Source organism: Sciurus vulgaris (assembly GCF_902686455.1).
Source record: "Sciurus vulgaris genome assembly, chromosome: 8".
Classification (NCBI taxonomy): domain Eukaryota; kingdom Metazoa; phylum Chordata; class Mammalia; order Rodentia; family Sciuridae; genus Sciurus; species Sciurus vulgaris.
Genome location: NC_136468.1, coordinates 85,036,040 through 85,090,964, shown reverse-complemented (window position 1 = coordinate 85,090,964; position 54,925 = coordinate 85,036,040). Strand labels below are relative to the sequence as shown.

Below are 54,925 nucleotides of genomic sequence, written 5' to 3'. Positions count from 1 at the left end.
TTGAATAAAGGCTCAGGGCCTCTTAGCACCACTGGTTACCGAGTTCGCGGAGGACCAGGCTCGAGCTTGCTAATAAATGACTCTTTGTTGCTTGCATTGATCGTGGTCTCTGGTGGTCTTTGTGGGGTCTTGAGCCGCTGGGAACAACAATGGCAGAAGAGTATGGTGGAGGGAAGCAGTTCACATTGTGATCAGAAAGCAAAGAGAGAGGATCCACTCACCAGATACAAATATATACCCCACAGCCAATTCCTGTCTCCTCCAGCCACACCCTACCTCTTCAGTTACCACTCGGTTAATCCCTGTCAGGGGATTAAATACTGATTGGGTTAAGATTTTTTTTTTTTTTGCGGTACTGGGGATTAAACCCAGGGCCTTGTGCTTGTGAGGCAAGCACTCTACCAGCTGAGCTATCTCCCCAGCCCTGGTTAAGATTTTTATAACCCAGTCATTTCTCCTCTGAACCTTCTTGCAATGTCTCACATGTGAGCTTTTGGGGGACACCTCACACCCAAACCATAACACCTGCTAACATGATATTCATTTTGCAGCCCACGAAGTAAGAAGTGATTCCAATTTTCAAGTCTTACTATTTTAGAAATACTTTAGAAAAGCTGTAGCTACTATAGATAGTGATTTCTCTGATGGAGCTGGGCAAGGTAATTGAAGCCTTCTGGAACGGTCTCACCATTCTAGTTGCCATTAAGTTTAGCTAAATCTGTCTCCGTACATTTTGTTTTTAACTGCAATGGACTTTTTTTTAATATATACTTTATTTTCAGTTGTTGGTGGACCTTTATTTTATTCATTTCTTTGTATGCAGTGCTTAGGATTGAACCCAGTGCCTCACACATGCAAGGCAAGTGCTCTACCACTGAGCCACAATCTCAGCCTTCTCCATACATTTTTAACCAAAAGACTTGAAGGTTTCTCTGTATAAGGTGAAATATTACCTAATTTGATACATATATAGACTATGACCTTTTTTTTTTTTTTTTTTTTTTTTTTTGGTAACCTACTCTTATAAGAAGTAGCTGATCTCAGCCAATCATAAGTGCCAAGTGTTCGACCGTTTTGAAATAAGACAGATGTGAGCTATAATCAGTTGAGCTATTTCTGTGCCTCACTTTCATTTTCCGTACATCATTTCCATTCTCTGGATATAAATATAACCCTGTCCATTTGGTAGAAGAGGGCATTCTGAGTTATTTCTGGTCCAGATCGATGCCTGATTCTAGAAATACAAATGAAGCCAATTAAGATCTGCAAAACTAGATTTGTTGAAATTTTGTCTTTTAACATTATTAAGAACATTAATGCTTCATAGGAGATCAAAATAATAATATTAACGGGATTTTGGAAGAAGTTGGTTCCAACCCTCATGGATGACATTGAGTGGCTCTAGACTTCAATGGAGGAGGTAATGTGAAATGGTTAAAAAACAGCAAAAGAACTAGAATTAGAAGTAGAACCTGGAGATGTCACAGAATTCCTGCTATCTCATGATAAAATTGTAATGGATGAGGAGTTACTTCTCATGAATGTGCAAAGAAAGTGGTTTCCTGACATGGAATCTACTCCTGGTGAAGATGCTGTGACCTCTATAGAAATGACCAGAAAGGATGTAAAATATTACATAAATATAACTGATACAATAGTGGCAGGTTTTAAGATAACTGATTCCAAATGCAAAAGAAGCTCTACTGCGGATAAAATGCTATGAAATAGTATTGTATGCTACAGAGAAATCTTCCATGAAAGGAAGAGTTGACCAATGCAGCAAACTTCAAAAAAAAAAGAAACTGTTAGTCACCCCAATTTTTAGGAACTATCATCTTGATCAGTCAACAACCATCAACATCAAGACAAGACACTCAATCAGCAAAAAGATTACCATTCTCTGAAGGTTCAGATGATTGATAGCATTATTTTAGCAATTAAGTGTTTTGAATTAAAATATACACTTTTTAAAACATGATTCTCTTGTACACTTAATAGATAAAAGTATAATAGAAACAATTTTTTGTGTACTGGAAACCACCCCCCCCAAAAAATTCACGTGACTCCCTTTATTGCAAAGCTTACTTTATTGCAATGGTCTTGAACCAAATCCACCATATCTCCAAGGTATGCCTGTTCAAGTTATCTGACAGAAGAGGTAAATAATAAAAAAAAATCGAACTACAATGCTTGATTTTAAAAATACTTTCTTACATTTTTCACATCCAACAAGTAAAATATTATGTAGACAACTTGTTTGGGTGGCCCCCTCCCTTATCAGCACCCTTTGTCCCTTTATGAGTCATCCTTCTGTTCAGGCAGGTCCCATTCCCTCTCCTGACTTCCTACTTTTTATTAACCAAAGTGTAATAACTCAGCCATAAACTAATAAGTTATGAAGTCTCCTGGACATTTATACATTTAATAGAGACTTTTTAAGGCCAAAAATTGTTCAATAGTCAGACAAATGAATGACGAAGTTCTAGCCAATATGCTGATCCTACAATCTCTACAGCACTCCAATTCCCCTCCCCTCCATGGCAACTCAAACAGTTGTTCCCTCCTGGCCCAAGTCAGACCTTTATTTAAACAAAGAAATATACAATGTGTGGTATGTGATGAATAAGTCAAATGCTTATAGAAAAGTTCTCACTAATGCTCAAATCATGTCATATTTCAGTGTCTTTGGATATGCTATATTTTCCACTCTACTCTGCAAATTCCTCTCTGCCTTTCAAATTCAGGCCAGCATCTTGTCCTCTGGAAGAATTTCCCTCATTGCCACTGGCTAAAGACAATTCTTCTTAGGCATTCTCTGCTGGAGCACTTAGTACTTTATGTTTGCTGTTATTCTCATCCCTCCAGGGGAATTTTTTGAAAGCAGAACCCTGGAAAGCTTCTGCCCCCATTTGTATGTTGAAAATAATAAAAGCATCTCTCCCATGAGAATTAACTGAGATAATTCCTGTAAAGCACTTGCTCCATATTTAGTTAGCTCTCAGTAAAGGACAGCTACAATAAAAGTATAATTGTATAACCTTGGGTATTGCCACAGTGTTGAGATACAATAGACATTTAATAAAAGTTTGTTAAATGAGTACAAAATAATATCCAAAAAAACCCTACTGGGGCGCTGGGTTTGTTGTTCAGTGGTAGAGCACTTGTCTAGCATATGTGAGGCACTGGGTTCAATTCTCAGCAACACATTAAATAAATAAATAAATAAATGTATTGGGAAAAAAATCCTACTGGGGATAGACTTTAAAAGTATTAGTTAAAGGTCTTTAATACAGTGTTAACCCTGATTTGTCAATGTTGTCTATTGAAATTTCATGGTTCAAATTGTCATATACCGGGTTGGTGTCATTTTAAATTTGAAGGGAAACCCTGCATTTGAGATTTTAAAATTAAAATAGAAAAGTAAATACATTCAGATACAGAAAAGATCTCCTTGGTTTTATTTCATTAGTATGTTTTCATCATGTTACATTTTAAAATTAAGACAATAAATTAAAAATAATCCTTTTTCCCTTTCGTTTTTGGGTTCCTTTCCTTGCTTAATAGTTTTAGTTATCTAAAAAAAGAATAATGACTGCTTTCAAACTTATTTCATAAACAGATCCAGTGGGTTTTGTTGTAATTACCCACATGACAAAAATTTTAGTGTATCCAAAAAATTTCTGAGCTCCTTACCATGGCCCAAATAATTGGATTACTATCAATACAATACAAATGATAGAACAACAAAAGAATGTGCAAAATTCCTTTGAGAAATGGAATTTTATTTATTAGATAAAAGACATTTCTGACTCTTAAAGTGAGTCTTGATCTGTATTTTAATTTACTTTCTTGAATTCCTCATAAGTCTCTCTCAAACTCCCTATCTTAGTAATCAAACAAATACGTAAAAGTTGATTAGCATGGGGTTGTTTTGGTCAACTTTTTCATCTCTGTGACCAAAGTACCTAACAAGAACAACATGGAGGAGGAAAAGTTCATTTGGGCTCATGGTTTCAGAGGTCTCAGTCCTGAGATAGCCAACTCCATTGTACTGGGCCCAAGGTGAGGCAGAACACCAAGGCAGATAGGTGTGGTGGAGGAAAGCAGCTCAGGACATGACAACAGGAAAACAGAAAGTTCCACTCATCAGCGACAAAATACAAACCCTAAAGTTGTGCCCCCATGACCTACTTCCTCCAGTCACTACCTGCCTATACTTACCACCCAGTTAAACCATATCAGATTAACCCACTGATTAGGTCAAGGCTCTCATAACCTAATCATTTCATCTCTAAACATTCTTGTATTATTATCTCACACATGAGCTTTTGGGGGGTGCCTCATATATAAACCACAGCAGGGGTTATGTTATTTTACTCTAGCAATTTTTACTCTTTATGTAATTCAAAGCTACTTCCCCGCCTTTCTGCTGCATCACAACCTAGCTTGTCAGTCTGAAAGCTGCTCTCCCCGCCCTTTCTGCTGCACCCATATCCCCACCTCCCAACTACTTGTCAGTCTGTGAACATCCTAGCTAGCTATTGGTTCATCAGTCAGCTTGCAAGTATCCTTCTCCATTATTGGTTCCCTGTTAACCCAGCAGAATTCAACTGCTTAAGGGTAGCCACCCCGTCATCTTTTTTGCTTGCTTGTCTCTCCTACTCACTTGCTTTCTCTCTCCTCCTTGCTTTTCCACTCTCTCTAGCACCTGCCCTTTCTCTTTCCCTTTCTTTTCTTCTCATTTTCTCTCATACCCTGTAGGGAGACACTCTGTTTGCTTAATAAACTCCCTTATGTGATTTCCCGAGTCCGGCATGGTTTTCTTACACTTTATACATTTAGGGAACCAGAACCTTATTGCAGATGTAGTCAACAATGAACTTGAGATCATTATTTCTACAACATAATGCCATTCATCCTACAAATAGTACCATCTACCTATTCCACATCAAGTATTACACTAGGTTCTCAGGATATAGAAAGATAAACAAAACAGAAATGTCAGTGGTTGCTTTGGTTTGAGTATGCCCTCTGAGGGGTTCATGTGCCCTCCGTGTGACAGCACAGAGGTGGTAGAATCCTTAAGAGGAGAACCTAGTGGTAGGTAATTAGACCATTGGGAGTGTTGCCCTCAGAAGAGATTAAAGTAGTTCTCATGGGACCCTGAGAGAGTGAGTTGTTATAAAATAGCAAGCCTGACTCCTGCTCCCTCACTAGCTTCCTGTCTTGCCATGTGATCTCTCCCTCTTGCACACACTCTTGCATGATGTTACCTGTCATGACGTGATATAGACCTAGGGGACACTCATCAAACAGATGTCAGCACCATGCTCTTGAACTTCCAAAACTTTGAACTAAATAAACTTCTTTTTGTGTGTGTGTATGTGGGGAGGGGGTTGGGTATCAGGGATTGAATTCAGGGGCACTCAACCACTGAGACACATCCCCAGTCCTATATTGTATTTTATTTAGAGACAGGGTCTCACTGAATTGCTTAGCACCTCACTTTTGCTGAGGCTGGCTTTGAACTTTCGATCCTCCTGCCTCAGCCTCCAAGTTGTTGGGATTACAAGTGTGTGCCACCATACCCAGCTTCTTTTCTTTATAAAGAGCCCAGACTCCAGTATTTTGTTATAGCAATGGAAAATGGATTAATACAGTAACAAGTGTTATAAAGAAGAAAAAGAACAAATTAAGGGAATAAGAGTGAAAATGCTGAATTTATATAAATCAGATATATCTGACAAGGTAGTGGTTTGAGTGCAATCCTGAAGGAAACAAGAGAATGAGCTATAGACACTAAGAAAGAGAGCTTTAGGCAGATAGATTAGCAAGTGTGTGGTCCTGAAGCAGAAGTGTATTTTGCCAGTTCTCAGCAAAGAGATTAGAGTGGTTGGAATGTTATGAACAAAGAGGAGAACAATAGGAGATGAGGTCAGAGGGCAAGAAGGAGCCATTTCACATAGGGCCTGATAAATCCAATAGAAAGATGACATAAGTCATACGTATAATTTTCTCTTGGTAAAAAGTGAAATTTTAATGATATATTTTATTTGACTCTATATAACCAAAATAGAATTATTTCAACATGTAACCAATATAACAAAATGCAAGATATTTTTTCTTTTTTAAAGTCCAGCATATATTTTATACTCATAACACATCTAAATTCAGACTAGCCACATTTCAAGTACGCAACAGCCACATATAGATAGTAGCCACCATATTCAACTAGGAGTAACAAAAAACTATAAAGTTTTTGAAAGGTTTTGGTTTTGGTTCATTTTTCAAAAATATGAAACCAAAAAGAACAGAATAATAAACTCAGTGTTGTCATTGCCCAGTTTCAACAATTAGCAATACAAAGCGAATCTCTTTAAAGATTTTTATTTTTAGTTATAGATGGACACGATACCTTTATTTTTTTAAATGTGATGCTGAGGATCCAACCCAGCGCCTCACACATGCTACTACTGAGCTACAGCCCCAGCCCTACATGGCAAATCTTGATTCATCTATACCTCCACCCACTCTCCCAAAACCAAGATTATTTTGAAGAAACATATTGGCAAATTTTAAACAAAGGTTTTTTTTTTTTTTTTTTTTTTCCAAAGGAGTGCTTTTAAGAGCTCACTCTGCCAAGTGGAGAATAACTTGTGAAGAAGCATGGATGGAAACAGAAAGACCTATTTCAACGATCCAGTCAAACTGACAGCACCTTCGTCTGGAGTGATGGCAGTGGAGTTGGAGACAAGTGGACCAGAGTCGTCGGTTCCCTGGCATAGTTCAAAGGTAAAAGCTGACAAGACACTGAGGGATTGGTTCAGCAAATAGCAACTTTATTGTTTTACTCAGACCTTGATTCTTCTCTTGATAAGTTTAAACTACCAATAAAATACCCAAATGGAGATAGTGAATAAAAAGTTGGATACCTAGATCTGCAATTCAGGGATGAAGTACAGGTAGGAGAAATATGTTTGAGAGTAGTCAGAAAACAGGTGGTATTAATACTACCGGACAAGATGAGTTTATAAGGAAGGGAATGAATGCACATAAGGGAAGATAGACATCCCTGGATGTTCCTAAAATTAGAGCAAGAAGAACCAGGAAAGGAGGCTGGATGGCACACATAACCCTATAATCCCATACACTGTGGAGGTAGAGGCAGGAGGATCAAGGCCAGCCTGGGAGACTGAGTCAGATTCTGTCTTAAATTTTTTAAAAAGGGTTGGAGATGTAGCCAAGTGGTGAAGTGCCCTGGATTCAATCCCTGGTATGACCGGGCTGCAGGGGGAGTCGGGGGTGGTGGTGGTGGTAAGAGCACAACTGAGAAGGAGCTCCCAGTCAAAAAAATTAAAATACAACACAAGAAAAAGTAATGTCACAGAAGACAAGAAAAAAGTATTTCAAGGAGGAGATAGCAAGCAAAGCAAAAAACTAAGTTAAGAAAGGAAAAGCCAGGACTGGGGCTGGGTCTCAATGGTAGAGCGCTTGCCTTGCATGTGTGGGGTACTTGGTTCAATCCTCTGCACACATAAAAATAAATAAAGATATGTACCCATCTCCAACTAAAAAAAAATTTACAAAAAGAAAGGAAAAACCAATGCCTAGAATGGAAACAAATTAATATGATGGAGTATCAGTTTGTTGATAAAAATCCCAGAGAGAAAAGAATTATTCCAACTCACCTTGTAACAAAATATTTTAACTGTACATTTCTTAGTGGAATACTCGGAACAAAAAATAAAGGGCAGATATCTCAAATTACCTAGTTTCATTTAATGGTCTTATTGTTAATAACAATATTGTTATTATTTTGAAACATGCATATTATAATACAACTAAGACACTGTTAAAGTCATGATGTTCAGTATAAAAAAGATCAGTTAAAAACAAAAACAAAAAACCTTAGAATGGAGCTGAAGATGTAGCTCAGTGGTAAAATGCTTGCCTAGTATGCATAAGGCCCTGGGTTCAATCCACAGCACTGAAGAAAAAAATATTTATAAATTGTAGTTATAAATCCCAGTATAAAATCATAATTTTCTAGTTTTATTTGTTTGTTTGGCAGAGATTGAACCCAGGAGCGTTTAATCACTGAGCCACAACCCTAGCCTTTTTTGTGTTTCATTTTTAGACATAAAAATGTGTCTTGCTAAGTTGCCTAAGACCCACTAAATTGCTGAGGCTTGCTTTGACCTTTCCACTCTCCTGCCTCAGCCTCCCGAACTGCTGGGATTACAGGTGTGCACCACCACACACAGCTAATTTCTAATAGCTGTGTATTACCTCTATCCATGGAGGTCAAGAAGCAATGATAGTCCAATAGCAACCAGAATTCTGTACTGCGATCGTTAAACACCATTTCAGACTAAAAGGACTAGACTTTTTGGATAAACAACCAATTCCAACAAATTTACCAGTTGTATTTGGGACATCTTATTGTGCCAAAAAAAGCAAAGCAGCAATCAAAAACCAATATTGCCCAATTAAAACCGCAATATCACCTCAGACCTGTTAGATTGGCTAGTACTAGAAAGACAAAGAGCTGGGCTTGATGGTGCATGCTAGTAATGCTAGTGGCTCAGGATAGCAAGTTCAAAGCCAGCCTCAGCAACTTAGTGAGGCCCTGCCTCAAATATATCTGTAAACCATGTATCTGATAAACATCTACTATCGAGAACATATACATGTGTTCTGCAACTTAAGATCAAAAAGATAGAGGACTGGGGATGTCGCTCAGTGGTTATGCACCTCTGAGTTCAATCCCTGGTACCAGGAAAAAACAAAAACAAAAAACTAATATTGCCATATCACCAAATTGTCCTTGGGAAAGAGATCCAAGGAGGTCCCCAGAGGGAGGGGATCTCAACTCAGAACAACCAGGTTCTTGATGTTCACCAAGAAAAGAATTTCAGGATGTAAGAGGCACAAGTGTATTTATTTATTTGTTTGTTTATTTAGGAGGTTCTGAGGATTGAACCCAGGATGCTCTACCACTGAGCTTTATCCCCTTCCCCAGCCATTTTAAAAATTTTGAGCTAGGGTCTTGCTTAATTGCAGACTGGCTTCAAATTTATGGTTCTCCTGCTTTAGCCTTCCCAGTAGAAGGGATTACAGGTGTGCATCACTGCACCTGGCTCGATTTTTTCAGCAATCAAAGCAGCCCACACCTAGAACCGAATATAGTAAAGTATTGACAACTGTTGAAAGTAGGTGATGATGGACACACGGGAGTTTGTTAAAGTATGCTTCCTACTTTTATGTTTGGAAATTTTCATGAATTAAAAAAATAGCAACTGTGCTATATAATACAAATAGTTCAAGAGAGTTGACTGAGTATTGGCCATTGGATTTAGCAATATAAAGTCACTGGGATATAGCTCAGTTGGTACAGTGCTTGCCTCATATGTATAGGGCCTGGGTTCAATCCCTAGCGCCACAAAAAAAAAAAAAAAAAAGTTTGAAAAATACTGAGAATGACCGAAAAAATAAAAACTGCAAACACACAAATCTTTTTATTTATTCATTTCATCTTGAGACAGGGTCTTACTAAAGTGCAAAGATTGTCCTCGAACTTAAAATCCTCCTACCTCAGCGTCCTAAAATGCTGGGATTATAGGTAAGTGCCACATGCCAGGCCTGCCCTTCTTTTCTATACAAGTGGTGACATTTTGTCACTTGTCTCCTCCAAATGGATAATTAATCACATTTTATTATGTTACCCTCCAGCATCTAAAATGATAACAGCATGGAAGTGATCAGGTTTTAGGTGTGTCCCACATATAGAGCTAAATATTTCATCTACAACCAAAATGCTTAAAAACTGAGTAAAATATATATAATGTAATATTAGCCAGATAACTGATTAAACATTATACTTACTGACTCGGAAAGGAATTTATGTTGTACATAAAAGATCAGCTTTGTTAAGAACTTTAGTTAAGAGAATGACAGGACTCATTGTTTGAGATGAGAATAGATTTTTTAAAAAACCAGAGAAGCAAAATGGGAAGAAAATCTGAAATATCTCTGCCCAGGGAAACATACTATTGACATTTTAGTATACAAATGGGAATCTCTGGGCCGGAGATGTAGATCAGTGGGAGAACAACTGCGGAGTATATGCAAGGCCCTGGGTGCCAACACCGAGAAGCGAACAAACACAAGTTAATCTGATGTCTCATGGCTCCATTCTCTACTGACTTCTCATTTCCACTTAAAATCTGAAGTTCTTAAGTGAACTTTAAACTCAATTCTGAATTGCCCCATGCTGCATTTCTTACCTGAATCTTTCTGGCCATATCAATCTTGGTTTTGCCTCAGCAAATTTGAATCTGATAATCCTCTGGGATTCTCACACCTCCAGATAGTTTCATAGTTGCGTACCAAACATAATTCAGTGAGTTAACTCAAATGTTACTGTGTAAGGGAAGTCACCTCTGACAACTTTCCGAAAATAGCATTCCTCTAGCTCTCTTATCCTTTTTATTCTCTTCATAGTTTTGATATATCCAACATTAAATAGTATATCTGGTTTTCTCTGATGGAGTCATGGGCATCTCAACAGTGCCTGGCCTGGCACAATTAACCGAAAGTATAAATATGAAGGTTTGACTCTTAAAAAAAATCAACAGTAAATTTCAACTTAAGGGTACAAACTCAGAATCTACCCCCAATCTCAATCCAGACTTGTTCCCAGATGTTCCATCTAGGCATCAAATGAGAGGTACTACTGGATAACCTTCAATTTTTCTCTTTTGAAAAATTATGCAGAGTTGATGAAACAAACCCAAAGTTATGTTAAAATTTCTTTTAATTATTTTTTACTACTTATTAAGTGCATAACCACTACTTTAAAAATGTATAACACTTTGTAAGTACAAACAATATATTTTATTTCATCCCTGAAAAAAAAAAAACAAGAAACAAAAATGTCCACATCTCATCAGAGAGACCAATTATTCCAAACTTCACCTGGCGATGGTATACAATTAATCTCTTCATATAAAGGTACAGAAAAGACAGTCTGGAAATCATCTTTGAAACAATACTTTCTCACATTTATTTTAACAAAATATTATAATTATTGTTACTATTTGTGGTAGCATATTATAATAATGAATACAATATCTAAAACTAAATTCCATATAGCCTAAATCTAGAAGCTAGCTGCACTTTAGCAGGTTTTACAGAGAATAAATACTATGACATATAGGGTACCATATAGCAATTAGATTTGCTACAAGGGAAATTTAAATAAAGGTGTACTTCATTCTATACTAGAATTACCCAAGATTGAGATTTCTTGTGCTGTACACAGTAGCTGTTTCACTGAAAGGATAGCCAATCTTTATAATTTAAATTAAATGTTCTTAATTATTTTAAGTGGTCATTATATAAAATGAAAACCTAATTAAAAAGTTTCATAAAGTACAATACTCTTATATAACATCAAGTAATATTAACATTTTCTAAGCAATTTTATGCAGCACAAACACCTTTATTATACATATCTGGTTAAAAATCCTCAAGAGTCCCCTTCTCCTCACCAACATAACAAAAGCAAAAATCACCCAAATGTGGAAATAATGTGCATTCTGGATCACATAAATACTCAAGGGGTTAAATGCTTTTTGTTTGGTTTGTTTTGTGTAGACAGGGTCTCACTATGTTGCCCAGGATGGCCTTATACTCTTGATCCTCCAGTCTCAGCCTCCTAAGCAGCTGGGACTACAGTTAAGGGACACTGCACCCAGCTAAGGGGTTGAACTTTTAAAGCAACACTCAGATATGTGAAATATCATGAATAGTTATTTTTAATTTCATCATAAAAATATCTCTTATTCTTTAAACTATATGTAAGAAAATTTTAAGTATGAGATTAAAGAATACTATTTTAATGTTATTATTAAATTGCCCCCAATGTTAAGAATAGCTTATGGACAGTGACTGCTACCCATTTCAAGATTATATTCTTACAAATGTAATTTTTAAAAATATACAATAATTAACCTTCAGTTATTTTGAAGGATAGTGCAAATGAAGACATTCTTTGGGTCATGATTTCAAAACATTATTTTCAACATTTTACTTCCTTTCTCTGCTCATAAGCTTAGTTACAAAATATAGTACTGGAAGTAAAGCACATTTTCTAATAGCCTTAGTCCAACAGTTACATCTACTGAGAACAAGTGACAGAATGATTCAATAACAATATTCTCCATTTGTCTGAATAAACAAGTTATATACTTAAATAAATATTTTATAGAAATGAATATGTCTTTAGTGTTTTTGTTTCAGCTTGATCTCAAACACAAAAGATTTATACAAGATCACCTACCTGCTTATTACTACATTAACCATGTTATCGAATTCCCTTTAAGGATATAATACAGCATTGAAGAGACTTGCTTGACAGCAAACTAATAACATTTTAAAATTTTATATACAGAATTAAGAGTTTCATGAATCTAGCACACTCCTTGAAAATACACATGGAGTTTTTATAAAGTATTATTTTGTCCTAGCCAGAATTAAAAAGCTTTTCTGCAACAGGATATAATCCACAGTGGATGAAGCAGCACAGGGTGATCTTCAACTGCTATCTAATGCTGCCTGATGCATTTATCCTTTTATTTGTGGTTACTGGCACCAAATTCCCACTAGTACCATTGGTTGCGTTGGTGGCAGAGCCATTCACAACAATATAGTCGACTTTGTTCTCCAGCTTCACCAAGCGTTGCAAAATATCATCCAAAAGGACAGCAATTGTTCTTTTCAGATCCGCTAGGAGGAAAAATCAGAATAAACCATATTAAACATTGATAGAGCACTTGATATTTGTGTTTTCATAGTTTAAGAGAAAAAGGTGAACAATGATTAGGGTATCTAAGAGAAAATATACCAGAAAGAATGCAGCCATACCACAAATAGAGAAAGCCTAATTATTTCAATCAATAGCATCACATAGAGTTTCCAAAAGCAGTGTCAGAGTTATAAACATGAGAGAAACTCTCACTTTTCTAGGGCAATAGAGCAGATATTTGCAGATGGTTCTGTTACAAAGATAGAAAGATCATGAGCCAAAGGCTGAGCTCAGGCCCTGGGTTCAATCCCCAGTACTGAAAAAAAAAAAAAAAAAAAAAGAAAACGAAAAAGAAAAAGAAAAAAAAAAAAAGAAGAAGCCAAAAAGAAGAGATAAATCAGGTTTCATCAAAATTTAAAACTTTATGGCATCAAAGGGCATTATCAAGAAAGCAAAAAGACAAGCTACAGAATGCAAGGAAATATCTGTAAACCATATAGCTGATAAACATCTACTATGCAGAACATATACATGTGTTCTGCAACTTAAGAAAAAAAAGATATGACTGGGGTTGTGGCTCAGCAGTACAGCAATTGCTTAGCATATGTGAGGCACTGGGTTCGAGTCTCAGCACCACATATAAATAAATGAATAAAATAAAGGTCTATCAACAACTAATATATAGCTATATATTTTTTTAAAAGATAACCTAATTTAAAATATGAGCAAAGGGCTCAGGTCCTCACTTTCAATAAACAAATAAACAGAAGGAACAGGTTGTACCAAAGAACCACAGCCAAGTGCAGACTATTCAGAGAACTGCACTAGATCTTATGCCCAAGAACCATTCCTTTAAGTTTTTTTTTTTTTTTCTTTTGTTTTTTTTTTTTGTGGTCCTGGGGATTGAACCCAGGGCCTTGTGCACACAAGGCAAGCACTCTACCAACGGAGCTATCTCCCCAGCCTGAACAAAGCCTTTAAGAAGTCTGAAACACAGCAGATGCAGCAGCCATCAGGGACATGTCTTAAGTGTCCTCAATGCCTATGTGCTTCCCAAACTGCATGTGAAGCTCTATTACTGCATGAGCTATGCCATTTGCAGCAAGATGGTCACTTAATCTTGATCACATGAAGACCAGGACAGAATACCCCACCCTAATTTAGACTTGCTGGCATGGCCCCCCAAGCTCCACCAAAGCCCATATAAGAAGTTGAGTCCTTCCTTAAGGACTTTAGAAAAACTATCCTCTGCGAGAGAAATGAAGTGGAAATTATACCTTTTTTTTTTTTTTTTTTTTTTTTTTTGCAGTGCTGGAGATTGAACCCAGGGTCTTGTGCTTGAGAGGGGAAATTATACTTTCTTTAAAAAAAAAAATGAGTAAGGACTTGAAGAGGCATTTCTTCAAAGAAGACACGGATGTCCAACACCTATTAGGGAAATGCAAATCAAAACCACATCACTGGGGCTTGTGGCTCAGTGGCGGAGCACCCCCTAGCATGCATGAGGCCCTGGGTTCGATCCTCTGTACCACATAAAAATAAAAGGTATTGTGTCCACCAACAACTAATAAATATATTTAAAAAAACAAACAAACAAACACAATGAGATACCACTTCTACTAGGATGGCTCTCCTCAAAGAAAAAGGGAAGAAGAGCTGGTCAGATGTAAGGGAATTGAAAATTTCACATTAGTGGGAATATGAAATGTGGTGTGACTGCATGAAAAACACTTTATCAGTTACTTGAAAAGTTGAACATAAAATTGGCACATGACCCAGGAATTCCACTCCTAGGTATAAATCCCCATAAATTAACAGCAAGGACTCAAAGAAATGCTGTATACCAATGTTCACTGCAGCTTTATTCACAACAGCCAAAAGGTGGAAACAACCCAAGTATCTCTCAACGGATGAATGGATATACAAAATGTGGTGAAATACACACAAAGGAATATTTATTCAGTCATAAAAGAATGATGTTCTGATCCATGTTACAACATGAATAAACCTTGCAGGTATTATGCAAAGTGAAATTAGCCAGAGACAAAAGGTCAAACATTTTATGATTCCACTTATATGGAATATCCCAAACAGGCAAATCCAGACAGTCAGAAAATACAGATTACCCAGGGCCAAAGGAAGGGAAGGACTAAAAAGTTATTACTGTTTCGGTCCAACCAGGGATGCCAAAAAAATTTACTGCTTACTAATTACAGAGTTTCTTGTTTGCAGTAGTGCAAGTTTTAAAAGTTTTTAAAAAGCATGGTGATAGTTGTACAACACTGTGAATATAATTAATACCAATGAATTGTACACTTAAAAATGGTTAAGTGGCACCAGGCACAGTGATGCACACCTGTATTACCAAGTACTTAGGAGGCTGATGCAGGAGGATCACTAGGTTCAAGATCAGCCTCAGCAACTTAGAGACCCTGTCTCAAAATTTAAAATAAAAAGGGCTGGGGATACAGTTAAGTGGTAGAGTATCTGGGTTCAATCCCCAGGACAACCCACATACACAAATACACAACAGTTAAATGACAAATGTTTTAAGTATTTTGCCAGAAATTTTTAAAAATGAATAAATAAGAGATATCAGAAAGGAGGAGGGAGAGTAATGTTGGTGCTGATAGTAGAGGATGATCAGAAAATTTTTAGCAAACAATAAAAAAAAATCAATGTAATATGAATTGAGTGAGAAATTTGTGTGGAGGAAGCCTAGTTATAGAATGAGACTTTCCAAACAGTGCATCTTTGTCATCATTCATCAGGAGCACCTAAATATTCTAGTTCAGTGGGGAATGTACAAGAAAAAATTGTATAGAGAAAATCCTCTGGCAAAAAGTATTTAGGGATGAAATATCATAATATACACAACTTCTTTCAAATGGAACAAAACAACAGCATATATACTCACCTATAGAAAGGAAAAGCAAGGCTGGGGCTATAGCTCAATTGGTAGAGTGCTTTCCTCGAATGCACCAGGCCCTGGGCTTAATCCCCAGCACCACAAAAAGGAAATTCAAAAAATCCAAAAGTTTCTGGATGCCACAAATGGAAAACGTCACACCTGACTTCATGTAACAGGTTACTGTTAAAATTTAAGTAAACTAAAAATACTATATAAAATTACCTTCAGGCTATGTATATAAGGTGTATATGAAACACTAATGAATTTCCTGTTTAGACTTGGGTTCCATCCCTAAGTAATCTCATTATATACATAAGAATATTCCAAAATCTAAAAAAATCTGAAATTTAAAAATTTCTGATTCCAAAAATTTCAGTTAAGAGATATTCAACCTATATAGAAAAAACTGTGAGGTAATGGTGAGACCAGATAAAGTATATATACAGTTTGGGGGTGGGAGTGGAGATTGAACCTGGGTCTTATACATGCTAAGCTCACTACCAATGAGCTATATTCCTAGTCTTTACTATACAATTTTTTTTAAACTTTATTTATTTTTTTATGTGGGGTCGAAGATAAAACCTAGTGCATCACACGTGCTAGACAAGTGCTCTGCCACTGAGCCACAACCACCCCAGCCCTTACCATACAATTTTAATTTTTTTCTGAAGATTTAAAATTTTTCAAAATAGAAAAACACAGCTTTTTTTTTTTTTTTTTTTTTTTTTTCCTTTTTAAAAGACCTTTCAATCAGGAGTTGCAGCAGTGAGAAGGGAAAGAGGTGGTACTGGGAAATGAAACTGATAAGGTTATATTATGTGCATATATGAGCATGTCACAATGGATCCCACTATTATATATAATTATGCACCAATAAAAATTATTTTAAAAATATAATAGTATCTGGCAAATAAGAGATAATTACATGTATTTTTAAACCCTTCAGCAATAAGACTAAAAAGATAAATACTGGATCTCTGGTTTCTCAGGCAGTCACCTTTTTAATACCATTTGAAATAGCAACCTAGGACAAAGTGGTGTAAATAGAATCGTGGGGTGGGGATAGAGGACTCCTAGAAAATTAACATAAAATGAAGCTAAATACCTAAGAGTTTTGGCACCAAGCTGAGTTTTAACATGAATTATGAAGGTATGGTCCAATCATTGATTAAGAATAAAGGTTACAGATAGCAATTAAAGGAAAAGGTAGGATGAAAGAGATACAACATTGAACTGTTAATATTTTCTTAATGAGTTTCTCATCTATATTCAGGAAAGACATTGATCTGTAGTTTTTATTATATTGAATTTGGTTTTGGTTTAAGAGTAATACCAGTTTCATAAAACAAACTGGGAAGCTTCCTTCTATTTTCTGGAAGGACTATATACAATTATGTCAATTATTCTTTAAAGTACAGACAGAAATCTCCAGCAAAACCGTCTAGGCCTAGAGATTCTTTGGGGGGTGGGGGGTGTTAATTATATATTCAATTTCCCTAATAGCTATAGAACTGATAAAAACATTCAAAAAAAGGGGGGGCTATAACCAAATTACTCATCATTAGAGACTAAATGAAAGGTACATTTATAAAATGAAACAATACTGTCATTAAAAAACATGACCTATATATAATAACATGGAAACGTAGCCATAGTAATTAAATCAAAACAAGGAAGTTACAAACCAGTATGCTCAGTACAATCCATTGGTTCGAAATAAAGCAATGGATTAGAGAATTATGCATATATACCATATTTTAGCAAACTATGGCTGGCTGGCTGCCTATCTTTGTAAATAAAATTTTAGAACACAGCCATGCTCATTTATTGCAACAGACACTATATGACCAACAAAGCTGAAGTTACTATTTACCCTTAATAAAAAGTATGCTAATTAACCTAGATTAACTTATGCCAAATTAACTTAGATTCTTTCTGCTCTCCTATTATAAATATATATTTATATAATATTTGAATACTTACAATAATATTTTTATAAACAAATATGATTAAAATTGTGGAATTGCTTAAATACTATGTGATTAGTAAAATGCAGGAATATATTAACTGACACAGAAATATCTCTACCATATACTGTTTTTAAATACCCATACATACAAAACTCAACTCAAAATGGATCAAGGACCTAGGAATTAGACCAAGACCCTGCACCAAACAGAAGAAAAAGTAGGCCCAAATTTTCATCATGTTGTCTTAGGACAAGACTTCCTTAACATGACTCCCAAAACACAAGAAATAAAAGCAACAATCAATAAATGGAATAGATGTAAACTAAAAAACTTCTCAGCAAAGGAAACAATCAATAATGTGAAGAGAGAGCCTACAGAGTGGGGGAAAATATTTACCACATGCACTAATCTCCAGAATTTATAAAGAACTCAAAAAACTTACCAAAAATACAAATAATCCAATCAATAAATGGGTTAAGGAACTGGGCACTTCACAGAACATAGACAAGTGATCAACAGATATATGAAAAAATGTTCAACATCTCTAGTAATTAGAGAAATACAAATCAAAACTACCCTAAGATTTCATCTCACTCCAATTAGAATGGCTATTATCAAGAATACAAGCAAAAATAGATGTTGGCAAGAATATGGGGAAAAAGGTACACTCATACATTGGTAGTGGGATTGCAAATTGGTGCAGCCACTCTGGAAAGTAGTATGGAGATTCCTCAGAAAACCTGGAATGGACCCACCATTTGACCCAACTATCCCACTCCTCAGTCTATATCCAAAGGACTTAAAATCAGCATATTACAGTGATACAGCCACATCAGTGTTTTATAGCAGCTCATTTCACAATAGCTAGATTGTGGAACTGACCTAGAAGTCCTTCAACAGATGAATGGCTAAAGAAACAGTGGTATACATACACAATGGAATATTACTCAGCCGTAAAGAAGAATAAAATTATGGCATTTGTTGGTAAATGGATGGAGCTGGAGAATATCATGCTAAGTGAAATAAACCAATCCAAAAAAACCAAAGGCTAAATATTTTCTCTGATAAGTGGATGCTGATACATAATGGGGCAGGGGATGGGGATAAGGGAAGAATGAAGGAACGTTGGATTGTGTAGAGGGAAATGGGGAGGGGGAAGATGGTGGAAAGAGACAAACATTACCCTATGTTCATGTACAATTACACGAATGGTGTGACTGTCACATACAACCAGAGAAATGAAAAGCTGTACTCCATTTGTGTATGATGAATCAAAATGCATTCTGCTATCATGTATAACTAAATAGAACAAACAATAAATAAATAACTACCATGCATAGATGGTCTTATCTTTGCTTTTAAAACCAAGTTTGTGTGCACAATTACACACAAAGTATATTAACAGTGATGATACTTATATAGGACTACAAATGATATTCAGCTTATTTTTGACCTGTCAATTTTTTTGAACATAAAACGTATTAGTTCATTAATTATAAAATACAAATGAATGTTAGAATTTTTTTTTGTAAATAGCCAGGCATAGTATACACACTTATAACCCAGTGATAGAGACTGAGGCAGAGAGAATTTCAAGTTCTGGGTCAACCTTGGTAACTTAGCAAGACCCTGTTTAAAATAAAAAAAAAAAAAAAAGAGAGAGAGACTGTGGATGTGGAGATGTAGCTCGGTGGCACAGCACCACTGGGTTCAATCTCCAGTACTACAAAACAAACTTTTTGTGACTATATACTTCTCTATGTCCTTAAACCAAGGTACAGTCAGCATCTTTTCTTGAGGAGCTAGCATTACTACAAGCAAAATTTAATGAATTCTAGATGGATCTGAATGTTTAGGTAGTCCAATAAAGAGAAACAAAATGGGATAGATTTGAGCAGTCGTTCTGGAAGCTTTTTTAAAGGTTTTATCTCTTTGCTTTTTGGTACTTTTTTTTTTTCTCCATAGAGGTATCCATAAGATATTTGGCCATTATACATGGCTGGATAGCACAGCACAAATAGCTGGTTTGTGGGAGGGAGATTTGTTTTTGTTTTTGTGATCCTGAAGGAATGAACCCAGGATTGTTTTATTTTTGAGACAAAGTCTCAATACGTGCTAAGAATCTCACTAAGTTGCTGAGGTTGGCCTTGAACTTGCTATCCTCCTGTCTCAGCCTCCTGAGTCACTGGGATTACAGGCATTTTCTACCTCGCCTAGCTATAGATGGCCAATTTTTAAAATACAACTATTATTGTGCTCAACTAGAAGGAATTTTCTTTCAAATATTTCTCCTGTTCTGTGAGAATCTGCTTATTCATTATTTCTATCTGTGTCCTTGAACTAAACACAATGCAAAACAATGTCTGTATCTGTATATGTGACAAGGACTTCCATCTCAGTTTACACCCACCTTCATCTCTAGTCATCTAGGTTTCATTCTTATTTTTTAAATATATTTTTAATTATAGATGGACAAAATATCTTTATTTATTTTTATGTGGTGCTGAGGATCAAACCCAGTTCCTCACAAGTGCTATGCAAGTGCTCTACCACAACTCCAGCCCTATATTTGATTCTTAAAAGCATATACAAACCAATACTCATCACTTCAAGAAAATCATCATAAAGGAAAGAAGAAAATATAGAGAATGTCCAGTACATTTCCAGGTAAAGATGATAAACTAAACACATGCATTTAACCTATGCTAATTCCTGATGCCTCACCAAATACTAAAGTGCTTACCTGAAATGGATGAATTAAATAAAAAGCAGAAAAAGCCAAGAAGCAATCCAATTTTCCCCACAGAACCACATCCCCAAAATGCTCAGGAATTTTACACCATGTATTACTGAAAAGAGGGGTAAAGAAGAGACTTAAAAAAAGACTGTGTGAAATCGGTTTATAAAGCAATTTGATTTTCCTCAATTCTCTACATCACTCCCAAACCTCCCCAGCTGAAGATGATCTGATGTACATTTTCTCATGTGGGCAGAGCAGCTGAGGGTCTGGGTGCCACAGTGAAAACTGGGGGAGAACTGGAAGTCTACATAGTAACTGCTGAACCAATCTTCTTTATCCTGCCTTTTTTCTCTACTCAGATCCCAGAGCACTCATAGGCCTATAATTCCCCAGGCAAGAAATCTCTGGGATTTCTGATTAGCTCAATAGGAAAGACTTAAATATACTGATATTAGATATAATCCCAAATTTTTTTAAAATTTACTGATATAATAGCTCCCCTTATTCTGAGGGAATATATTCCCCAAAACCCCCAGTGGATGCCTAAAACTACAGAAACTACTGAACAGTACATATACGATGTATTTTCCTATACATACAACGAAGTTTAATTTAAAAATTAGGTAAGGTGGGAAGGTGGGCTGGGGACATAGCTCAATTGCAAGACCTTATGCCTGGGTTTGATCCCCAACACTGCAAAAAAAAAAAAAAAAAAAATTTAGGTAAGGTAAGAGTTTAATGACAATAAAGTACCACAGATCTTAGCAATCTCAGCATGTGATTTTTTTTTTTTTTTTTTCTGAAGTCTAGATCTTTCACACTTTCACTAAAAGGAAGCACTTTATGACTTCTCTTTGGCGAATCTGGATTGCCAGCATCACTACTCTTGCACTTTGGAGTTATTATTAAAAAGAATAGAAGCCAATAGGGTCTGGGAATGTAGTTCAGTGGCGGAGCACTTGCCTAGTGAACACAAGGCCCAGGGTTTCATCTCCAGCACAGCACATTCACACACCAAAAAAACTCCACAAAAAGTAGCATTACTTGAACAAAAGAAGCACAATGTTAATGCAACAGTCCAACTGATAACCAAGATGACTATATAACAAGCAGGTAGTGTACACAAAATGGATACATGGGACAAAGGGATGATTCACATCCTGGGAAGAATGGAATGGGATGGCATGAGATTTCATCATGCTACTCAGAATGATGTGCAATTGAAAATTTAAGATGTATTTCTGGAATTTTCCATTTAATATTTTTGGACTATGTTTGACCACAGGTAACTAAAACTACATAGAGTGAAAACATGGAAAAGGGTAGATTACAATGTTATGTAATAAAGAACTTAGTTTGTCCTTGTATCTGGTTCCTGGATGTAGCCACCAAGTACCTGGAATTTCCTGAATGATGAACATCTTTGCTAGTCAAGGTAGGCCCCTGGGACAACATCTGTTAGTTTATATTAATGAGATGACTCAAAGTAGGCCCCCAGATCTTTTGTGCTAATGAGACAACTCAGGATGGTGGCTGGCCATTCCTGAAAAATCAAGGATGTGATTAAAGAATTGAGGGTTTCAGGTGACCTCCAGGAAGGGAGGAAGGTTAGAGACTGAGTTCAGCCATGTGGCCAATGATTCAATAAATCATGCCTATACAATAAAACCCCAATAAACGCCCTGCACAGAGAAGTTTGAGCAAGCTTCCTTAGTCAGCAATACTCTAATTCTTCTCCCAGGACTAGGTACTGAACCCATGGACACTCCACATTGAACTAAATCCCCAGCTCTCTAGTTTTTGAGACAGGGTCTCACTAAGTTGCCAAGATTAGTCCAGAACTTATGATCCTCCTGCCTCAGTCTTCCAAGGAGCTGGGATTACAGCTGAATAATACTATGCATGTTATCATACCCTAATATGCCTTGATGTGCCAGGAGGGTTATGTGTACTGACTCCATGAAGATAAGACAATAGAAACCATATTTGGAATCCTCCCAAATCTCGCCCTATGTGTATCTCCCTTTGGTGGTTCTGATTTATCCCCTTTTGCTTAATAACGCTGTAAAAAGCAGCACAGCACCTTCATTGAATTTTATGAGTGGTTCCAGCAAACTATCAAACATGAGGGAATGGTAAAGCCTGAATTTGTAGTCAGATGGTCAAGAGTAAGGGTGGCTTGGGGATATTCAGCAAAGCGGCTGGTGTCTAAAGTGAGGGCAGTCATATGGAGGACTATGCCCTTAACCTGTGAAGTTTGGCTAACTCCAGGTATCAGAAATCATTTAAACATTAAAGCTGTAACAAAGATATGTGCCTGCCAGACCATCCTGAAGTAAATACCACCCAACAACTCAGTATTTCCATCAATCTTAATGTCTCATTCTTAACCAATTTTGTCCCACTGTTCCAGAAATGGAACACCTATAAAAATTTAAATAGGACTGGGGATGTAGCTCAGTGGCAAAGTGCTTGCCTAGCATGCATGAAGCCCTGGGTTCCATCCCCAGCATCATTACACACACACACACACACACACACACACACACACACCCTGCAAAACTTTAATTCATAAATATGTACTACAAAATTATATAATTTTACTATTAAAAATTATAGTATAACATTAATTAACTATATATATATATAAACTCTAGATTATGATTTCTAACCTATGTTAATGCACCTGAGTCAATTCTGCTGAAATATTCACAGAATTGAAAACTTTGGACTTAAGGGGTTAATTATTGACAAAAGGCTAGGGATCATCAGACACATCTGGAAGAAACACAAAAGCACTCTGGAAAAGCTGCCACTGATAATCTCAGATTTAAAAAAAAGTCAGAGGTCTTATAAATTGAAAATAAAGCTCCATAAAGAGCTAGAAAATAAATCTCTCAAAAAATAAAGCAAAAGGGCTGGGCACAGTGGTGCACACCTATAATCCCAGCAGCTCAGGAAGCTAAGGCAGGAGGATTTTGAATTCAAAGTCAGTCTCAGCAACTTGGCAAGGTTCTATCTCTAAGTAAAATATAAAAAAGGGGTGGGGATGTTGCTCAGTGGTTAAACACCCTGGGTTCAATCTTCAGGGGAGGAGGGGGAAGGAGGGAGGGAGGGAGGGAGGGAGGGAAGGAAGGAAGGAAAGGGAAAGAAAGGGAAGGAAAGGAAGGGAAGGAAGGAAGGAAAAGAAGGAAAGGAAGGGAAGGAAGGAAAGAAGAAAGGGAAGGAAGGAAAGGAAGGGAAGGAAGGAAAGGAAGGAAGGAAGAAAGAAAGAAAAAGGATAAAGAGAAGAGATGCTGGGGATGTAACTCAATGGCAGAACACTTGCCTAGCAGGTACAAGGCCCTGGGTTTGATCCCTATCACACCCCAAAAATAAAATAAAAACAGAAATTAAAAAGGGCTGAGATGGTGTAGCTCAGTGCTAGAGCATCCCTGGGTTAAATCCCCAGTACGGCACCAAAAAAACAAAACAAAAACAAACAAACAAAATAAAAACCCGGAAATTTAGAGGATAAGTTCAGGGAACCCAAATGCTAAGTAACAAAATTCTAGAAAAAAAGAGAATAAAAATTTTTAAAAAAGGAAAAAATCAAATAAGTAATCTAAGAAAATATCTTGGAATTGAATGACATCAATTGCAGATTTTAAAATATACACTGAGGTCCCAGGATACATACAAAGATACCCCCACCCAGACACATCATTGAGATATTTCAGAACAATATACAACGAAGATCGTACTTTAGAAAATGTAAGCTGCATGTGCTGGGGTTGTGGATCAGTGGTAGAGAGCTTGCCTTGCATATGTGAGACACTGGGATCAATTCTCAGCACCGCCCATAAATAAATGAATAAAATAAAGGTACACCAACATCTAAAAAAAAAAATAAAAAAATATATATAAAAGTAAGCTTCAAAAAATACGTTATATGTAAAGACTGAAGAATAAGAATAGGATTAGATTCTCAAAAATGGAAGATGGAGTGGAACACAAAACAGTCTTTAAAATCTCAAGGAAAATTATTTTCAACCTAGTATTCTATACCCAGCCAAATTTTCAATTAAGCATGAGGGTTGTAGGGGGAACAACCTTTCCAGATATACAAGGAACCCAAAACTTTATCTCACCTGTGCTTTCCTCAAGAAAGGGAATAACCTAAAATTAGGAAGAAGCTACAAAATTTTAGGAAATAGGAGATAAATTGAGAGGAGTAAAAAGAATATCCATGATGATGGCAGAGTGAGATCCTAGAACAAATCATGCTGTAAGCCTAGAGAGCAAGCAATTCAGACCAAAGCTGAGCTAAACTGAAAATTCCAGGAAAGACTTTATTTTGTTTTGGCGATACTGGAGATTGAATTAGGGGGGCACTAAACCACTGAGTTATATTCCCAACCCTTATTTTATTTTTTTATTTTGAGACAGGGTCTAAGTTATTCAGGCTGGCCTCAAACTTGGGAATCCTCCTCAGTCTGCCTCCTGAGTAGCTGGGACTACCACCAAACCTGGCCAGGAAAGATTCCTTCAAAATAAAGGAAGCAATAAAATACCTAATGGGTCTGAACATATCAGGAAGATATTTAAGTAACTTTGGGGAGATGGAATATAAAAATAGGCAAAGAAACAAAAATCTATAGTTATTAATTCTAGGGGGAAAATTAAGTTGTACATGAAAGGAAACATAATGTACCACATGGCTGAGTAATGAATACCACTAATAGAGTACAAACAGTTGAGTATTATCCTAACCAAAATTTACAAAGTAAAGTATCAGGAGAAAAAGGACATGTGTCAGAGAAGGCAACCTGGGGATGGGTAGAATTTATTTTGGGATGAAAAAAAATCAAGAAGTGGCTCATACACTGTGTTATTTAAACATAGAGGTAATCCCCAAATAAATGAAAGAATTTTAAATGGGTGGCTCCAAGGAAGAGGAAATCTGAGGACTGCTGGGAGTGGGAAAAACTGCCCTTTTCATACACACACATACACACACACACACACACACACACACACACACACACACACACACACACACACAGAGAGAGCCGGGGATGGAACACACCTATAATCCCAGTTACTCAGGATCCTGAGCTAGCAGGATCACACGTTCCAGGCCAACCTGTGCAACTTAGTGACACCCTGTCTCAATATAAAAAAATAAAATGGTAAATGAAGTCCATGAAAACCATCTGCCTCTGGAAGTCTGGAAGTTGAAGACTGCCCCTGGGAGAATGGACTTTTTACATCTCACCTGCAAAACCAGCCCTAGGTACTTAGGCAGGAAGGAGAGATAAGGCGGGAAAGAACTGGAGAACAAAAGGTTTTCTTATAAAAACAGAAACAAGGGAATGTAATACAAAGCTACTCCCCTGCCCTTTATGCTGCATCACAACCTAGTTGTCAGTCTGAAAGCTGCTCTCCCCGCCCTTTCGCTGCAGCCATTTCCCCACCTCCCAACTACTTTTCAGTCTGTGAACATCCTAGCTAGCTATTGGTTCATCAGTCAGCTTGCAAGTATCCTTCTCCGTTATTGGTCCCATTAGCCCGGGCAGAATTCAACTGCTTAGGGATAGCACCGCCACCATCTTTTCTCTTGCTTTCTCTCTCCTACTCACTTGCTTTCTCTCTCCTCCTTGCTTTTCCACTCTCTCTAGCATGCGCCCTTTCTCTTTTCCTCTCATTTTCTCTCTTACCCTGCAGGGAGACACTGTGTGTGCTTAATAAACTCCCTTATGTGAAAAATAAATAAGTAAGTAAGTAAGTAAATAAATAAATAAATAAATAAAATGGTTAGGGACATAGTGCAGTGGAACAGAGTCCCTGGGTTCAATCTCAAGTATGGCAATAAATAAATAAATAATTACATACTTTTACATATACACACTAACATTTTGACACACTTAGTATTTATTTATTTATTTATTTATTTGCGGAGCTGGGGATTGAACCCAGGGCCTTGTGCTTCCAAGGCAAGCACTCTACCAACTGAGCTATATCTCCAGTCCACATATATATTTTTAAAGAGATAAAAACCTAGTGGTAAAATATCACAATTTCTATAATGTACTTTTTCTTACATCTTTATTTTTATGTGATGCTGAGGATGGAACCCAGGGCCTCACATGTTCGAGGACAGTGCTCTACCACTGAGCTACAGCCCCAGCCCTATAACATACTTTTAATATTCTTCAAAACAAATGTTGTAAACTGTAATAACTTAAATTTGGGTGATGAATATATGAGTATATTTCTACTTTTCAGTATGTTTGAAAACAATTATAATAAAAAAATCAAGAAAAAATTACTTTGTAAAGACTTATACATGAAAAATGAGTTCAATTTCCATGACTATCTTTAAATGGGGAAAGACTGAAGAGGAAAAAACCAGAAATATTCAGGAGTTATCTTACCATATCCTGCCATGGAAGCACCATTCTCAACATCCACTGTGTTCTTATTTTCCTCTGCTAGAGCTTTAACGTATCTTTTGCTTAAATCTAGTATCTGTTCACGTAACTTGACACTGCTTTGATGTCGTGGTTGTTGAAAAGTATAATGCAGTAACATCAATCCCCAAATGAGTCCAAATACAAGCAATAGTAAACTCAATTTCTGGGACATATTTTTTCTTGAGATTGTAAAAAACATTTCTGATGAAGCAAACAGACTTGACTGAAAAGCAGTAACTGGAGACGAGCCGCCAATCAAGACTTTTTAAAAAAAAAAACTCTTCTAATATTGTATAATCTTCATCTTCAGCAAGGTTGCCTCCACTCATATAGACTCTGTAAAACTGAGAAGAAAGGCAATTAGTCTTAGTCATATAAGTAACAAAATAAATAATGGTAAAGAGATGCTCTAGTTTTGATTTGGAAGTATACCATTTTCCTTGACGACTTTCTCCCCACCAAGTAAGCTTTCTGGTATTTTATCAGTTTCATTTCATACCTTATCAAAATTTAAATAAAAATAAATGTCAATTCAGTGAAAATATCTGAAAAAAATGCAACCATGATTACAAAACTCTTTGAATGGTTTCCTCTCATTTGTAACTAAAACCATGGATATACAATAAGACTCATAAGAGATCTAAATCTGTTTAAATACATGTCACCAACCTAATACCTAAAAGCTATTTCTCAATACTTTTAAAAAAGTAATAAATTAAAAAGAAAACACAAATGAATGCCAAAGTAAAAATTATAAATAAGGTAAAAGAGATATAAAATCAAAATGCCCATCTAACAAGAAATTTCCACAATATAAGCATGCCAACATTTAAAAATGTTACTAGAAGATATTACTAATGGGAAGGAAATAACCCTAGGAAGCATCCAACCCAAGGTGAAAACTGTTATAATTTCTTAAAATATTTCCCCATATTTCAGAGTTCACAATGTCTTTTATTTATTTACTTATTTACTTATGGTACAGTCCTGGGGATTGAACTCAGGGCCTTGCACATGCTAGGTAAGCACTCTACCACCAAGCTACATCCACAGACCCTTTTAAGGGTCTTGCTCATTTTCTAGCCTGGTCTCCAACTTGAGAGCCTCGTGCCTCACCCTTACAATTCCACAACTTAAATGACAAAGGTATGAATTTGTGTAGGTATTTGTATAATTTAAGGAAAAACTAGAAAATTATACATCAACTTTTTATTTGTGTTTGTGTGTGTGTGTTGCTAGGAATTGAAGTCAGGTAAATACAAGGTAAGTGCTCTGTCACTGATCTACATGCCACGCACTATACTTCAATTTTTCTTTTTTTTAAAGGGAAAGGTTGTAACAATCGCTAAATCTAGAAAGACCTGGAGAATAATAACATGCGAATCACCAAAATGTCCAGTGAAGAAAATGCTTTCATTACAACAAATGGAACAAAATGCTTTAAGCAGAAATGGTTGGAGTCAAAACAGTGCATTTTACAAGGATATTTCACAACTTACTAAAAATAATCTTCAAGAACCTTTTAACTTCATGTAACAAAACATCTCAATTTTAATCCACTTATTAGGGAATTATCACATAATTGAATAAAACCTAGTTTGAGGATGAGACTAAAAATAAGCACTATGCAATATAAAGGTAACAAACTTTATAAAGCATTCTATCCCTTTTATTCAGCAAATATTTACTGAACAGCACACAGGCTGGGGATCAGGGATGCTATAATTCTACTCTAGAAATTTGCTTCCTAGAACACATGCTTTTTAAAATAAGAAGATATTTTAAAATCTTATACAAAATATCAAAATACACACACACACACACACACACACACACACACACACACAAATACAGTCAAAACTTCGCAGTTGGGCACAGTGGCACACTGTAATCCCAGCAATTTGAGATTCTGAGGCAGGAGGATTGCAAGGTGGAGGCCAGCCTGGGCAACAATGGGAGAACTTGGCAACTTAGCAAGACCCTGTCTTAAAATTAAAAAGATTTAAAAAGGGCTGAGGATGTAGCTCAGTGGTAGAGTAATCCTTAGTTCAATTCCCAGTACAAAAACAATAACAACCTCACTATTAGATGTGTGTGCTAAAGCATGTGTAAGAGGGGGCATTTTCTGCGCCGCGGATTCACCTGTCCTGCTCAGAAAACTCCCACTCAGTCCACTTGGCCTCCCCACAGTCTCCAATATACCTTCACTAAACTCTGGGGCTCCAAGTTTGAACACCACCCATCTGTTTTTGTTGAAGTATATTATCCTGCCAAACCTCACTACAAACATGATACCGCTAATGGGTATAATAATAATTGCTGTAGTAAAACAACAACTGCATTAAAAATTAGGAATTAATTCCTTTTCAAATTTTCTTCTACTCTTTCTTTAGTTACCATACACAGAATAAATTCCTTTATATCTTATAAAAACAATACCATTAAATCAATATTGGGTTACTAAACTTTGCTTTATTAGCAAAATCAAATGAATGTATGTTTTACATATTTACATTATTCTTCCTTCATAAATCTTTATTGGCTCCTCTATGTCTTGAAGTATGTTATTGTTATTATTCTCCCCTTAAAGATGATCAAATTAAGGCTTAGAGAGACTAACCTGCCTAAGATTTTTGTCTGGGCTGACTTTAGTTACCTAAACTTGGTAAGAGCTGAAAGTCCAAAAGTATAGAATCTATATATCCATTCAGGTTCTGTCCTTTCCTTTAGAGAAACTTCTTAAGACTAGCCCTATTAGAACTCATAGTTTTTCCAAAGTCTCATTAAAGTAGAAAATTCCAAGACTACATTGCATTGGGAAGAGAAAAGAACATTTGCTAGGCCAAGGTTGGAGGTAATGGGACAGTCAAACACAGGGAGCCTCATCTATAAGGCAAATTCTTTCAAGGAGGAACAAACTTAATGTCAAGCTTCTAACCACTGTCTTAAAGAGTAAACAGTAGAACCAACACCAGACACAGGTGCTAGACAGGACACAAGAACAGCTGGTGAACATATGATCCCCAAAGAATAATCCAAGGGAAGAGTCTCTGGAAACTAGTTTAGTTTAAACCTAGTGATTCTCAATGTAAGGGGCCAAAGATCTCAGGTACAAACTTTAGATAGAGATTCCTATTGCTCCATATGACTGTACAGTCTGATCGTACAATCACACTCAGAACTAAGAGGCTTTCATAACTGAAAGGTCTTCCCAGTCTGGACTCCATATGGATTGTGTCCGCTCAGCACTGCCCTGAACAAAATGAAAGCAGTGCAAATGCCCATCTCAGGGAAAGTGAGGAATTTTTACAGGAACTATCACAGTAAGAAATTTATGTTTTGCAAACTTGTTAAGTTTGTTACATGATTTCTATAGTGATAAGAAGTAAAATATTCAACATGAAAAGGTTTCATCTTTGGGACTAGCAAAGATGTGAGAAGTTGGGAACACTTACTCTCACTCACTAAGGAATTCCAAAAGGACCTCCAGGAAGAAAGAATATCATAGAGCTGCCAAGTTGAAAAGATGGCCTGGGAGCTGGGGATGTAGTTCAGTGGTAGAGACCTTGCCTAGGTCTAGGACCTGGGAGTCCTGGGTTCTATCCCCAGCACAGAAGGGGGGTTTAAAAAAAAAAAAAAAAAAAAAAAAAAAAAAAAAAGATGTCTGGGAGCCAGTTTATGCCTCAGAAAAAGGAAACAAAGGCCCTTGAGGTTTCCCTAAAGCAACCCAAGGCTGCCTGAAACTATTTTTTCCAAGAGTTCATTTCCACAAGAAATTCCAGACAAAGCTAGTAGAGGAAAGTTTTCTAAAAGGATGCAATTCTGTCTTTGGTCTCTTCCAAGGAAATGCTTCACATTAAAGTCACCTAGATTTGTTTTTAAACCTAGCGCCAGTCCCGCCCAGTACCAACTACATTAATGTGCCTGGAGACGGGAGCCAGGCATCAGTATTTTTTAAAGAACACTAGTTCTTTATGCAGTAAAGTTAGAGAATCACTGACCAAATCTCAAACTTCTTATAAAGCAACAATAACAGCTGCAGGAAGAGTGTCTAAATTCAAATCTATAATTCATTTCATCAGTGTAACAGGAATCCTGCCACTTGCACCTACCCACAACAACCTTTGAAAGTAGTGAGGTAGAAAAGAGGTTGTCTTTTCTGGAACTGAAATCATTACTGCCAAGATGGATGAGGCAAGTGTGAAGGTGAAGTAAAGAGAAAGTAATTTCCACTGGTACTACTTTAATCCCCAGAATCAATATGAATACACTGTTCCGTTCTCTGAGAGTTATGCCGATGTTTTCATACAGTAGGAGAGGGGGAGGCAAGAAGTTTAAATCTTTAGCAACTGAATGTAATTTATTAGTGTACTTTTATATTAGGGATTAGAGGGAAATAATTCTTAGCCTCAATCTTCAGGAAAGAAAAATAAAGAAAAGGGAAGATTCAATGTCTCTTCTTTCTGTGCAATATTCAAAGATGCAAATGAAAGAGGAACTTGCACTCTGAATCTCCCCATTTTTCTTCATGTTTCAAGTTCTGATCCCACCCCTGAAGACCACAAGATCATGAAAGAGTCACTACTTAGAAAGCTGAAAGGGCAACACTGTTACTGGGGGCTTATCACTATCAACTAGCATACTCTTGATTATAAAGCCCTCCTCCACCAAAATGATCTACAATCTAAAATCTTTTAAACTTTAACTTATAGGCCTCTATATCAATTTTCTGCTGATGACTAAAAAAAAAAAAATCCCAAATTCACCCTGACTAGAGAGATTTTAAAGTAAGATAAAATCATCACTTTCACCATCATTATTATTTTGACCTATGATAATCTCCTGAATATTTTTAGAATTTCCAATTGAAGAAATTATAAAAGGTATGAAGTCTTTATGGCACAAAGGTAGAAAAATTAAGGAGAGGAGACACATTCAAAAGGAAACGTCTAAAAAAAAAAAAGTAAAATGAAGTATCCACACAGGAATGGTGGGTAACATACCCGTTTAATTCCAGCTATTTAAAAGGTTGAGGGCAGCCTTCTAAATAGGGCATCCTGGACAACTTAGTGAGAACCTGTCTCAAAATGTGAAAAGAAAAAAGGGCTGGGAGTGTGGCTTAGTGGTAGAGCACCCCTGGGTTCAATCCCCAGTACCTAAAAAGAAAAAAAAATTCCACTTCTGGGTGGAATATATACACACATACACACACCAAAGAACTGAAAAGAGGGACTAAAGTAATATTTGTGTGTCAATGCTCACTGCAGCCCTATTCACAGCCCAAAGGTGGAAATAACCCAAATATTCATCAACAGATGAATGGATAAACAAAATGTGGTATATATACACAATGGAATATTATTCAGCCATAAATTGAAAAGGTGCTCTGAACCACGCTACAGCCTAGATGAACCTTAAAGATATCATGCAAAGTTAAACAAGCCAGGCACAAAAGGACAACTATTTTATTATTCTATTTATATAAAAGATCCAGAATAGCAAATTCATAAAGACAGAAAGTAGAATGGTAGTTGTCAGGGGCCAAGGAAAGAGAAGGGATAATTATGATTTAAAGGGTACAGTTTCAGTTTGGGAAGATGAAAATGTTCTAGAAATGGATGGTGGTGATGGTTGCATAACAATGAGTATTACTTAATGTTACTGTGACTGTGTCATTTATAAATGGTCCAAATGGTAAATTTTGTTAAGTATTTTTTTTACTGCACACACACACACACAAATGTATCATTCCCCTGTTTAAAAACCTTCAATAGTTTCCTGCTGATCCTAGAACATTCAAACTCCACAAAAGTTAACAAGGTCCTACACAATCTAATTTCCACCCATCTCTCTGTGTCTCAACTTGTACCACTTCCTTCTTACTCACTGTGCTGTAGCCACACAAGAAAAAACTCAATTCTCTGACCCCAGGCCCTCTACAATTACTAATCCCCAGTTTGGAATGCTCTTCCTGTGGCTTGTTCCTTTTCATTCTTCAATACTAGGCTCAAATGTCAGCTCTTTAGAAAGGAGCATTCTCATTTCTGTCCCACCTCCTGCCACAAGGTACTCTTTATCAATCTCCATATGAAATTACATATTCTATCTTTAAAGTTTTTTTCAGTGCTAGGGATGGAACCCATGGCCTCATGCATGTCAGGTAAGCAGTCTGCCACTGAAGTATGCCCTATATTTTATATCACTAAACCCTGATTTCCTCACTTATGTAATGGGGACAACAGTACCTACCTAATATTGGTGAAGATTAAATGGTACCTCATATTACTCAATAAATATTAACCTCTGTTATTAGCATCAGACACTTATGCAACAATGCTAATTCTTGATAATCTGAGCAACTTGGGTAACAGAAGAAAAACTTTAACATTTCCTGATTAGCACTCATTTTGGCCCACGCTAACCTTCTTCTAACTCACACTTTGTACCAATCAATTTTATACATCATATTGCTACTCATGTGCCTCAGTCTTCTCTCCTTGATTAAATCCAAGCTCCTTAAGAGAATAAAATGCATTAAGCCAGGTGAAGTGGCACATACCTATAACCCCAGCTACTGGAGAAGGTAAGGCATAAGGATTACAAGTTCTAGGCCAGCCTTGGCAATTTACTAAGTCCTGTCTCAAAAACATGGGTCAGGGGCCAGCGGGTGAAGGCTGAGGGTGTAGCTAAGTGGTAGTGTTTACATAGCATGCACAAGGTCCTAGGTTCAATTTGGAGAAAGAAAAAAGAAAGATAGAAAACCTTAAGACTACTGCCACATCTCCCAGAGAGCCTAGTGAATAATCAGTAATCATTAAGAAACACCTTACTTTATTTTAAACATGTCCCTGAGTCTAACCCTACCTTCTCCCAAGCAGCAATGTGACCTCACTGCAATTTCTTTTAGGAGCAGAGCAACAGAGGATGGAAATGTGGAAGTAAAATTGAAGTATCTTCAATTATTCATTTCTGAGCGGGAAGTACCCAAGAGGAAATCAATTTAATCCCCTCACATTTCAGATAAAGGAAGTGAAGTACAGAGATGTGAAGTATCTAAAATGAGATAACCAGTTAGTGGCTGTTATAATTTGGATATGCGGTGTCCCTCAAAAGCTTCTGTGCTAATGCAGACATGTTTGGAAGTGAAATAACTGGATTGAGAGTTGTAACCTAATCAGTTCATCCTAGTTTAAATGGAATAACTAGTGGTAATTGTAGGCAGGTGGGGCATGATTATAAGAGGGTCACTGAGAACATGGCCTGGAAAGGTTCATCTTTCCTGTGGCCCCTGCTTCCTGGCCGCCATGAATGGTGCAGTGCTCCTCCAACACATCCTTCCACCATGATGTTCTGCCTCATCTTGGGCCCAGAGCAATGAACTCAGTCGACCATGGACTAAACCTCTGGAACTGTGAGCCAAAATAAGTTAAACTTGACCTCCTCTAAGTTGCTCCTGTTGGGTATTCTGGTCAGCAACCAAAGTTGACTAACAAAGTGGCACAAAGCATACTGGTCCAGAACATAGGTCTTAACTCACTATCTTAATTCTTCACCACACTGACTTCTTTACCTCCACTAGAAAGGCTGTGTTTAAATACTGAATGTATTGTAATATTAAATGAATCTTTGTTCTTTTTTTAAAATTTTTTTTATTTGTAAATGGACACAATACCTTTACTTTATTCATTTATTTATATGTAGCGCTGAAGATTGAACCCAGTGCCTGACACAAGCTAAGCAAGTAGTCTACCAATGAGCCACAACCCCAGCCCCAAATTTTGTTCTTTTTAGCTTTAAAAGACTATAAAAAAACAGTAAAGGCAGTTTAGGGCAGTGATCCTAAAATCCTGAAGATGTATAACTTAGAATATTCATTAATTTATCAAGTTTCAAATACCCTTTATTCACATAAATCAGTGCATTACAAAGTAGCTACGAAAAGGATTTAGAAGTAAGTTTTATATTATTTTTCACACAGGTAAAAAACTAGAATTGGAAAAAATATAAAGTAACACAAAAATAAATACAAAATCTTCTAGAGGGAGAGACCTTCACCAGGATCAGTAAAAACACACTATTCTTTAATTCCCAAAAAAAAAATTTGGAGGAAAATGCATGAAGGCCCAGGCCTTACTACACAGAGTTTTGTTTAAAGCATGAAAGAACTTGTTTTATTCATTCATTTGTTCATCCATTCATTCAAAATACTTATTAAATCACCTACTGTGTACTGGGAACTGGAGAAGTAAAAAGGTGAAATAAGATAGACAGAATTCCATTTTCCTAGATTCTAAGCTTTAGGAGGAGTGGGACAACTAATAAAGTAAAAAGAAACCTAATTTGAGCTTATGATAAATTGCTCTGAAGAATATCTAAACTGGGTGATAAATCCAGGGAAGTCTAAACGAGATATGGGGTCAAGGAAGGTCTTCTAAAAAGGTATTATTTGATCTGAGGCAGTAAAAATGTGGTTCCAATTTCCTTCCAACTAAAACCGTTAGCATTCTTTTCTGACCAGAATCTTGGGAGCAGGCAGCAAATTCCTTATTCCTAATCATCTGCAGTATAAACAAATAAGAATGAAAGGACTCTCAATCCCTAGAATGGAATAGTCTGGGCTAGAGAAATCATCCAAAGTGAACAGAAGGAAACCATAAGCAAAAAAAGCCTCGAGTTTCCCTTTCTTAGGAAAGTAGCAGTTTCATTGTCTGGTAATATACAAGGAACAGTAATGATCTGATGTGGGGGCCTCTACATAGAAAAAACAGATTCTTCAGGGTGTTCTAAAATGAAGGGGGCAGCGGCAAGGGGAGACATGGAAGGAAGGCTGGGCAGCAATCTGCGGGCATATTAACTTAAAATTGTTACTAAGCATTTTACATACAACTTCTCAAACTCTAAAATATTCTTTGTTTAGAACACAAAAGTGGAACAAGCCACAAGTAAATGTCTTTCTAAATTTTTATATTTATTACAAGCCTTTATGTCTCCGCTCCAATTTACAAGATCTTTGGAGAAAAGTAGTATTCAAAGTCTACTATGCCACTTGCCAAATAGCACACCTTGTAAACAACCATATATTTAGGCAATTTTTCAGTGGCTTCTGTCTGGCCAGAAGCCTAAAGATAAATACATTAGTCCAACTTCATTACTAGAGAAAAGTAAAGGCAAAGAATCATCAGACACTTAAACCAGAAAACCTTCCTTACAAAGATAAGGAAAGGGGCTGGGTATGTAGCTCAGTTGGTAGAGCGCTTGCCTCATAGAGACAAGGCCCTGGGTTCAATCCCCAGCACCACACACACAAAAAAAAAATTTCAAAGATAAGAAAAGTAAAATTTAAAAAGGATTAATAACTATCCAATGCCAAACGAATGGGGAGAAATTAAGCATCCAAATTCTGAACCCAGGACCCAACTATTTCTTTTTTTTTTTTTTTTTTTTTTGGTGCTGGGGATCAAACCCAGGGTCTCTGGTACAAGCTACTGTACTATCACTGAGCTACATCTCCAGCATCTCCAGGCCTACTCCATTGTTTTTCAAAAGCAGGGAACAAAAATCACCTTAACAATTTGCAACTACCACTTTAAAAAAAATTATAAAATAGAAACCATCAGAGTTGACTGTACATGCTACAAGTTTATAAAACTTTTCTCAATTTATTTTTAAAAGCCCAGACACACATGCACACAGTAATATACCTATGAAGTCTTGAATTAAAAAGATCTCTTGGTATTAGCTGCAGTTGAAAAGTTTTTGAAAACACTTCATTTCACACTGCTTGACATGACGTACTCCCCTGCATTTTTATGCAAACATTGCAACTACATTAAAAACATTAATAAATGGTTAATCCTACCTTAAAATCTCATTTAAATCCCATCTTTGCACTTATTCAGTGCTCTGATATTCGTAATATTATGACTTATAGCTAAAAGTAACTACTAACAACAATAGCAGCAACTAACAAGCAGAGCAGCTTTCACTCAGTCAAAGGTGCTAGCAGAATCACTGCTTATTAATCTTCAAAGGAATTACAGCCAGAGAGGCATACATTATTACAAAAAGACATGGTATGTTCAACAGAGCTCAGAGGTGCAGATAGTTCTCTTCAAAGATCCAGAAATGACCCCTCTGCAGACTTGACCCTGGAATGTCTTTTCTGGGGAAAAGGTCCATTCCTGAAATATTTTGTCTACAAACTATTCCCTGAAGCTAATACCTAGGGGGGAAAATTTTAACACAGGACATAGCCATGCACTCCATAATTAGGTCTAAGATTTAAAATGAACTGCCTTGGGGCTAAGGGTATAGTTACTTGGTTCAATTCCCAGAAACAATAAGTAAAAATAAATAACAAAATGTACTGCCTCAAGAGAAGCTACACTAGAATTCCAGCTAAGATACAGAAATACAAATATCAAGATATTAGATCAATATTAGATGGCATTTTTGGGAAAGGGAGAATAGTACTGAAAATTACAAAAATAGAGGAAATAGGGTAAAAAAAGCAAGGAAGGGAAAAACAGAAAATAATGTAGCAAAAGGAAAACTACTTAATACTGTGATATGGTAAAAGTTTCATCTAAAATACATCAATAAATACATCATGGTGGCACACACTTGTAATGCCAGTAACTGGGAGGCTGAGACTGAAGGCTACAAGTTTAGAGGCCAGCCTTGGCAATTTAGTGAGACCCTGTCTCAAAATAAAAAAAAAAAAAAATAAGGGCTGGGGATGTAGCTCAGTGATAGAGCTGGGGGGGGGGGTGTCGGCAAGGGGGGATGTAGAGAAAAACATGCAGCTCATGAGAGAGAAGATTCTGATTTCTGGCAGTTTTTTGTTTTTTGTTTTTAACTGGGGATTAATCTTGGGAGTACACTACTACTGAGCCACATCCCATCCCCAGCCCTTTTTATTTTGAGACAAGGTCTCCCTAAAATGCAGAGGCTGGCCTTGGCCTTGCATTCATGATCCTCTTGCCTTAGCCTCCCAAACACCTGAAATTACAGTCAAGAGCCACTGTGCCCAGCTATATTAATTGTTTTTCATGTTAAAAAGAACCTATAGGGCTGGGGAGATAGCTCAGTCGGTAGAGTGCTTGCCTTGCATGCACAAGGCCCTGTGTTCGAACCCCAGCACCACAAAAAACAAAAAACAAAACAAACAAACAAAAAAAAAAACCCTTTAAAAACACTTAGCAATGAAAACCTAAGCTATAAGCCTTTGAAATCAGATCAGTTCAGTATATTAGAGATAAAGAAATGGAGGAACACACAATACCCTAACGGTACAAAGACAGTGACTGAGTTAAGGACAAAACCCAAGGTCTCCTATTTCCATCCTTACTCTCCATCCTACTTTGCACTAAATTAACATCGACATAGAAACATTTTCCTCAAAATGAGTATTTTTGTCAAACATATTAAACTGAACCAGAAATTTTTATGTCCATATGCCTTCTTCCAGTTTAAATAAGTTTTCCATTTATTTACTCTGGCTCTCTGGTTACCCCTATAAAACATATAAAACATCTTCATTAGATTTTTTTTCCTCATGTAAACTGCTTTAAAAATCACCTGTCACTAAAGACATTACAGACAATTCATCTAGATCACTGCTCTTCCTCACCCCCCTACCATTCTACATTTACTTAAGACATGTTATTTTACATATTGCAAAATAAGTGTCTGAACCCAGACTAATACAGAACAGCATTTAAATGAAAAACAAATTTCAATTAAGGACCACAAGTATTTTTTCCTTCAAAAACCCACCACCAACTTTAGTAAAAATTAAGGAGAAAACAATGCAAGAACAAATGAAACTGAAGAGGAATTAACATGAAATTTTCCAAGTCATTGCTTATCAAATAGATTGCATTGGTCATGTCTTGAAGACAAAAACTACAGCTTAGAAACACAATTCCAAAAGGGGTTAAAATTACGAAATCAGTGAGAAGTGTGGAGGAAGGTAGAAAAAAAGTTGACAAGTGGGTAAAACCGGCAAAGCCCCCCTGGCAGGTTTGCAGAACACCTAGATGCTGACTCTGACAAAACGGACACTTAAGCTCTTCTAAGGATCTCCACAGGACGCAGCTGGGGAGGATGGGGAGGTGAATAAGTCCTTGTACAGAATCTCTACAGCAGATCCCCAGAAAAGCAGAGTCATCAATTTCCTAAGAACATTCTCAGCCATTTTAAAACGACGGAAATTAAGAAGACGGCATATTTTAAGGTTTTGTTTGTTTTTTGTGTTTTTTGTTTTGTTTTGTTTTGCTTAGGTTTAAGGTGAACAAAGTATAAAGTGAAAAACACACCACCTAGGATGCTAATGATTAAACAAAAGAAAGCACAAAACTCACAAGTCCAGAGGCCACCTCAGTCGTAGCTAATTGAAGGACTAGATTCAAAAGCTCTTTTCATCCAATGAAGAACTACTGGTATAACAGGCATATCATTTCCTAATATTAACAACTTAAAGGTAGGTGTTGTTATCTCCGACTGCTGGATGAGAAAACTCGGGCTTAGAACCTTCTAATTAACCAAGATCACAAAGGCAGGCAGCGAGACAATCAGGGTTCGAACCCTGGTCCAGCCTCTCATGCCACGCTCAACAATATCCCAGCCGTTTAAGTTCATCCTTACCAGTAACCCAGGAGATGAGTTTTGAAGAGCGAGTTTAAAAAGAGCATCTGACTTCCTCTCTCGCTCCCAAAGTAGAACAGAACTGAGCTGTCAAAAACAGAACAAGAAGTGAGAGCGGCTGCTGCCCCGGCTCCCGATCCCCGCAGCTCGGGGCTGAGCCCGCCCCGCTCCGCTCACGCAGCCAGAGCCACGCTCGCTTCTCCGCCCCGGGCCGACGGGGTCGCGGCGGTGACATCCCGGGGGCAGGGTCGCGGCCCGAAGGAAGGGACAAAGAGCCTTCCCCGGCGCGGCGGGGGCTGCCGGCCCGTCCGGACGCCGTAGCCGCTGCAGAGGCCCCGGGGGGCTGGATCCCGGCGGGGGCGCGGCGGGGGAGGGGCGGCCCGGGCGGGTCCGCGGAGACGCCACCTCCCCGCGCTTCCCTCTCGCCCCTCCCCATTACCTTGCCCGTGGGCTTCTCGTCACGGTCGCCGCCGCCACTGGGCTCCCGAGCCGAGCAGCGCAGCCAAAGCGGATTAGCGGGCGTCAGCTGCGTCTCGCACTGGAGGAGCAGCCTCCACGTCGGGATGGAGAGAGGCTGGGGGTTGGAAGTCAGGACGAGGTTGGTTCCCGGCGTGTGGAGATTTTACTCCTCTCCCCTAGCACTCCGCTTCCGCTCCGCCTCCCGGCCGGGCCCAGCCCTTCCCCGACTCCCCGGCCAGCCGCCCCCGGCGCGCGGCCTTATGGGGGATGTAGTCCCTGCCCTAGGAACAGGCGGCACGTGCTCCTAGCAGCCCTGCAGCTGCTCTGGGTCAGGGCGACGCGGTTGCGCGGCAACCGGAGAGGGGCGGCTGGCTGCTTCTTCGGGATTGGAAGAGTAGCTTGTGAGGGGCATACCCTCTGCCCCAACTCGTTGCCGGCGCAGGCAGGAGGGCCCGTCGTCTCCAGACCTTCCCTTACCCAACCAACCTTCTCTCCTGATGCTGTTGACTTGAGGCCGGCGGGCTTCAGTGAATAAGTGTGCCAGTGTGCGCATTATTGCCACCGAAGGTCTTTAGCCAGGCAAGAAGAATGCGAGGACGAAAGATTAAATAGGAAGAAACAAAATTACTCTTTTCACGGATAGAATTATGTGTATGACAATCCAAAAAGAATATGCAGATAAATTATTACAGTTAAGTCAGGCGTGGTGTCACAAGCCTGTAATCCCAGCGACTCCGGAGGCTGAAGCAGGATTGTTAAATTCCAGACCAGCATCAGGGACTTAGCGAGGCCCTGTCTCAAAAAATAAAAAGGACTGGGGATGTAGCTCAGTGATAAAACGCTCTTGGGTTAAATCGTCGGAACCCCGCCCCGCCCCCCAATTTATTATGTTTCATAAGGGTTTAACGAAGTTAATGGATTTTAAATTTTAATGAATGAGGCTGGGCACTGTGGCACACACCTGTAATCCCAGTAACTTGATAGGCTTGAAATATACATATAAATGGAAAGGAAGGGAACATACCAATGGGACAGAATAGAGAACTCAGACAATCCCATCCATACATGGGGATTTGATTTACTGTCATAGTGGCAATGGAGAGCAATGCCTAAAGAACAAATTTTAATAACTAATTGGGGAAAAATAGTTCTACATCAGAAATAAAATGAAATTGGACTCTTCACATTACACACAAAAATCAATTCCAGGTAGATAATAGACATAAGTTTGAAAGGTAAAAACAATAAAGCTTTGTTTTATTGTTTTTAAAAATAATATGGAAGCATGTATCTATGACTTCAAAAGTAGAGGACAATTTTTTGAAGCTAATTCAAAAAGCACTGTGACAGAAAAATGAATAAACTTGCTTACATTAAGATTTGCTTTCATCGAATTACACCATTAAAAGATTAAAAAGCCAAGCCTCAGAGCTGAATAAGAAGTTTACAATATGTATAATCAAGAAAAATCTTATATTCAGAATATATAAAGAAATGCAATTATAAAAAAAATTTGAACAGACTCTTCACTAAGGAAAAATCCAAATAATCATTAAACAGAAAAAAATGTCATCTTCATCTAAAAACAGGAAAATTCAAATCATAAAGAGAGAATACTACATCACCCACTAGAATGGCCAAAATGAAAAAGGCTGATAATTGCAAATGTTGACCTGAAGTAGAACAATGGGAATTCTCATACTTTACTACAGGAAGAGCAAATTAATAGAGCAGTTTGGAAAAAGAAACAAGCTACATACAACAATATAGATGAAGTCTTGAAACATAATGTTAAAAAATAAGCTATTTACAAGAGAATACATATTGTGTAATTCCATTTTATAAGGTTCAAAAAGAAAAAGAAAAAAAAAAAAAGAATGCATACTTGGGTGTTACCATAAAAGGGTGAGTAATGACTACCTCTGGAAACCCTAAGGGTAGGGAGTTGAGATTGGGAAGAGGCAGACAGGAAGTCTACAAATCTTCTATTTCTTGGTATAGGTGGTAGTTACACAGTTGTAAACTTTATAATTTGTTAGACTATAGTATATTTATTGTTTATACATTTTCCACATGTTTCCCAATTTGAAAATAAAAGAGTAGCTGGGTGTGGTGGTACACACCTGTAATCCCAGGGACTCAAGAAGCAAAGCTGGAGCTATAGCTCACTGGCAAGAGCACTTACCTAGCATGTGTGAGGCACTGGGTTTGATCCTTAGTACAGCATAAAAATAAATTAATTATTTAAATAATTATTTTTAAAATGGTTAATAGTCTACCCTGTTTAAAAAAGAGAGAGAGACTTTGGAAGGAGGATCACAAGTTCAGGGACAGTCTGGGAAACTTAGCAAGACCCTGTCTTGAAATTAAAAAAAAAAAAAAAAAAAAAAAAAAGGGTTGGGGGATGTAGCTCAGCAGTAAACCCCTCAGTTTCACAGTGCTTGGCCCATGACAACTCCTCAGGAAGTGTTGATTGTTGTCATTTTGATCACACTGAATAAATGAGATAAACCTGTGTGGTAGAGAATATGGAGGAGAAAATAAATGTAAAAACAGCCTCAATAGAATGTGATATCTGATATATATAGAGAAAAAATACTTGTATCTGAACGGGGAAAGTCTGCATGGTAGGCAGGCACAAAGAAAGAGAGAATAGTGGCCATGTGCCAGTAATCTGGGTACTGATTTCCCCCAGTACAGTAACACTAACCACATGTGACTCTTGAAAACTGCAATGAAGCTAGTCTGACTTGAGTTGTGCTGTAAGTAAAACGTACACACAAAAATATTGAAGATTTAGTATGAAAAAATAATGCAAAATATTTAAGGGTTTTAAAATATTGAATATAGGTGTCAAATGATACTATTTTTATATATTCAGTTAAATAAAATACATTATTAAAAGTAATTTATCAGGGCTGGGACTGTAACTTAGTGGCAGAGTGCTTGCCTAGCACACATGAGTACTGGCTTTGATCCTTGGCACCACATAAAAGTAAAACAAACAAAATAAAGGCATGCTGTCCATCTACAACTACAATTTTTTTTTTTTTTTTTTAAGTAATTTATCTGCTGGGTGCAGTGGCACAAGCCTATAATCCCAGTGACCCAGGAGGCGAAGGCAGGAGGATCCCATGTTGAAGGCAAGCCTCAGCAATTTAGGGAGGCCCTAAGTAACTTAGCAAGACCCTGTCTTATATTAAAAAACAAAGAGGACTGTGGATATGGCTCAGTGGTTAAGATTCCCTGGGTTCAATTCCCAGTACAAAAAAAAAATTAATTTATCCGTTTTTTTAAAGTTTTTAAAATACAACTATAAGGAAAAATAAAATCACATTTGTGGCCTGCTATATGAATATGTATGTAGAAAGAGGTGGGTAATGGGGATTGAACCCAGGGATGCTTAACCACTGAATCACATTCCTAGCTTCCCCCCCCCCCCTTATTTTTAAATTCAGAGACAGTCTTGCTAAATTGCTAAGTGCCTTGCTGAGTTGCAGAGACTGGCTTTGGACTTGAGATCCTCCTGCCTCAGCCTCGAAAGCTGCTGGGATTGCAGGCTTGTGCCACCTCAAAGACTTTTTTATTTTATTTTGAGACAGAGGCTCACTAAATTGCCCAGGCTTGGAATCATCCTGTCCCAGCCTTCCAAGACCCTAGGATTACAAGCATGTGCTACCACATCTAGCTTGCATTATATTTCTATTGAACAATGCTGCTATAGAGATATTTGAGAAGCTTGGAGTGCCTTAAATGCCACATCAAGGAATAAATTAAAAAACTTAATTTGAGAAGTCATGAAAAGTGTTGTTAAGATGGGAAGTGATTTCTATATTTGATTACCTCATATTTATTTATATTAAACTAATTTTTTATGTTAGATTATAAATGCCTTGCTATCCACTCACTATTCCAGACACTGGCAGGAGCACTCAATAAATACATGGTGAATGAATGAATCTTTTTCTAGACCCTAGTACACAAACTTCTGGACACTCTGTTTAGTAGATGCTATTTGACTCTCTGACAGTTTCCCTCAATTTTAAGTGTTCTGTTAATTCTATTTTCAAGCTTCCTATCACATACATTCTAACCTGCATCTTAGTAGACAAAGAGCAAACTAATTTGCAAGTCTCAAGAGATTTAAAAAATAATTGCTATATCTTTTATAGCACTTTCCAACTTAGAAACCATTTTCTTAGTAGGGAGAAGCATTGCCAAACTCCTCCCACTCATCTGTCAAAGAGAGACCTAGAATTTTTTTTTTAAATGTAATTAACTGCTCAAATGAATTTAATAAGAGTTGAAAGTATTACTTTCTGGAAACAAAGAGAAAACCCACAGCCAACTAGGACCAGACTTCTGCTAGGAAACTGCCACCTTCCTAAACAACATAATAGAAGAGAAAGTAATCTCTTCCTAAAAGATAAGGCTAGTAATATGCTAACAAGAGAAATAGCCATTTCCAAGTTTAATCGTGCAGTCTCTGAGGAAAAGAGTTAACAACCTGAGGGATAAGGAAGTAGAATTAGAGTTTCTAGTTCCATTCTTATTTCTGAGGCAGAACATAATGCTCAGACCTGAAGTATCTCAGATTTCCTAAAACCATGAAAAAAATCCTGCACTAAATATGTAGGGAAATGGTGATTCTTTCCTGTGGGCAGATTTGATTCTTTTCTGAATTTGAAGTGGGGAGTACAATGGTAGGAGAGACAGAAACGTCAGAAGTGAAGGAAGCCTCCCTGGTAGAGGCCATTGTTGGTAAGATCTAAGTCAGGAAGTAACTTCCGTCAGGCTATAGGGCTGCCTGACTCTTCATGGACAGCTCTATTTTTCAGTATGATGATCCAAAATATTTTATCTGGAGGAGTCCAACAAGCTAGGGAAGGATGGGACTTGCCTTTCCCCTCTTCTTTGGGACTTCAGAATATAAAAGTAACCTGCTAACCACAATGAAAGTTTCTAAAATGGATTCAATTTTTAATATTTTTTTTTTATAAATCCCAAGGATTAAGTCACTTTACCTGGCTACGTTTTAGTTTATCCTCCCCAATGCAACAAGGTTCAGAGGTGGGGCTTTTAGGTAATGATTGGATCATGAGGATTTGGACCTCATCAGTAGATTAATCCATTTGAAGGATTAACACATGATAGCTGAATGGACTACAACTTGGAGATGGAACCTAGTTGGAGGAAGTAGGTCACTAGGGGCATGACCTGAAAGGGTTTGTCTTGTCACTGGCCCCTTTCCTTCTCTTTTCTCTGCTTCCTAGCTGCCATGAACTGAGCACCTTTCCTCCACCATGCCCTTCCATCATTATATTCTCCCTCACCTCACACCCAGAGCAACAGAGTCAACAAACCACGGACTAAAATCTCTGAAACCAAGAGCCCAAAATAAACTTGTTAAACTCCTTTAACTTGTTCTTGTTAGATATTTTGGTCAGAGCAACACAAAGCAGCTGACTAACGTAAGTATCTCTCTACTTACACATTCTCAAATGGATTATGAGATGTAATCAATCAAGATAGATGACACTGAGAATTTAAAGAAAAAAATGCAATATGGTGCTGAATTGTATTAATATTTTAGTCTAAGCATTATAACTTTATTACATTTAATTCTTATAATCCCAAGAGCTTTGTCTGTCATCTGTTCCACTTACACACGTTCTATAAAATTCACACATCCTAATACATTCCCCATTATACACGACTCAGATCAATCCTTTAGCGGAATAGATAGTCCTTTAGCAGAACAGATAGATGCAACATTGAAACTCTATTCCTGTCAGATCCAGATTCCATCTATTCCCACCCACATCCTGTCAGCCATCTCTCTCAGATTCCACAAAATGTGAGAGGGAGGAAAAGAAGGGGGGCAAAAACAACCCACCAGGCATTTAACTACACTGTCTCCTCATTTGGCTCATGGTAACAAGTGGGACACAGACTTTCAGTTATCATACAAATAACTTCCTCTATTCAGTCACTTCATCAAGTATTTCTAGAATACCAACTGTCCAGGTTTACACCTGGTGCCTTAGAGAACACATGGCAAGAACAAACAGACCCACCCTTGGTGATTTTATAAGGAGGTTAAGAAAACAAGTCCAACAAGAAAAGCAATCTAAGAGCAATATAAGATGTTACTAAATGATATGGTAGTAATAAGTATTGTAGAAATTCAAGATTATGCAATGTTTGTCATATAAGACCAGGTGGCAGATAGATGAAGTTCAATTATAAAAGGACATTGCTAAATTTGGAATCCTATTCTTCTATCAGTATGATTACTGGGAACTCATAGTCACACTATTCTATAGAACTTGTAGGATCTATAGAAACAACATCATGGCTGACTTATTGTTTTAACATCCAGAGAAATAAACAGGAAAAAATCCTCTTAACTTGGGTTTTTTGTTTTTTTTGTTTTTGTTTTTGTTTTTTTTTTTTTTTTTGTGGTGCTGGGGATTGAACTCAGGGACTTGTGTTTGCAAAGCAAGCACTCTACCATCCGAGCTATCTCCCCAGCCCTTAACTTGGTTTTTGTCAAGGAAACTAGGGCTCAGAATAGTGAGATGACCTGCTCAAGAAGACAGCATGCAGGTGGCAAGAATAGAAACTAGAAATTTCTATATCTCATCTAGTATTCTTCTTTTTCAATAATACTACCAAACTGTTTTCTGGACACTTGTGAAATTGCATCAGTAAAATGAGGGCATTTCCCTCCCTTTTCCTGTGTATGGGATCAACCACAGCATATCAGCTACATGAGATCAGGGACTTGATTTTTCCTCCCTACAGTCTCCTAGCACCTGCACCAGGGCTGGCTCATATGCCACAGTCCCAAAGAACATTTGTTGACAAAGTCAACCCCATGCAATATTTTGGGAAAAATTTAATTTGCTTAAAGCAGAAGTTCTCAGAAACCTATATACAATTCACTGCTTAGTTAGCTAAATATGAATTCAAAACTAGAAATTCCAAAGCCTTATTCATGGAAATTTTGAGTCTTGAGCAAGGCTCAGGTATCAAAGTTTGAAATACAATCCTGCAGTGATTTTAAGCCACCACGTTTGGAAGCCTCAGGTTGAAAGTGTTTATTTCTCTCTATTCCTCCCTCTCCATTCTAGTCTGTAGATAGAAGTAAAAAGCAAATAAGAAAAGTAGAGATGAACAAACATGTAGCCCTAGAAAGAAGCCCTGGGGAGAGAAGTTTGACCCAGGTCCTGATGGCTTTCCAGTCCCTCCTGAGCTTTTATTTTGTTTCTTCCTATGGATTCATTTCTTCATTCAATGTGGCCAATGCTGGGAGAAAAAAAAAAAAAAAGCCACCAAAAGTCCCTGCTTTCATGGAGCTGATGGTCTAGTGAAAAGAGATAGGCTATAAACAAACAAATGGATGCTATGTCAAAACATGATAAATGTTCTGAGAAAAAGTAAAACAAGGTAAGAGGACAGAGACTGACAAAGGAGGGGGGAACTATTTTATATTTGGCAGTCAGGAAAATCTACTGAAATGAGTTCCTGAGAGAACTCTGCATCCCTATAATCTATTTGTATTGCCTGAAGCCACTTTGATTGACGGGATCAGTAGGAGTCCTTAATTGCAACCAACAGAAACTGACTCTAATTATTGGAAGGAAGGAAGGAAGGAAGGAAGGAAGGAAGGCAGGAAGGAAGGAAGGAAGGAAAACATCAGGGGTTTCAATGAATGACTAAAAACCTACAGGACCAAATTGAGATGGATAGAAATTGAGACATCTCTAGAGAATCCACTGATCCAACTGTCTATTGTTATTTTTTGTGATGCTGGGGATCAAACCTAGGGCTTCCTACATGGTAGGTAAGCACTCTACCATTGTACTATACTCTCTAGCCCCCAAATGCCTTTTAACAAGGTAATCTGGCCAGGATACCTCTACCACTGCTGTGGATCACCACTAACCTGAGCAGAAGTATTTACTGAATCTAACTAGCTCCTCACCTTCCATCATTTGCTCTGGACTTAAAGCCCCAGGTGGGAGAGGCTAAATGGTCAAACCTTAGTCACCTACTAGTACCCTGGCTGCAAATGGCAGGCAGGAAAGAACTCCCTTCTGGGGTGGGGGGGTACCCTGAACAGTCTCCCTAAAAAGCTGCCATCTAATGAAGAATTCCTCCAAGAAGGAAGAGCTTGAATGTGGACTACCAAAAGAGGAACAAATATAATGACAGCTTCAATTTCTTGCAACTAAATGAACACTAACGTAGCCTCCAGAGAAGGGCTATGGCCTAAAATCAAGTCTGAACACAGAGTGTAAGATTCTGTTCTATCTCATGAACTTTCTAGTGCACCAAGAAGTCACAGTGGCAGGGTGTTAAATAGCTTAAATAGCCAAATGTGAGGCAAAACCAAAAGAAAACCAAAATATGATCCTTTTTTTTTGGGGGGGGGAGGACGTGGGGATGTAGTTCATTCACAAAGTGGTGACTGGGTTAAATCTCCAGTACCACCAAAAAGAAGAGGAGGAGCAAAAGGAGAAGAAGTTGTTTAAGAGCTCAAATGCTGCAATTTTATTAACTAAAGGGACAAAAGCAAGAGGCAATAACTTACACAGATGTTTGCAATGAATCATCTCTGTTGTTGTAAACTTTGGAGAAAACTGTTAAAATTGTTACTATAGTGAACTTAAAAGAAAAACATTTTCAGTACTTCCAGGCCAAATATATACAGAGAAGTTTTCTCAGAATCCCAAAATTATAAATGTGGAGGGACCTATACAAGACTTAATCCAGACATTCTACATCATCCCCAACCTGTAAATAGTATTCAGTCTATTCAAACAAACAAATAAATGGGGAAAACTCGGAAAACTCCTCCAGTAAATAATAAGCTCACTACTTTGAAATGAATTTTATTTCATCTTTAGAAAAATCCATTTAATGAAATTAAACCCCTATCTCTCACCTTGTACAAAACAATTCAAAATGGATCAAGGATCTAGGAATTAGACCTAAGACCCTTCACCAAACAAAAGAAAAAGTAGGCCTGAATCTTCATCATGTTGGCTTAGGACCAGACTTTCTTAACAAGATGCCCAGAGCAAAAGAAATAAAAGCAAGAATCAATAAATGGGATGGATTCAAACTAAAATGTTTTTTCTCAGCAAAGGAAACAACGTGAAAAGAGAGCCTACAGAGTGGGAGAAAATCTTTTCCACACACACTTCAGGCAGAGCACTAATCTCCAAAATTTATAAAGAACTTAAAAAACTTTACACCAAAAATACAAAGAACCCAATCAATAAATGAGCTAAGGAAATGAGCAGACACTTCACAGAAAAGATATACAGGTGATCAACAAATATATGAAAAAGTGCTCATCATCCCTAGTAATTAGGGAAATGCAAATCAAAACCACCTAAGATTTCATCTTACTCCAATTAGAATGGCTATTATCAAGAATACAAGCAACAATAGGTATTGGCATGGATGTGGGGGAAAAGGCACACTAATACATTGCTGGTGGAGTTGCAAATTGGTGCAACCACTCTGGAAAGCAGTGTGGAGATTCCTTAGAAAACTTGGAATGAACCCACCATTTGACCCAGCTATCCCACTCCTCAGTCTATACCCAAAGGACTTAAAATCAGCATACTATAGTAAAGCAACCACATCAGTTCATAACTGCTGAATTCACAATAGCTAGATTATGGAATCAATCTAGATGCCTTTCAACAGATGAATGGATAAAGAAACTGTGGTATATGTACACAATGGAATATTGTGTACATATAGAATATATAGTCATAAAGAAGAATAAAATTGGGGCTGGGGATATAGCTCAGTTGGTAGAGTGCCTGCCTCACAAGCACAAGGCCCTGGGTTCAATCCCCAGCACCGCCAAAAATAAAAATAAAAAAATAAAATTATGGCATTTGCAGGTAAATGGATGGAGTTGGAGAATTAGCATGCTAAGTGAAATAGGCCAAACACAAAAAAACCAAAGGCCGAATGTTTTCTCTGATAAGTGGATGATGATACATAAGGGGGATGGGGGACAAAAGAAGAATGGAAGAACTTTGGATTGTGTAGAGGGAAGTGGGGTGGGAGGTGTGAAGGAAAGATAGTGGACTGAGACAGACATCATTACCCTATGTACATGTATGATTACACAAATGGTGTGAATCTACATTGTGTACAACCATAGAAATGAAAAGTTGTATCCCATCTGTGTACAATGAATCAAAATGCAGTCTGTAAAATATAAAAAGAAAAATTCATTTAAAGATATTCCATATATTAAAAAGAAATCTTACATCCTCTTCCATCCACCTCTTAGCCTGAAGTCCCATCTTTTAGGATGATACCCTTAGGTACAATCATTCTTCATAACCCCTCTGTGTCTGACTTTTTCCAAGGTCTATCAGTTCCAAGGGCTGAGTTTGGAATACTTTGGGCTAGGCTCAGCTGTACGGTTTTTCTGCTGCTCTTCCTTGGAATCTCTTATGCAACTGTAATCATCTGGAAGTGGACTGGGACTGAGATGGTCTGAGTGGTCCAAGTGGCTATTGGTTGTCATTTTGACCTCCCTCTCCACATGGTTTCTCATCCCCAAGAAGTCTAGACTTTCTTACCAACAGTGTGAGTGTTAGCACAAAAGGACCAGGCAGGACACAAACCTCATGTGTCATCACAGCTCTTTATTCAGAGGGATGAAATGGTGCCCATGGACTCACTCTCTTGGTAGAAAATGAGCCACTGAACAAAGAAAGGGACTGGATTATATAGGTTATTTTGAGAGGTGGTCTAGTGAACACATATCAGTTTGCTTGGGGACCCAGGAATGTGGGCCTTTTTTTGGTCAAGGTCTGTGGGAAGTGTCTGATGAGGATTTACTTTGGAGGGAATTAATGCCTCCTAGAGACCGTTTCTTTTAAGGGTGATAAAATATTTCCTCTCTTCCTGCAATCAGTATCTGGAAAACATTTGTCTTGGGAGATGAAAGTTGTCAATGCATGGCCTTCATTTTTACTCCCTTTTCTTTTTCTCAGGCCTCATTATTATGGAAATTTTTTATTCTCCATATCCGTTAGTGAGGACAGAAGGAAAGGGAAGAAGATGCAACAATTTCTAAGATCCAAATTAAGAATTCCCACAGTTACAGCACTGCCACAGTCTATTAGTCAAAACTACAAACAGACCAGTGTGGATTAAAGATGGTAGAAAAATAGACTACCTCTTGGGAGGAGCAGCAGAGTCAGGAAGCAAAGGCAATGCGTTCTGCAGTAGCAGAAATCTGTGGTCAGGACTGGGGATCTAAAGTAGCGGTATAGACCTTGTCTAGCATATATGAGGTTCTAGGTTCAACTACAAGCATGGAAAAAATTTTGCAGCTATTTTTGTAACTAACACACAAAGTAATAATCCTAATTTTCCCTTTGTGGGTATATTTTTTGGTCTACTCCCCAAATGTCCACTGCCTTTTCAATATACTCCAATTGTCTTTATTCCTGCTAAAAGTAAGAGGCAACCAGATTTGACAATAAGATTTTCTCTATCATTTTTCTCTTCAGAACTATTCACATTATAGGTTTTGTTAGAGTCAACTAAAATCTCTAAATGCCTTTAAATATATATATTACTATAGTTAAGGAATACTGCCTCTTTTATTTATGCTGATAATTTTTTTGACTCAGTAATAGTAGTAGTAGTAGTAGTAGTTAGCTACAACACTGAGAGTTAGTTAATGTATGTCTAGTATTTTACTTGAATTACCTCACTTTCCTCATCAACCTATGGAGTAGGTGCTATTATTATGTCATGTTAGATGTAGCTGACATACTGAATAGGTAGAACTCATAAGTTTTCATTGAAAAAAACTGTGGTTCTTTTCTCCACTTTCCAATCAAACCTGTTCTTAGGCATAAAATCTAAAGCAAATCCTACAAGCTTATCTGCTCACTTGTAGATAATTAAGTCTGATTTTTAAGTTTCTGAAATAGTCTCAATTCATAAATTAAACATGTCCATTCCCATGTAATAAATTAACTTTCAACTTCTCATTTTGCATGGCTACAGATATAGTTCAGTGGTAGACTGCTTGCCTAGCATGTATGGGCCCATTCCCAACATTGCAAAATAAAAAAAGAAATAAAAAGTCAATTTCTCACTTTGCAATCATCACAGTACCAATCAATTCAGGCAAGAAGCATCAGTGCATGCTAAAATTAGTGGGTGAAAGTTTGATATGCAGCAGGAAATTTAAATTGTTTCAAAGTATCTCCCTCTAAGATACTTATTAAATTTTTAATGATAAAATTGTAACTTCATTATAGAGAAACCTAGCAAACACCACCTTATCCAACTGATCAGTTAAAATAAGCAATTATGGCACAAACTGACACCAGGCATCTCCTGATGTAATGTATTAAAGAAACACAGTGTCAGTTATGAAATTCCCTGCTTAAAATGCAAAACTTGAATCTAGTCATCAGGAAACATTGATAAACTCAAATTGAGGGATGCTCCAAAATAAATTACCTCTACTTAAGCTTATGAAATATAAAGACAGACTGAGGAACTTTTCAGATTAAAGAAGAAGAAAAAAAAAAAAAAAAACATGAAAGTGAATGTAATGCATGAGAGAGACCCCCACTTTGGTGATAGGGTCTCATAGAATACTAACAATGACAGCTCTCTCCCAAACATTCTCTTCTTTCTCTCTTCTCTGGAAAGAGGGGTGTGGTCAGTTAAATGCTGGCAAACCAGCTATCAGCCACTTCCTCTTCAACTCCAGATTTAGTGATCTTACTTATCACTGGAATTTGGAAATGCTTAGTAATCATTTTTAGGGTGCTCATTCAAAGTGGGAACAGGAGTTCTATTTTACCATTTCATTACAAGAGGAAATTAAGGCTTTAAAAGTTTAAATAAGTTCTGCTAGATCACAGACAATGAAAAGGAGAGTTGGGTAAAAAATTATTTTCTTACATTTATGCTTGGTAGAATTAGTCTGTTGTTCTGGGCTATTGTATCATTTTAGATCCTGATTAAATCATTTAAGGAATTTGCTCTGTCTCTTAATTATTTACAAAGTGCTTACCATAAGTGCTTTACATACATTGTCTCAGTTAACTTTTTTTAAATTTTTTTAATGTTTTGTATTTTTTAGACCTTTATTTTATTTTATTTTTTTAAAGTGGTGCTGAGGATGGAACCCAGTGCCTCACACATACTAGCCTAGCGCTCTACCACTGAGTCACAACCCCAGCCCTCAGTTAACTTTTATAGCTGTATCATATAGCTATTATTTACAATCAACAAATGAGAAAATTGAGTTTCAAAGAAGTTAAATGACATCCCCAAGAGCTCACAGCTAGAAAGGGTAACGCCAGGATTCACAACCACATTCCTTACCTTCAAACTCAAGTTCATTTCCACAATGCTATTCACGTTCCCATGTTAACTTCTCCAGCTTTTACCTTATCTTTTTGCCAAAAGATTTTAAACCATTTTTAATGAAATGTGTGGACACATATCAGCCTCAAAATACAATGGAGTGAGAGGTTCATCCCAGGATGGGGAGGACAGAGTGCATTTGAGTTGAAAGAGGTTAAGGAGAGGACTATACCAAAGCAAAACAAACAAAAACTCAACAAAGAGAAGAAGCTCAAAATTAATACAAAAGGGTTCTGAGTTTCCTGGAGATGACAGCCCAAAGGAAAATCACCATGATTGACAGCTTTCATGGTATGGAGAAGAAACGGCAGAATTCTTATTAGACCATAAACGGTATGTCCCTTATGTATTGCTGCATTGCAAGTCACCCCAAAACTTAGCAGGTTTAAACAACCACTTTTTATGCCTTTTGAGCAGATGGGTTAACTGGGCTGAGATGGGAGGTTCTAATGTTCTAGTCCAAATAAATCCTGGGGCTCCAATGGGCTGAAAAGATTTCAGATGATTTACAATTCTAGTATCTTAGCAGGTAGCTGGGAGTATTGTTCAGCTGGGGTATTGGGAAGGTGGACTTTTCTCTAGCCATGTAGTCTCAGGGCCTAGATCTGTACCTCTCCATGGAACCTCTCTACTAATCCCTTCATGTTACCTCTTAAACAGTAACTGGACTGCTGATGTGGAGGCTCAGTGCTCTTCAAAGTGAGCATTCTAAGAAAGTGGAAGTAGAAGCTGCTAGTCTCCTTAAATAATTGGCTTGGAACTGGTACAGTGCCATTTTGTCACATTCTATTTGTTAACACAAGCTACAGACCAACTGGATTCATGTGGGAAGGGACTACACCAGGGAGTAGATAGTGGGAGGCATGGTTCATTGGAGGTTATCTTTGGAGAAAAGCAAGCAGAAAGACAGAACAATTTTTTCTAGCACTTTAATATGAAATACTTATATGCATTTGTAAAGATACTTTATAGAAAATGTAAGGTACGTGACTTTTTATTTGATTCTTAAGAAAATAACAATATAATGTAAGAGAAAGGCTCTCTTACATTATATTGTTATATACATTTCAAATATGTAGCTTTATGATAATTTGAATTGATATCAAAATAAAACTTGAGAAATTTAAAGAAATGAGAGGTTAAGAATTTTCTCACTTGAATACTATTGTTTCAACAGGAACTTTTTTTGAGGTACAATATAACTAAAGATTCAAGAACTAAGATGACCATACCAATGCCTCCAAGTCAAAAATCATCAGAAACATTCCTATATTTTGAACAAGTATTAGATGATGGGAGAAAGCAAAGCTCATTATGTATTTTTGTGTATTAACAAACCTTATGTAGAAGTGACTAAATAAGACTAGAGCTATAATTAGTAAAGACACAGTAATCACTGATATGTTCCATGATAGGGAGATGTTTGGTTATTTTTGTGGCTTTGAAGTAGGTACATGTTTTCTCAGTGTTCATTTATGATAAAGGACT

The 54,925-nt window shown here is 37.3% G+C and overlaps 1 protein-coding gene across 2 annotated transcripts; it reads right to left on the bottom strand.

Moving 5' to 3' along the window:
- Positions 1-9,447: 9,447 nt before the first annotated feature.
- On the bottom strand, positions 9,448-40,200 carry CCDC126 (coiled-coil domain containing 126). 2 transcript variants are annotated; one of them, XM_079151134.1, is made up of 5 exons: positions 39,972-40,200; positions 39,533-39,619; positions 27,317-27,383; positions 26,846-27,228; positions 9,448-12,789 (listed from the first exon to the last, which is right to left on the bottom strand). In XM_079151134.1, exons 4-5 carry the CDS (start codon positions 27,081-27,083, stop codon positions 12,605-12,607), a joined length of 423 nt encoding a protein of 140 aa, XP_079007260.1. In that variant the 5' UTR covers positions 27,084-27,228; positions 27,317-27,383; positions 39,533-39,619; positions 39,972-40,200; the 3' UTR covers positions 9,448-12,604. The 2 variants fall into 2 exon arrangements, with proteins under 2 accessions (XP_079007260.1, XP_079007259.1); XM_079151133.1 differs by lacking the exon at positions 27,317-27,383.
- Between the last annotated feature and the right edge of the window lie 14,725 nt (positions 40,201-54,925).

What these genes read in the sequence shown, in the direction of transcription:
- CCDC126 (XM_079151134.1), bottom strand. Translation starts at nt 27,083, where the DNA reads ATGTTTTTTACAATCTCAAGAAAAAATATGTCCCAGAAATTGAGTTTA. An exon ending in TGCTTCCATGGCAGGATATG is followed by an intron (nt 12,790 to 26,845) that starts GTAAGATAACTC and finishes TTTTCCTCCTAG; the next exon opens with CGGATCTGAAAAGAACAATT.